Source organism: Ceratotherium simum, chromosome X (genome assembly GCF_057802395.1).
Source record: "Ceratotherium simum simum isolate JZ-2026a chromosome X, ASM5780239v1, whole genome shotgun sequence".
NCBI lineage: Eukaryota > Metazoa > Chordata > Mammalia > Perissodactyla > Rhinocerotidae > Ceratotherium > Ceratotherium simum.
The window spans coordinates 78,312,313-78,384,401 of NC_141940.1; the positions used below are offsets into that span (position 1 = coordinate 78,312,313).

The 72,089-nt window shown below is 40.1% G+C and overlaps 1 protein-coding gene and 1 long non-coding RNA gene across 3 annotated transcripts; one reads left to right on the forward strand and one right to left on the reverse strand.

The window, feature by feature from the left end:
• Nucleotides 1–9,543: 9,543 nt before the first annotated feature.
• Nucleotides 9,544–33,419, forward strand: VSIG4 (V-set and immunoglobulin domain containing 4). Of its 2 annotated transcripts, none has more exons than XM_087427491.1 (8): nucleotides 9,544–9,659; nucleotides 15,474–15,830; nucleotides 16,585–16,866; nucleotides 26,985–27,047; nucleotides 27,594–27,659; nucleotides 30,393–30,497; nucleotides 32,722–32,743; nucleotides 33,082–33,419. In XM_087427491.1, exons 1-8 carry the CDS (start codon nucleotides 9,605–9,607, stop codon nucleotides 33,317–33,319), a joined length of 1,188 nt encoding a protein of 395 aa, XP_087283617.1. In that variant the 5' UTR covers nucleotides 9,544–9,604; the 3' UTR covers nucleotides 33,320–33,419. The 2 variants fall into 2 exon arrangements, with proteins under 2 accessions (XP_087283617.1, XP_004439960.1); XM_004439903.3 differs by having other exon boundaries at nucleotides 26,985–27,032; nucleotides 27,564–27,659.
• Nucleotides 33,420–35,788: 2,369 nt separating this feature from the next.
• LOC106803459 (uncharacterized) lies at nucleotides 35,789–39,755 on the reverse strand. The gene is made up of 2 exons (XR_001392537.2): nucleotides 39,609–39,755; nucleotides 35,789–36,744 (listed from the first exon to the last, which is right to left on the reverse strand). It is a non-coding gene; the product is annotated as an uncharacterized LOC106803459 (long non-coding RNA).
• Nucleotides 39,756–72,089: the final 32,334 nt, after the last annotated feature.

A 72,089-nucleotide genomic window follows, 5' to 3' on the forward strand; every position in this document is an offset into this window, starting at 1 on the left:
CTAAATTATAGTTCATATCGATCAACATATTTGCTTCCATATTGACAGACATTTAAGTTGTTTCTATCTTTTCCCTGTTATAATCAATGATGCAATAGACACCTTCTTTTGTATTTCATTGTACACTCGTCTAAATATTTCTGTAGAATAATATCCTAAAACATCAATAGCTCAGTAAATTTTTTTACTCTGAAGGTAATTTTGGCAAATTACCTTCCAAAGTGGTGGCACCAGTCTACCCTCTGGTCATCCCCATGGGAGAGTGCTTCTTTCACCATACCTCCTCCAACAATGGACAGTATGAACTGTTTTCATCTTTTATCTGTTGTAAGTGAGGTTTAGTGTTTCCCATGTGTTTACTAGCCAAATATATTACTTCTTGTGAAAGTTGTCTCCTAATTATTGCTCATTTTTTCATTGGTTCATTTAAATTATTTTTATTTATTTGTAGATGCTATACTATACAATGGATATTTTATGAAATTTTCAAATGTTTTAGTTTTGTCTGATTATTAAAATAATACATTTTACTTGTAAAAAAATTGGAAAATGATGAAAAGTAACAAGGACAAAAGAAAATTTATTTAATCCCGCCAATTAAAAACAAGTATTAACATGTGATGTGTATTTTCCACATATATAATTAAAGAAACAAATCATTAAAGAAAATATATGATCATTGGGAAAATACAGAAAACTTGAAAAATATTAAACACTATGCAAGTCTATCATATTTTTAACCTAATTGAAATTATGACATGTACAGTTTCATATTCTGCTTTATTGCTTAACATTGTATTGTAAACTTGTCCCCAGGCCATTAAAAATTCTTCCAAAAGTGTAATGAACTTTTTAACAGCTTTATTGTTAAATAATTAGCAGAGTACAAAGTTCACCTATTTAAAGTGTACAATTCAAGATTTTTAGTATATTTACAGAGTAGTGTGACCATCATCATAATCAATTTTAGAATATTTTCATAAACCCCCCAAAAAACTTGTACCCACTAGCAGTCACTCCTCATTCTCTCCCCTCAACCTCCCATCTCCCAGCCCTAGGCAACAACTGATCTATATTCTGACTATAAATTTGCCTGTTTTTAATGAACTTTTAATGCTGGCTTATTTGTTCCTACCTACCACTATGAGCACAGATACCTTCTGGAAATCCTCCAGATGGTATGTGCTCAGGGAGTATAAACTTATGCTTAATACAGTAGAAATTTTATTACATGGTATGCAATTACATAGCTTTGAGTATGCCATAAGTCAAATCCTGTCCTGAGCCAAAACAGCTGCTCACATCTGAGGGCTCAAGTCTGGCATATTAGTCAAAGCTGGAGGTGATGAAAAGGAAGTCATCCACCCACACAAAAGTGGTCCTGATTTACCCTGAAGTTCACCTTGAAGTAACTCCCTCGTTTGCCCCCAATTCTTTCTATAAAAGACCTACCAAGTCTTCAAAGTCCATTTCAAATGCTATCACTTCCTCCTTAAAGCCTTTCCTGACTCTTTGGGGGTTTACTCCTTCATTTCCCTATGGTTTTATATATTTTAACTCCTAGTTATGGCACCTTCCACATACCAGGCCCTTGGCTGGGCCCAGAATCACAGAGATGAAACCCATAGTACAAGACACAGTATTTGGATAGTGGCATCCAGAATGTCGACTCTGGCTACAGACTGCATAGGTTTGATACCCAGCTCTGCTTCAAATTAGCTATGAAGCCTCATGAAAGTTATCTACATTCCCTGAGCCTTACCCTTGGCATCTGTAAAATGTGAATAAAATTACCTTCCTCATAGCCTTCTTATAAGGGTTAAATAAGGGGGACAATCCCTGTAAGGAACCATACACAAGCCTGGCATAAGTCAGTAATTAAACCTTTTGGTGAAATGAATTGGAATTAAATTGAAAGTCCATTCAGGAGAAGGGTAGGGGGAAAATTTTCAGGCCCACTCTGCCAGGGATCTTCCTAGGCTTTGGCATATCAGTGTCTCTTGCTCAACTCTCCAAGCTGTGGGTAGAGAGGGTGGGCGTAGGAAACTCATGAAATTTGGACAGTGTGCGTGTGTGTGTGTGTATGTATATATATATCACTTCCACCCACTCACAGTAACCACAACTGTTTCACTTACTTTTTGTTTTTTCTTGTCACCTTAAGAACCAGAGCTCAAGAAACTTTGGTTTTTATTGTTCAGTCAAAACAAGAGCTGGTAGCATACACTTATTTCATTTTTTGTTTGTTTCCTATTCTGTGTACATGCACGTAACCAATGGCTCCAGTCTGGATTTTCAAGTACATTCTTGGGTGTGCCAGTAGACTGATCATTTCTATTGGCTTAACATTTTAGAGAGAGAAACTGGGGACCAGTAAGGACAAAGCAGTTCCACTCTGCCCACTCTAGAAGGTACCTCTTCCAAATACATTTCTGAGGGTAATTGAGCAGAACCTACAGAATTCGGAGATATAGCAGCATCAGTGGCAGTGTGATGTACAGAATAGGAGTCCCATTGCTTCTATTCCCATGTGGCTGGTCCCAAACTATCTTCTGCTAAAAATAGCCTCTCCCATTCAGCATTTCTTGAGTTCTATTTGTGGCCTTATCACTGTCCTGGCCATCCTCATCTACCACATGAACAGTGTCTCTGCTTTCCACTTAGCCATGATTCACTATGACATGAAGCCAAGTCTTAGTCACTCTTTTACTCTTTCTACTCTGATTTCACTGCCACCATCCTACATTTATTCATTTGTTGCAAAAGCATCCAAACTGGTTTCCCAGCTTCTACCCTTGCTCCTCTATAGTCTACCATGGAGAAGCCAGGGACATCCTTTTATTTATTTTGTTGTAGTTGTTGTTGTTTATTGAAATATAACATACATACAGAAAAGTACACAAATCATACATGTACCAATCATTGAATTTCACAGAATGAACACATCCATGCAACAGCACTCAGATCAAGAGACAGACCATTACCAGCACCCTGAAAGGAGCCCCCATGCTCCCTTAAAGTAACTCCACCCCCTTCCAATGGAAACTATTATCCCTCACTTCTAACACCATAAATTAATTTTGCCTGTTTTTGTAATTTATATAAATGGAATCATACTCTATCTACTCTTTGGTCTCCAGCTTCTTTTACTCAATGTTATGTTTGTGATATTCAACCATATTGTTCTAACAGTTGTAGTTGGTTCACAAATCAGATCATGTTAATCCCATGTTCAGATACCTTCAATCATTCCTTATCTCAGAGTAAAAACTAAAATATTTTAAATGATCTATAAGACTCTACATAATATACTCTCCCCCAACCATCCCCTTTCCCATCACATCCTCTACCAATTCTCCCCTTCACTCACTCTGCTCCAACTATACCTACTTAAATATGCCAGGCATGATCCCTCCTCAGGACCTTTCCACTTGCAGCCCTCCATTCCTGGAATTATCTTTCCACAGATATCTGCCAAGCCTGCTCCCTCACTTTATTCAAGTTTCTGTTCAAATGTCACTTCCTCAGAGAGTACATGTCACCTTATTACTCTCTGTATTAGATTTACATCACTGCCATAACAAATTACCACAAATTTAGTGGCTTAAAACAACACAAATCTACAATCTCACAGTTCTAGTGGTCAAAAGTCTGCCATAGATCTTACTGAGCTAAAATCAAGATGTCAGAAAGGGCTACATTCCTTTCTGGAGTCTCTAGAGGATAATCCATATCCTTGCCTGTCTCAGCTTCTAGAGGCCACCCACATTCCTTGGTTCATGGCTCCCTTCCTCCATCTTCACAGCCAGCAATGTTGTACCTCTCTGTGCTTTTTTTCCATAGTTCCATTTTCTTCTAACTCTGAGTCTTCTGCCTCCCTCTTCCACTTTTAAGGACCCTTGTGATTACATTGATGCCACCTGGATAATCCAAAATAACCTCTATGTTAAGGTCAGTTCATTAGCAATCTTAACTCCATCTATACATTTAATTCTCCTTTGTGATGTAAACTAACATATTCATAGATTCTTGGAATTAGCATGCAGACATTTTTTGGGGTACAGTATTATTTCTACCACGCTCTCCATCCCATAGTGCTACCTTATTTTAACTTCATGGTACTCATCACCACATGACATATTATATACAATATACATATTTTCTAGTTAAACATGCATGTAATCAAAAAAATCAAATAGTTCTATGATGCTTGTTAAAACATTTCTCTTTCCTCAGAGACAATCATTTTCAACTGACTTTTTGAAGGTTTTGACTCAATAACTTTTATTTTATCATATAACATGCTTATATTATAACATGCTTATATCACTAATCCTTCTTCTATCTTCTACAGAAGATGAGAATCTAGCTCTCATTTGCCCCCCACCTCCATTCATCCCAATCCTGCAGATACACACTCATGCATATTTCTCATATTCACATTCTCCCAATAAATTCATAGATAATTTTGATGGTAAGAGAAAGATTCATTGTTTATGTTGCTGAGGCTTCATGACTGAGCTATATAATATATAATTTTACTTTCCTTTTCCATATTTATTTGTTTGATTCTTCATTTAATATCTATCTCTTTCCACTAGAAAGTAAGCTCCTTGTCTGTTTAGTTCATTACTATATCCCCAGTACCTGGAACAGTGTCAGAAACATTGAAGGTACATAATATGCATTTGTTTAGTACCTACTATGTGCCTAGTCTCATGCTTGAGCTCTTTTATCAGAACCTTGTAAAGCCAAACCTAGCAGGGCCTTTAATGATGAATTAGGACTGTGATTTTCAAATCATTCAAGTCATAGACCTCTTTCAGGCAAATGACATGTTAGAATCCCAATAGATCTAGCAGACAAAGTCAGAGTTGTTCTGGTTAATTTGCGTTTGGAGAGTTGAAACCAGTAGTATGTGGGTAAATATTTAAATATTTAAAATATTTAAATATTTTCTCTGAAAGAAAAAAGAAGTCCTGGCTTATGGCATTTGCTGATTTTCATGGTGTAAATATTCCCACCATGGCTAATTCCAAACTACTAATATGATGTCACAAAACACGGATTTTGGAAGAAATGTACACAATCAGCTCTCAGGATTCAAGTTGGCTCCAGCGTTCCATTGGTTGGAACAGTCACCTAAACCTCACTCTCCCCATCACCTCCTGATTTCCCCCTACGATGACACCCTTACAGGACACATAGGGATCCCAAGAATATAGCTTAAAGGTCCATGGGTGAACATGACATCTTTAGGGTACAGATGCTAAAACTGAGGCCCACACAAGGGGATGAACCCAGGCCTCCTAATGCCCTCCCCAATGCTTTTTCAATTGCACTATGCTGCCGATAGCTTAATTAGTCTCCCCTTCCACTGCCTCCAATTTTCCCACCATACTCCATTGGTATTCTATCAATGGATTTGGCCTTAAAATACTTCTTTCAGCAGCAGCAAGTCCCAACTCCATTCTAAAACTTTCTATGGTTCCCATAGAAGGCTATAAGGTCAAGTTTAGGCATCTAAGCTTGGTTTTCAAGACCCTCCACAATCTGGCCAAGCTTTTCCTCTCCCTACCTTTCTATGTATACCCCAAGCTAAAGTCTAACTGATTTTCTTCCTCTTCACTAGAATTCTTCTTGCCCTTGCTACCTCTAGGCTTTGGTTCTCTCTCTCTCTCTACCTCTTACCTGGAATTCTTTCCCCATTCTCTTTGCCTAGCCAATGCTAACAAAATCTTAGGTCCCAGCCCACTCTCCAGCTCCCCTGGGAAACCTTCTTAGACCACTGAAGTCCATGTGGTTTGTTACCACCTCTGTACTCCCATTGTACAAATGAATTTCTGTCATTTCCCTGCCAATTAGTATGTGAGACCTGTTATTGTTAGTTTACTTTTAAAAAAATCGGACTATCTTTCTATGTATCTTTGGGTTAATGTTTATATGTGTGTTTGTGTGTTTATACGTGTTTATATGCTTATATGCATGTATTGTGTGCTTATGTTCTTCTTGGGTGTATCAATCTGTGTTTCAATGCTTATTTTTGTGTGTCCATGCACATGTGTGTGTATATTTGTGTGTCTATGTGACTGTATTGTGTGTCTATGTGCTGTGTACTGTGTATCTATACATGTATATTTTGTGTGTCAATGTGCTAATATTTTATGCCTATCACTATGTTATACACATATGTATATCTATAAGTGTGTTTATATGTGTCTAGATGTATCTATGCATCTATGTTTATATGTGGTATTTGTGTATTTGTGAGTGTGTTCTTGAGCAGGACCTCTATAGATTTCCTCTTTGCACCACCACTTCCCTCCAGCCCAGCCAAGCCCAAGGTATGCATGCATACAGGAGGGTCTCAAATAATGTTTACATACTGATGAATTGCTCTAATCTTCCCTTTAAACCTTTTTCTAGGAAGGTGGGCTATGGAGGTGGAAATAGGTAAAGTGTCACAGCAACCTCTGGATATTTGGCCCCAAAGATACGGGTCATTTACTCTACTGTTCAACTAAAATCTATGAGCTCTTATGACATATACCATCGTCTCAGGAAGCATTGGGTTTGAAGATAAGGAAAAGGTGAACTCCCTGGATTAAGTCAATTATGCATCTCTCTCTCCTCTCCTCTTCAATGATCTCATCTTCTTGGTTTAGCTCAAGTATAGCCCTAGGGAATGGAGGAGAAAAGCTCAGGCTTTGGAAATAGATCAACTTGAATTGGAAATCTCTCTTCTGACATTTACCATCTGTGTGACTGTGGATAGGTCCTTTGGTGTCTCTAGACTTGAGCTTCCTCAAGCAGAGAAAGGGATTCATAATCTCTTCCTTGTAAGCTAAGGCCTAGGGCTAATGTGCCCAGTCCAGAACAGGAGTTCTACAAATGGTAGTTTTTGTATCACTTCCTCTGTAAAGTCTTTCTGCATTATTCACCCAGATGTTGTCTGAACCACAAGGTTTAAAGCTCAATTGATAATTAACCTTGTATCAGTGAGTACATGTGTGTGTGCCCATTGGTGTGTCCATATGTGTGTATCTTAACTATCTATACTAAAATCTCACTAAGCAAGGATCGTATCTAACACTTCTTCTCTCTCCCTTACAACATCCAGAAAAGGTCTGTTAATACTTTATAAGTGGTCATTAAAGGTATGAAGGAAGCAGAATAGTGTGGTGCTTAAGAGTACCAATTATGAAGACACACAGATATGGGTTTGGATCCTGTCTAGGCAGCCTCTATACAGGTGAGCAATTTCACTTTCTGGGCCTCAGTCTCATTTGTAAAATGGTGACTTATTTAATTCATTCATTTAAAAAAATATTTATTATATTATATGAACAAATTTATTCATTCATTTAAAATATTTATCTATTATATGTCAGGTACTGTTCTAGGCACTGGAGATATAGCAATGAGCATGAAATACAAAATTTCCTGCCTTCATGAAGCATACATTCTAGAGTGGGAGACAGACAACAAACAAGTAAACCAGTAAGTCAATATGCCAAGTAATGGTGAGTTCCACAAAGAAAAAGAAAAGCAGGGTAAGGGAGTAAAGAGTAACAGAAGAGACACAGAGCAAGTACAACAATACCCATGTGAGGGGTTCTAAGTATCAAATGAAATAATCCATGTAAAGTGCTTAGTACAGTGCCTGGAAGAGTAAGGATTAAGAAATAGTAGCTATCATTGTTATAGTTGTTATTGTATATATAGTGTAGTTTGATTTTTAAAAAATCTGAAAAGACATAAACATCAAGTCTAACAGTGCTCATGTCACAATTGGGGAAGCTGAGGTTTAGAGAGATTTAGCTTGCCCAAAGTCTCAGAATGAAGTAGACGCAGAGCCAGTCCTATCTCTGGGCTTCCTGACTTCCCCATCAATGCTCTTCTTGCTCAACAGGGTTACTGAGCCCACTGTATGACTAGAAGTCTTCCCCAGAGAAATGTTGTGCATGTTCCCTAGAACATTTCTTTATGTTCTGATCCAGGAGGTCCTAACGAGAGGCAAGATGCAGTTCAAAAAATATGCAGTCACCAGGCCAGACAGAAATTGACATCAGTTTAATGTGGCATGGGCTTCCAGCTCTTTATCATGAAAGTGTATAAAGGAAGGTGTGTGTGTATGTGTGTGTGTGTGTATGAGTGTGTGTATGTGTATCGTGGTAGTGGTTGTAGGGTACTGTTTAGAAAATATAAAATGAGGGCTCACCAAGTTCAGGGTGCCCTGAGTGAGGACCCAATGGGAAAGAATGACTAGATGTTCCAGTGGGGTGGACTGAATGAAGTAACCAAAAAGCAAGGGACAACCAGACAAGAGGGCTTGAATCTGAGAAACAGAAGGGCTTAACAGAATTCCATGTGATAATGCCAGGGCCTGAAATGCTGGAATCTCCTCTTAGCCCTTGCACAGCCCCAAATCATCTGTATGTAACCAACCCTTGACAAGCATGTGGAGGAGATAATGTCTCTCTTTGGCATCCAACCCCCCTCTCTGCAAAGCTCACACCTCCCTTGGCCAAGGACTCTCTTATCCTTCCAATTAAAAAGAAAGACAAGCCTAAATGTTACTTACACTTCGTTATGAATTTGTTGGATGTATTTTCTCTTTTGGAAGTGTTTATATTTTCAAAGTTTTGTAGACTATGGGCAGTGTCAAACTTAGAGGTAGACTGCTGGTGGATTTATAGTCACTCTCGGGCCAGTGAAGAGAAGGAATTATGCTTTCTTGGAGGTTTAATGTCACTCTCTTGTATGTTAGGGGTATGTACCAAGTCATTGAAAAGTTCAGCCTAATAGAGCATACCACTGTCAGGTCAATGGGCAAGTACATTGAATGCTAAACTTAACTTTCCCTTAAAAGAAATAAATAATAAATTCCTAATGAGCACTAATAGGAACCCTTACCAAAGAGGTGAAGCTATTGGAGAAAGTGAGTCAAAGAGCTTTCCCAATATAAACTATGGGGGTATATTCCCACATAACAGCCTGATCCATGAGCTTGCCAATTATTAAAGCATTGGTGTGTAGAAAGTTCTTTCATACACTTCATCTCTTGTACTCTGAATCCCACAGGTACCTACCCCCAACACACTGTTCATTTGCATAGGCTGAGCAGGCGAGGGTGTTAAAAGTATGACTGCTGAGTATTACGTAGGCCAACAAAGTTGATCTCTCTTCCCTGCGCCCACCAGGAAGGAAAATGTCCTCATACTGGAGGGAGTAGACTCATCTCAAAGTTCACCCCCCAACCTCTGAGTCTTGTGGAGGAAACCCAAAATAAACACAACCTGGGAGATCAAAGACCAAAGAGCCCTATTGGCTCCAGGCAAAATCAAGTCAATGCCCTAGCAGGGGGAAGAATTGTTTCACTCACCCTGGAACCTCCAACCCCAGGCAGGGAGGGAGGGTGGTGCTCACATGACTTGTGCTGAAATAGGGAAGGAAGGGGAATGTGAGGTGGGACAGGGAGTCCAAATGAGAGATATAGGGAAGGAAGGGAAGTAAGCGGGCACAGACGCTGGTAGCCATCAGGAGTTCAAGCCTCTTTAACAGAAGGAGACTGGAAGAAAGGACAGAAGTGGCTCTGGCATTGATGGGGCTCTTACTGGACTTTCTACTCCTGGGCCACCTAACGGTGGTAACCTATGGTAAGGTAGCAAATGGGGGTCTGGCTGACACTGGTGGAACAGGTAAAAGACTGGGGGATTGGGATTGAATGCCTATTGAGGAAAGCCTACTTCTTCGGAGTAGGTGAGTGTTCTCAGCCAATACTGTAGACTCTCTTAGCTTTGGGCAGAATGGAGGGAGGTATTTGAAGGCTGCTGAAGAAGCCAGGAGTAAGTTTAGGCAGAAATTGAAGAGGATCCCCTCTTGGAAAACATACACGTGATTTTCTAGTACTTTTATTTCTAAAGGACATTAAGAAGGTACCCAATATTACCCAAGTCCCTCCTCCATCTGCTGTCTTTCACTTGAAATTCTACCATTATGCCTTAACCCCTCTGCTTCCAGGTTTTGATCTCTGTTCAGATATATAGCCCCCAAAGAAGGAATGTTGTCTAAGAGCTAGATGGGACCTTAGAAGTAACCTAGACACATCCTTCACTGTTCTGAACAAGTGCTTAGAATATCTGTTCTCATATTTCCTGTGACTGAGAGTTTACTACTTCCTCAGACCATCTAGTTTATCCAGGGGTCGTTCCAACTGTTAGAAAGTTCTTCCTTGAGTTAAACCAAATTCACTTGCCTATAGCTTCCATCCAAAGGCCCCAGCTTTGTTTCTTGGAGACACACAGAACATATCTGCTCCTTCTATACTGCAACAGCCCTTTAGAGTTCTAACGACAGAGACCATGTAGCCTTGACTCATCTTTTCTCTGAGTTAAACAACCCCGGCTCCTTCATCTGGTCTTCACAAGACTTGGTTTCTTATCACCTCCTGGGGTAACTCACTTCCCTTTGGAAATGACCCAGTTTGTCTGGGATTTTTGTGGGAGCCTAATGCTGAACACATATCCCAAAAGAGGTCTGATTATCCCATAGTAGCATTATTTCCTTGGGTTTTTCTTCCTCCTCATTTATACCCTTGAGAATTGAGACAGACTTTTAGAAAACTAATTCTGAGTAACAGCTAAGTGAGACCCAAGATAAGGCAAAGAGGTTCTTGCTGTATCCCTGTTTGTTCCATATCCTTAGAGGAAGAGGCTGGATGAGTGTTAGCTTGGTATCTCTTGTGTGGTCAAAAAGAACCCACCTTTCCACAGCTGACTCAGATTAAGCTACCCTATCCTGGGACTCTGTGATCCATCAAATTCTAAAACCTCAAAGCTAAAAGAGATACTGAATTAAGTCACCTGGGAGGGAAAAGAATTTGCCACAGGACACAGAGAATTAGTGGCAGAGTTAATACTCCTGAGAAATAGTGTTTTTTTTCTACAACCAAAAGATTTTCATTCTCTAACACGTTTAAGAGTGTGCTTCTCTACCTTCTCCATATCTGTTAGTTTGAGGTGGTATTTGTAAAAGCAGGACTGGGACTCAGGGGAACATTTTGTAAATGTTAAATTTGAATCATATGTGTGCGTGTGAGTGCTCACATGTGTATTGTTCCCTCTCCAGCCTATAAGGTCCTCTAGACCTGGAAGCAGGTCTTCCATTTGTGTAGAGGTTCTTACACTATAGACTTAAGGCTCAAGACATACTGAATGGCCAATAACGCCTTCCCTCTCCCTGGATCTCAGTGTCCCAAGCCCATCTGTACAGTGAGGAGATCTGCTTGTCTGACCTCAAAGCGCTCTGCCAGCTGGACAGCTCTGCAGGACCGTGGTTTCACTTCTAAAAAGCCTCTAGGGGCCAGAATCAGCTGTTAGGTCGAAGACACATGTTGAAATAAACATAATAAAGATAAGTCCTAACATTTGCATTTTATAAACATTTTATAAACATCTATTATCTAAGCTAATCCTCTATTCAGGAGGCAGCCCAAGGAAGGTAGAGAGGTCAGACATTGGAGTGTGGGCTCATGGGAAGCCCTCACACTCTGTGTAGTGGTGGGAGGAGAAAGATTCAAAAAGGGACCCAGAATGGGTTCTATAAAAGGGCCCACACCCAGAAAACTCAGCCTTTCCTTTCTTTAGGACCATCACATAGACCTCAGACCTTTGCTTTTCTAAGTACAGGTCCCACAACCAGATTGGACCCCAGGACTGTCCCCCCTTTCTCAGTTCAAATCCTTTATCAACAAAGTCTCTTGAGTCAAGGCCCAGCCCTGGTCTTTCTCCTGAGGAAGGACAATATTTAAAGGAAATTCAATCCTTCCCTGAAGGAAGAGAGCAAGGCTCTGAAATTCTTGGAAAGGCTTTTCAGAAAGTAGCCAGAAGATGGGGGAATTCTTTTTCAGGCAGTCAGAGGGATATTATTCGGCCTTAGGATAACATCCCTTAAACCATGTCAAGTAGGCCCAGGTAAGGGTTTGCTGGTTTCAGTTTCAGTGGCTGGTGATTTAATAAGTTAAGAAGGTAAGAAAGCAGTATCTCATCTGAAAGCTTATATTCTAAGCCTCCAGGCCCAGCTTTGCCCCTGCTATCTGTGTGACTTTGGATAAGCATCTTTCTCTCTCTCGGTCTCAGCTTGCTCATATGTACCATGAGGGAATGCGACTAAGTGGTTTTTAAAAGCTCTTGAAGCTATGCCACTCTAGAAGTCTGCAAATTCTATCCTTCCTGGTACCTCAAGCCCTGTTGTACCAAGTACCTTACAATTCGGTGGTTTTCATGGATCCATAATGGGCAGAGCATCCCCCCAGTAGGTGGGGCTTCCCTGAAATGGGTTTTCCTTACCCAGTCTTCCAGAAAATTCAAGAGTATTGTTTAATTTAGCCAACACTTCACGTTGGCTGACAAGTCAGTCCTGTTGCTGGAGGTACAGGCTACTGTGTCCTCTTTGGCTGCCCTACAACCCAGGGATGACCTATTACCTGCCCATAACTTGGTAAGTTCCATCAGGCTGGGCAGGATAGTTCCTTACTTTCTCATATGCTAACATTTCCTTCATGTCATTATTAAAGCTGATAATAGTCCAATTTAATGAATCTGCCCACCCTGGGGAAGACATATTGAGGATTTCTATAGGATAAGAAGAATCAATATAAATATGGGAAGTTTCTCTTGAGGCATGGGACAGGACTGGCATTTATCCAGCACCTACTGAATGCCAACCTCTATTCTAGGTGCTTTCACACTTATGAGCTCATTTGATCTTCACTATAACACTCTATGGAAGGTTTATTATTACATACATTTTATTGATAATGACCTAAAGCTCAGACAGGTTTAGCAATTTACTCAAGGTCATACAGAGAGATATATAATAAGGCAGATTTTGGATTTAGATTTGTATTATTCTTCTTACTACATCATGGAGTCATTTACTACTCTCTTGATCTTACTCAATTCTCTTACTCAGTGTTCCTCCAGGCTCTCTGAGCACCACAGTGATAGTTGGAAGGTATAAGTCAATGCTATTGAAGTTACCTTCACTTTGGACTCAGAGTACATGAGGAATAGTACAATGTCCTCTTTTTGTGATGCCCTGTGTCTATCATACACTTTCTCTTTATGCTACTAATGAAGAAGGAGGAGGAAGAGGAGAGAACAAGGAGAAGGAGGAGGAAGAGGAGCAAGATGAAATGATGGGTAGAAGGAATAAAGGAGGAAGGAATGAGAGGGAAGGAAAAAAAGTAAAAAGGGAAGAAAATGCCATTCTTGGAAGTCTAGTTACTAACTCTGTCACATCCCCCTATTCTGGGATGGAGGAGTCAAGCCTGACCTACTTCCAGAAGTGACTTTTGAGTTTGGAAAATTGGGATTGGCTATTCATGTTCTGGACAGACCAGAGTGGGCTATGTGAGAGTCCCCAGCAAGTTTTCAAGGAGGGTAATGTGAGCCAGACCTGGTAGCTCCTCGAAGGTAAGAGGTAAGATATACATATGCATAGACAAAGGCATTTTCAGCTGCTCCAGATGTCCTCACAGCAGAATGCTGCTTTGTTACCCAAGAGGGGAGTATGAGAATGCTTTTCAAAGGAGACGAGGGAGATTTGGGAGGGCTGAAGGAAGATTAGTGGGAAAGAGCACATTAAACTGAAAGTCTCAGATGGTTTTCATGGGGCTAAGGCTGGTATGTTTGTTCTTGCAAGTGACCAAAAATATGTATGGGCATGTGTGTCCATGATGATGATAAGCTTTATCTGCATGCATATGGAGGCATGAACTATCAACAGCACAGTGAAACCTATCACCTGGTGAAAGTTTACCTCCAGTTAGATCATGCAATTATTTAACTTCTGTTTCCATTACAGTCTATTAGTATTGAACCATCTAGGATTGGGAGGTACTTTAAAGGGTAATGCTGTCCAAGACCTACACAAAGGTCAGAACTTCTCCTAGACAGCTTAGTCCATCAATAGTCAGCTCTGATTAATTATAAAGTTCATTTTTAGGGCAAACCAAAATCTGCCCCTATTATGCTCCCGTTTGTGGGTCTGAGTTCTGCTCCCTGCCCTATCTGAAATTCTCCAGAGTATGTGGTGGATTTAGCAACGTGAACTCATGTTGATTTATTCTTTTCTACTCAAGGCTTTATCTTGGCCAAAATATGGTGGTAATGTTCTAAGAGTCCCTGGTGACGGCATAGGCTAGAGGCTTGACGTTAGTCTCCCCATTGATAGAAAAAGCCCTGGTACTTGGCACTACATTCTGGGAGCTAGAAAGCATTCCCCCACCCCATCTTCCATCTGTTTGACTGAAGCCTTGGAATCCTGGTATACATAAAAGGCTTTTATTCAGTAATAGCTCACACTGTGAAACTACCTTTCCTAGGAGAGACATAAAGACATTGTCTAAATAAACAATCCCTCACTCCTGACCCCAGTTAGATAATACACAAAACCCTCAAAATATAAACTGATTGATGGAAATTTCTGATGGAAGTTGATGACTCTCTCAGCACCCCCAACTTTTTCCCCCTGGGTTTCCCATCCCAGCATGCCAAGGAGCAATCTCCTTTTGGTCCTGCCACCATCCCTAGCAGCCAGCTCTAGGATTTTACTCAGACCCTTTTCCTCTCCAGACATTTTCTTCTCCATTCTTCCTCAGGATAGAATTTTCCAATGTACCTTTGCTGAGAACTAAGAGAAACCAAAATAAAAAAAATAAATAAACAATGAAAGGAGAGAAATCAGAAAAAAAAAAAAAAAGAACAGTCAGGTTTAGAAAGCGCAGGTTTCAAACTTAAGAATAACTAATAATTTTGTTAAACAGGAATGCATCTCACACAAGTTTCCACCCTCAGAATTGCTCTTTATTTGCCTCCTTCCTCCCTTCCAGAGAAGACTTTAGGGTTGGGGACTCATTCACTGAGCCCTTCTGAGGGAGCAACAGGGAATAAGCAAGGCAGATGGCCCTTTCTTTCTTAGCCCTGCAGCCCCCACATTTCTCTAGGTACATAATAACATAAATAAAATAGCCCAGACCAACTGCTCAGCATTTGCTCCCACACCCCTTTTGGAAAATGTTGAAAGAAGTTATTTTCATGAACTTACAGAACATCAGAGTTTGCAGAACACTTAGAGACCATTCCATCTAAACTCTACGTTATAGATTAAGAAAACGGGTCCTCTGTAGTGGAAGGTGACTTACCCAGGGTCACCTTGCAGCAAAGTGACAGGAAAAGGACTTGAAATTCAAAAGAACTAAACAATGTTGATGGCTTTCCTTCTGAGGTCTGGTTCTGATTGATGGGAAGGCTGGCAGAGAACAAAAAGCTATAGGGAACCTGAAAGTATGATGGAAGGAAAGTTGAGCAGTGTTTCTCAGAAGCCTCTTGAGGCCTTCCACTGCAACCCTAGCTCCCAAGTGGATGTGCCATCTATGTCTGCTTTCTTCCTCTGGTCCTCCTCTTTAGGCCATCCCATCCTGGAAGCACCTGAGAGTGTCACAGGGCCTTGGAAAGGGGATGTGAATATTCCCTGCACCTATGGTCCTCTGCAAGGTTACACTCAAGTCTTGGTAAAGTGGTTGGTACAACGTGGTTCAGACCCAGTCACCATCTTCCTACGTGACTCCTCTGGAGACCATATCCAGCAAGCAAAGTACCGGGGCCGCCTGCATGTGAACCACGAGGTTCCGGGAGATGTGTCCCTTCAACTGAATATCCTGGAGATGGATGACCAGAGCCACTACATGTGTGAAGTCACTTGGCATACCCCTACTGGCAACGAAGTAGTGAGAGATAAGATCATTGAGCTCCGCATCCAGAAACGTGAGTCACTGTAGGGGTAGGAAAGCACTGATGGGCAAAGACCCAATAGAAGACTGTAATCCTAGAAAACCCTGAGAAACCCAGAGATCTTTCTTCACCTGTACATAGTCTCTTTTCAGTTATATAGGGTAATCAGAGGAAGTGGCCAGACAGAGGATCCTCAGAGTCATCACTCTCATGGCAGAATTTAAGAAGTGTTGAGAAGGGTTCCTGGCCTTCAAATCTCTATTCCTTCAAGTGCCACGGAAATTCTAGCATACATAGTCTGGTTACCCTCCTCGGGCTCTGGGTCTTAAAACTCATAAAAATAAGTATATATGATCAGGATATTGGAGAGTGAATAGCTGACAGAGAAGCTCTGGGGAAAGTGATGCAGGGTTACCCAAGATAAGCTTTGCTGGCTTGACAATTTTACAAAGATCTGGCCCTGGTAATCGAAAACTGCAGATAATCCAAAAGCTCTAATGAGTTTTGTATTCAATAAAACTCTAATAAAACTATATTATTTTTTTAAAGTCAGTTGATTTTTAACTCCAGATAATTCAAAACCCCAGATAGTACAAAACAGTACCTAATCTTCCAAAGGACGCTATTTTTATTTACATTGTCTTATTCCCTTCCTCCATCCTGAGTCAGGAGTCCCTTTTAGTTCCTTTTGCAGATATATACATAACCCTACACCAAAAAGGGATGACTTAGTTTTGTGTTCTCATATTCTTGTAACTTTCCAGAGCCTCCTCTCTTGTCTTTGCAGTCTCTGTTTCCAAGCCCACAGTGACGACTGGCAGTGGCTACGGCTTCACAGTGCCCCAGGGAATGAGGATTAGCCTTCAATGCCAGGCTCGGGGTTCTCCTCCTATCAGTTATGCTTGGTACAAGGAACAAATTCACGACCAAGAACCCATCAAAGTAGCAGCCTTGAGTACCTTACTCTTCAAGCCTGCAGAGGTGGCCAACTCGGGCTCCTATTTCTGTACTGCCAAGGGGCGGGTAGGCTCTGAGCAGCGCAGCGACATTGTGAAGCTTGTGGTCAAAGGTGAGCAACTCTCTCTCCTGGTGAGCTTCTCAACGGACCACTTTGTTCCAGAGATACCTCAGTGTAGAGCCCTTATTCAAGAGAAGGGGGGGTGGGTCCTGGGTTGTACGATCACAAAGAACAAAAATTCTGGACTGGGGACAATGCCGGTCATGTTGTAGATTAAGTAGATAAAGGGAAAAGTGACATTTACTGGGTACCTTGTATTTGCCAGATACAATGCACAAGAGCTTGACACATATTTTCTGATTGAATCCCACAATTATCTCATGAGATAGCTATTATTACCCTAATTTGACAAAAGAGGAAGTAGAGAGTGAGAAAGAAGAATCTACTTGCCCAGGGTCTCACAGCTAGGAAGTTTAAGTAGGGATTTGCACTCAGATTTCATGCTTTTTCCACTATGACTGATCGTTTGTCATGGCTAAATATATACTAGCTCTGGGCACTCTTTGAAATCATTTTTGTTTTTGTTTTGTTTTGTTTGGTGGGGGTTTTTTGTCGTTATTTTGTTATTTGATTGTGTTTTGTTTTGCTTTATGAAATAAAGCCCAGATCTCTGCATAATTTCTTTAAACTTCCCTCCCTTCTTCCTTAAGCCAAATGCAAATTCTGGTTGAGATCTTGATGAAGATTGACTCTGGTTAATCAAGGTTTGACTATTTCTTACAGCATTCTCCTGGGAACACTAAAAACCACGTACATAAAGACTGCAGGCTGGGGTTTAAATGAACAGCCCAGCAATATGTCCAAATAAGTCTTGTTGCCTTCTAAGACATCTCCTTGGAGGGGAAGACACTTATTCTGACAGGGCTGCCATTGTCCAAACATGTTGGGAACTGCTTTTAGGGAATTATCCTCAGAGCCACCTGAAAATTACTATCCTCTGAGGATAGTTCTATATAAGGAAAGTTAGCAAACTGGATCTCACCACTTGGGTTAGGAAACTGATGTTGGTTTGAGACTCCTGTGTTTGCCTGGAGAGATTTGTTTCCCAAAGTTGAATTGTAGTGAGGATGTGTGTGCTGTAGGTTTTGGTGTGTTAGTTTTTGGGGAACACATGCAGACTCACTCTGAGGGGATTATGTGGACACTGGCCTAACTCGCTGAGAGTTGTCAATCTGGTCAAGCAGAGAGAGCAAGGAATAGCTAGAAAATCTGAGAATGTGTACTTCATAAAGAGACAAGTTGAACATTTTCACATTTCTATGAGTTATTTCCCAGCCCTTCTGGGCAGGACCTTGCTCATAACCAATCAATCTATCCGTTATCACAGTCCAACCTCACAGGCAACAAAGCTTTTAGGCAGTGCTCACCATTGCCCCCTAAGGACAGGTAAGGAAACAGGCTCAGAGAAGTTACTTTCAGCCTTCCACCCTTTCCTGCTCTCTGAGCCAAGCTATTACCTCTTGGCTTCCTCTGCCTGCCTCCTTCTCCACCTCAACTTTGTTCCATAAGTCGGGTCCCCTGTTTCATCTCTGCCCTATATAGCTCTTAGCCCCTCCTCCCTCTGCCTTACCCTCTGTTCTGTTCCTCAGTTCTGGGATGGCCCTGTATGCCATGATTTTGCCCATGGTCTTGGACTGCTGAGCTCTGCTCACAAAAACAGCACAGAGATGCATTGATCCCACTTCAGTTTCATGTTGTGTGACATCCACTGGTTGTCACCATGTTGTTTTCCAATCAATTTGCTTATCTTTGTCCCATTCCTTATAGCAGCTGTTTAGAACACTTTCCACCTTATTTCAGGCTCCCAGCCCTGCTTCCAGAAGATGAGGTCACCTCCTCTTTCTCTGAGATGATCCAGACCCCCCTCAGATATGAATTCTATCAACTACTTTCTCTGCCTTGACATTTCCCTACCCATTCCCTCTTGGCTCAGAGTAAGATGTACCTTTATTCTTTCCACAGCAAACCTTCCACCTAATCTCTTAACCTCAGCTACTCCAACTCCCTGGTCCACCCATTATCCTATACCTAAGCCTAATATGTATGTATGTATGTATGTATGTATGTAAGCTCATTATACACATATATGTAAATAACACATATATGTCATTTTTTAAAATATTTCTCCGCATCTTCCACCTCATATCTCGTCCATGGCCACTACCATCCTTCTAAAGAAGGTAGTTTCCACTGGCTGTCCCTCCCAATTCACCACAACATAACTTATAAACTAGAGTCATCACTGACCTCCACATCACCAAAGCCCAAGACCTCTCCATTCACACCCATCGTCCTCAACATCTCTGTAGCAGTTGACCCTGTTGAACATTCCTTCCTCCTCAAAGCTCTTTCAACCACTAGTATCAACACCACTATTATTTCTTTGTTCTCCTAAGACCTATCTGACTCATCCTTCTCAGACCCCTTTGCTAGGTCTTCCTTCATTCATCCTTTGATTGTAAATGTTCTCAAAGACTTAGTTCTTATTGCTCTCTTCCTGTATCTCTATAGCATTTTATCAGGGGACTTTATTCACTTCTGTGGCTTCAAATATCACCTCTAGGCTGACTACTCTCAAGTCAATAATTTTATCCCTAATTTCTCTCTTGAGTGTTATATCTCAATGTCTAGTTACCTCTGGACAGCTTCACTTCTAATCTTGCTTGTCTAAAACTGAACTTACCTTTACTCACCAATCTTGTTCCTCAAACCTGTTAGAAGATTCAGCAATATTTTTGACTCCTCCCTCTGCCTCACCTCTTAATCATCAAGATCACCAAGTGCTGTGAATTCAACTACTGAATCAACTCTCTTTTTATGCTCCTCCTTTTTTCCTCATACTGTCATAGTTTCATCATCTGTTTTCCTGAACAATTTCCATAGCCTTTTAAATGATGTCCCCATGTCCATCCATCCTCACCAAACCATAAACTTATTCAACATTTATTGAATATCTATTTTATATCACTAGATATAAAATCCATGACTGGTTTTCCATAGTCTAGGAAAGTGCCTAGCACATAGGAGGACCTTAGTGAATATTTGTTCATGAATAATGAATATTTGACAAAATATGCCATTCCCTCACCTTCAAAAACCCCATCGCACTGTTGTCAGAAATATTTTTTCCAGACTTAGACTGGGAAATGTTTACTTCCTTCCTCAAAAACGTTCTGTTACTCCCCATGTACCCTTCTACCAAAGAACAAAGCCTAAACTCCCTTAGTCTGTCCCCAGCCTAGCTATCCAGCCTTATCATCGAACATGCCTCTCCACATCTGAAACATTAAATGCTGTTCCCTCTGCCCGAAATATTCTTTCTCCTTCTTAACCTAATGAAATTCTATCAGACTTTCACTGACACCTTTTTAAATTAAAATATACTTCACATACTATAAAATTCAACATTTTAAAGTATACAATTTAGTGGTTCAGATGGCTGTGCAACCATAACTATTATCTAATTCCAGAATATTTTCATCACCTCAAAAGGAAACCCTGTACCCATTAAGCAGTCACTCTCAATTTCCCATTCCCCCAGCCCCTAGAAATCACTAATCTGCTTTCTGTCTCTATAAGTTTACCTATTCTGGGTATTTCATATAAATTGAACCATACAATATGTGACTTTTTGTGTCTGGTTTCCTTCACTTAGCATGTTTACAAAGTTCATCCATGCTGCAGCATGTATCAGTACTTCATCATTTTATTGCCAAATAATATTCCATTGCATGGATATAACACATGTTATTAACCATTCATCAGTTGATGCACATTTGGGTTATTTCCACTTTTTGGCTATTATGAATAATGCTGCTATGAGAAATCATGTAAAGGTTTTCGTGTGGACATATATTTTCAATTCTCTTAGATATACGACTATGAGTGGAATTGCTGGGTCATATAGTCACTCGGGGTTTAACTTTTTGAGTAACTGGCAAACTCTTTCCCAATGTGGCTGCACTATTTTTCATTCCCACAAGCAATGTAAGAGTGTTGCAGTTTCTCCACATCCTCACCAACTTGTTATTTTCTATTTTATTTTTTAAATTATAGCACACACAGTTGGTTTGAAGTGGTATCTAATTGTGGTTACAATTTGCATGTCCCTAAGGACTAATGATGTTGAGTATCCTTTCATGTGCTTGTTGTCCATTTGTATGCCTTCTTTGGAGAACTGCTTATTCAAATACTTTGCACATTTTTAAATTTGGTTGTTTGCCTTTTTATTGTTGAGTTCTAAGTGTTCTTTATGTATTCTAAATACTAGACTCTTTTCAGATACATTATTTGCAAATATTTTCTCCCATTATATAAGTTGCCTTTCACTTTCTTGATAGTGTCTTTTGATGCACAAAAGTTTTTACTTTTGATGAAATCCAACTTATCTATTTTTTCTTTTGATGCTTTTGCTTTTGGTGTCATGTCTAAGAATCCATTACCAAACTCAAGGTCATGAAGATTTACTCCTATGTTTTCTTTTAAGAGTCTTATAGTTTTAGCTCTTATGTTTAGGTCTTTGATCCATTTTGAGTTAATTTTTGTGTATGGCATGAATATTGCATTTTTGCATTATTCCAATTTTATTCATTTGCTATCCGGTTGTCACAGCATCATTAGTTGAAGAAACTATGCTTTCCTATTGAATGATCTTGGCAGTCTTGTCAAATAATCAATGACCAAAGATATACAGATTGATTTCTGAGCTCTCAATGGTATTATATTGATCTATGTCTCTACATTTATACCAGTACCACACTGCTTTGATTTCAATAGCTTTGTAGTAAGTTTTGAAATTGGTGTGAGTCCACTATTTTTTTTTTCTTTTTCAAGATTGTCTTGGCTATCCAGGATCATTTGCAATTCCATAGGGATCTATATTTATCTATTTAGGATTAGCTTTTCCATTTCAGCAAATGGGTCATTGAGATTTTAATAGTGATTGAATTGATTCTGTGGATTGCTTTGGACAGTATTACCATCTTAACAATATTAAGTCTTTCAACCCGTGACCATGAGAGGTCTTTCCAGCTATTTAGGTCTTCTTTCAACAATTTCTTGTAGTTTTCACTGTACAAGTCTTACACTTCTTTAGCTAAATTTGTTTCTAAGTATTTTACTATTTTTGGTGATAGTATAATATAATTGTTTGTGTAATTTCATTTTTGGATTGTTCATTGCTAGTGTACAGAAATACAACTGATATTTATGTATTGATCTTATATCCTATAACCTTGCTAAATTCATTTATTAGCTCTAATCATTGTTTTGTGGATTCTTTAGGATTTTATATATATGATTATATCATCTGAAAATAGAAATAATTTTATTTCTTCCTTTCCAATGTGGATGCCTTTTATTTCTTTTTCTGGCATAATTAACTTGGCTAATATCTACAGTACAATGGTGAATAGGCATGGCAAGAGTAGACATCATTGTCTTGTTTCTGATCTTACAGGAAACAGATTCAGTCTTTCACCATTAAGTATGACATTAGCTGTAGGTTTTTTGTAGGTGCAATTTATCAGGTTGACAAAGTTCCCTCTATTCCTGGTTTGTTGAGTGTTTTTATAATGAAAGGGTGTTGGATTGTGTTGAGTGCATTTTCTGTGTCTACTGAGATGATCATGTGCTTTTTTTCTCCTTTATTCTATTAATGGAGTGTATTACATTGACTCATTTCCATATGTTGAACCAATCTTGCATTCCTGGGATAAACCCTACTTGGTCATGGTGCATAACCTTTTTAATGTGCTGCTGGATTTGGTATGCTAGTATTGTGTTAAGGATTTTTGTATCCATATTCATAAGGGATATCAGTTCTTAATTTTCTTTCCTTTTGATATCTTTATCTGCTTTTGTATAAGGGTAATACTGGTCTCTTATACTGAGTTGGGAAGTGTTACCTCACCTATTTTTTGAAAGAATTAGTAAAGAATTGGCGTTAATTTTTTTAACCCTTTGGTAGAATTTACCAGTGAAGCCAATTGAGCCTAGCCTTTACTTTGTGGTAAGTTGTTTGATTAACAATCCAATATTTTTACTTGTTAAAGGTCTGCCTATACAGGTTTTCTATTTCTTCTTCAGTTGGTTTCAGTAGTTTGTGAATTTCTAGGAACTTGTATTTTACATCTTAGCTAATTCATTGTCTTACAGTTGTTCATAGTATTCCCTTATAATTCTTTGTTATTTCTACAAGGTTAGCAGGAATTTCCCCTCTTTGATTGAAGATTTTAGTAATTTGAGTCTTCTTTTTTTTTCTGAATTGGTCTAGCTAAAGGATCGTCAATTATGTTGATCTTTTCTAATAACTAAATTATGGTTTTGTTGATTTTCTCTTTTGATTTCTATTTTCTATTTCATTTATCTCTGCTAAACCTTTATTTCCTTCCTTCTGCTTGTTTTCAGTTTAGTTTGCTCTTCTCTTTCTAGTTTTCTTTTTAAGGTAAAAGATTGGGTTATTGATTGAGATCTTCCTTATTTTTTGAAGTAGGTATTTACAGCTGTCATTTTCCCTTGAGCTCTGCTTTCACTGTATCCAGTAAGCTTTGGTATGCTGTGTTTTCATTGTTATTCATCTCAAAGTATTCTTAGTTTCCTAATGATTTCTTATTTAACCCATTGGTTATGTAGGTGTTGTTGTTTAATTTCCATGTATTTGTGAATTTCCCTAAATTCCTTCTGTTATTTAGTTCTAATTTCATTTCATTGTGGTTGGAGAACATAATTTGCATTATTTAAATTGTTTCAAATTTGTGGAGACTTATTTTAGGACCTAACATATGGTCCATTCTTGATAATCTTCATTATGCACTTGAGAAGGATGTGTATTCTATTGTTGTGTGGAATGTTCTGTATATGTCTGCTATGTCCATTTTGCTAACAGTGTTGTTCAAGTCTTCAGTTTCCTTGCTGATGTTTTGTCTGGTTGTTCTACCAATAATTGAAAGTGCAGTATTGAATTCTCAAACTATTCTTATTGAATTATCTTTTTCTTCTTAAAATTCTGTCATTTTTTATTTCATGTATTTTGGAGCTCTGTTGTTAGGAGCATATATGTTTATAATTGTAGTGTCTTCTTGATTTATTGACCCTTTATAATTACAAAAGATCCTGCTTTGGCTCTAGTAACAATTTTATCTTTAAGTCTATTTTGTTGGATATTAGTATAGCTACTCCAGTTCTATTTTTGTTACTGTATGCGTGGTATATCTTTTTCTATCCTTTTACTTTCAAACCATTTGTGTCTTTGAATCCTAAGTATACATAGCATGTAGTTGGATTATGTTTTCATATCCATTCTGCCAATCTCTGCCTTTAAATTTGATAACTTAATCTATTTACATTTAATGTAATTGCTGATACGGTAGGATTTATATCTGCCAATTTGCTATTGTTTTTCTATATATTTTGCCTTTATTATTATTCTGTTGCTTCACTACTGCTGTCTTTGGTGTTAAACAGATATTTTCTGGTGTACCATGTAATTCTTTTGTTGTTTATTTTACTATATATTTTTAGTTATTTTCTTGGTGGTTGCCCTGGGGATTACCATTGATTCTTAACTTACTACAATCTAGTAATTGTTCATATCAACTTAATTTCAATAGCATATAAAAACTTTGTTTCTATATAGCTCCATTCCCACTCGTTTATGCTCTTATTGTAACAAATTGCATTCTTTACACATTATAATCACATCAACATAGATTTATAATTATTGTTTTATGTGGTTGTCTTTTAAATCAGATAGAAGAAAGGGAGTTACAAACAAAAACTACTTTTACATTCTCTATATTTACCTATGTAGTTATAATTTCTGATGCTTTATTTCTTCACATCGATTCAAGTTGCTATCTAGTGTCTTTTCATTTCAGCCTGAAGAATTCCCTGTAAGATTTCTGATAGAGCTGATCTGCTGGTGACAAACTCTCCTAGTTATTGTTTATCTCAGAATGCCTTAATTTCTCCTTCATTTTTGAAGGGCAGTTTGATAAATATAGAATTCCTTACTGGTAGGATTTTGTTTCAGTACTTTGAATATGTCATCTCACTGTCTTATGACCTCCATTGTTTCCAGTGAGAAATCGGCTATTAATCTTATTAAGAATTCCTTGTACATGATGACTTGCTTCTCTCTTGCTGCTTTCAATATTCTCTCTTTGACTTTGGCTTTGATTATATGGCTAGATGTGAATATTTTTTAATTTTTCTTACTTGGAGTTCACTGAGCTTCTCATACTTGCACATTAACTATTTTCATCAAGTTGGAGTGTTTTTTGACATTATTTCTTCAAATATTCTGTCTGTCCTTTTCTATCCTCTGCTTCTAGGACTCCCATTATGTGTATGTTGGTACAGTTGATGGTGTCTCACAGGTCTCTGAGGTGCTGCTCATTTTTCTTCCTTCATTTCCCTTTCTGTTCCTCTAATTCGTTAATTTCAATTGTCATATATTCAAGTTTACTGATTCTTTCTTCTGCTTGCTTAAATCTTCTCTAGTGAATTTTTCTTCCCACTAGTGATTTTTTTCTTTACAGTTATTGTACTTTTCAACTCCAGTATTTCTAGTTGGTTCCTGTTTTATAATTTCTGTTTCTTTATTGATATTCTCTATTTGATTTCAATTGCTCTCATTCTTTTAGTTCTTTACACATGTTCTCCTTTAGTTTTTTGAACATATTTAAAATAATGGATTTAAAATCTTTCTCTAGTAAGTCCAATATCTGTGCTTCCTCAGGTACAATTTCTATTCAGCACAACTTTTTTACATGTTTATAGGCTATACTTTCTAATTACTTTGCATATCATGTATTTTTGTTGAAAACTGGCCTTTAAAATAATATAATGTGGCAACTCTGGAAATCTGATTCTCCTTCTCTCTCTCCAGGGCTTTTTGTTGGCACTGCTTTTTGTACTAGTTGCTGTTTGTTTGTTTAATGACTTTTCTGATTCTGTATAGTCTTCTATATTCTTTGTCATGGATGGCCACTTAAGTCTCTACTTTGTTAACTTAGCAGTCAGCTCATGATTGAATAGAGATTTTCTTAAATACTGAGAAACAATAAATCTCCCAGTCTTTACTAAAGGGTTCTGTTGCATGTTGAAATATGTCTTCAACACTCACCAGGCAGTTTATAACTGTGCCATAGCCTTCACTTCATGCTTATGCAAAGCCTCAAGGCCAGCCAGAGGTAAGAGCTTATGACTTTTCTCATGTATTTCCTGAGCATGCACACAACCTTATGCATGTCTGTGGCCTTCTAGATTCCTAGAAATGTGTCAGAGCTTTTCAAAGTCTCTATGGACATCTCATTCTTCAATTTTTCCTTTTAAGTTTTTTGGTTAGTCTCTTGTTGCCCTCCCCTGTTATCCATTGCCTCAGGCAGTTGTGTGACAAATACTCTCCCCTCCCCAGGGAGAGTTTTAGCACTGCTTCACTAATAAAGACAAGCCTTTTGAGTCAGGTCTTTCAGAGACTCTCCACACAGGTCAAATAATGACAACTGTTTGAGAATTAAATCTGTTCTGCTTACTCCAGCACCTGGAATGGGGTTTATTTTCAAGGCTACTACTGGCCTGGGGAAGGGTGATGGGGCTAGGAAAAGTTAAAATGCCACAAAATTGCTGATCTTAACAAGGCTGGGGTGTTTTTCTTCCGTAAATGCTCCCTGGGTTGATGCAAATCTTTGACTAATTTCCAAAATTCTGTATAAAAATGTTGATTATGAAAAATTTTGCCAGTTATTTCATTGCTTTTGTGAAGAGTTGAATATTTGGAGGTCATTGCTCTACCATTTCCACTGACATCACCTGCAGCCACCTTTTTTTATGATACTTCCAAAATCCCTCTCAAGAGAATGAATAGCTAAATTTCAGTTATAAGTTAATAAAGACAAAATATGCTTTTCCCATCTGACTTTAAAGACCCTCTGAACTCTAGTTATACATTCATTGGGGGTCTATGAACCCTGGGCTAAGTATCCTGGGTTAGAATGATGTAACAGAAGAACAGATAACACACAACTTTCCAGTATCGTGAGAGAATTGTTGAAACAGGTCCAGGTTTGGACCTGACCGGCCTCCACTTAATTCTAAATTTCCCTAGCACATTCAACCTTTCACTCAGGTGTGCCAGGGCCCTTGACTAGACTTCCTTTTCCTTGTAGACTCCTCAAAGCCACTCAATGACAATACTGAGGCACCTACAACTATGCAATCCTCCTTGGAAGGTGAGTTTTACTAGGGTTCTGCTCGAGTAGGAGAGGTCTGAAATGGTGTCATGGAAGCCAAGAGAGGAGGCCCAATGCCATTAGATGAGTAATAAGAGGTCACTAGTTTCCTCAGAAAGAACACAGCAATAAAGAAATGGAAATAAAAGAAAGATATCAAGCATTTAAGGGTCATGAGGAAGTGGAATAATGAATATATATAATCTTCTTTGTGAAAAATTCTGAGGCAAAAGGAAGGAAAGAGTTAGAATATTCCCATGGCAAAAGTTGGAAAAAAGAAAACTGTGACCTCTCTTCTGTTCCTAGTCTGACCAGCTGTGGGACTTTATGCATATTACTTCCCCTCTATGGGCCCTCTTTCCTCCACCAATAGTAAGAAACTATACCTCACCTCATAGTACTAGTGGTCAATGACAGGGCCAGGAATTCTGGAAATCTCAGCTCAGATGTCCAAAGAAGGACCCCAAACTATGTAGCACCTGGCAGCTCCTGGCTAGAAGAGAAGTCTCTGATCCTAATACCCTATTGTCATTGCAACATCCACAGAGAACCCACCCTGGGGCTTGACCACTGAAGTGGATGGCTACCTTGAGAAGACCAGTGCTGGGTCAGGTAAGGGTAATGCCAGAACTTCTATCCTTCCTTCTTGGCTCTGAACTTTGCAACTGAAACTTCCCACTATACACACTGTTCTATGGTATTCAACTCTGCAAATCATTACCAGCTATGTGTCAGTCAATAGTCAAAGGCCTCAGAGATGGGTGGAGTGTGTGGGATGGAGAAGAAAAGATAGAGATCCAAGGATGAGCAAAGTCAGAGTGGGGTTAAGGGGAATGATATACCTGATCTTAGCTGGTTCTCATAGTAATATACTTCCCACACATTCTAAGCAAGAAGAGGAAAGAGACACGACCTCAACCAGGTCTTCTAGGGACATGGGCATTGGACCAGGTAAGGGTAATGACAGGGCGTCATTACTTGAGCTTTACGCCAGGGCTCACCAAGCAGCTTGCGGCTGATTTCTGATTCCTCCAAAGTTTCAAAGGTATCTAAGTCATAGTCTCAGAGATCCAAACCCCCCAAAAAAAGGTCTTTTATGTTTCACCTGGAGCTTACAGTCAGCTGGTATGCACTGGTATCACTGCATTGATTGAAATGATGAAATATTATTCTACTAGTTGATAATTATTTACTTCCTTTAACCGCTGAGCTCCCTGTTATCACCTGGGCTGCCCTGGTCCATCTCTCAGAACTCTCAAGACCGCTCCATGGTTCTGCAACAAAAGTGTTAGTGCCTAGTATAGCAGGGGACCTCTTAGACTCCAGGTCTACAGTAGGCAACTGTTTTGATTGGTTGGTGCTAAACAGTTTGATGACTATCACTCCTGGTCTCAAATTCTGGCTGGGTATCATTGATAGTGGACTTCTTAATGCCCCTGTACTGCTCCCTTCCTGGTTGCAAAACTTCTTGGCTGTCTCCTGGCATAGTCCAAACCTGTTCTGTGTGTCACCTTTGCATTGTCACCTTTGACTTGAATGCTTCCATAATTCCATGCCTCTTCCAGGGCAACATTCAATAGGAGAAGGGAGGTTAAAAGATACCTCTTGGAAAGTTGGTTTGGTTTGGTAAGAGGAGAAAATAACCTTGGGAGAAATGGAAATTCTCAGATATTGTGTTTGTGCCCTACATTCTCTGTCAAAATTTTCACTACTTGACTCTCTCCAAGGGGGAATCTTCCTTTGGTCTTTTTCATTGTATAGCTTGTGTTCTCTCTGCTCCAACCAGAGCTCTGAGGACTACAAATACCAGATTTCTAGGACAAAATATTTTGAGATGAGGTAAAACAAAGCCAGTTGCAGCAGCTAATCCTAAGTATACTGAAATTCCTTTCACTACTCCTTCCCATTCCCTGATATCTCTCCCTAGATTCAGAATATTGTAGCTGCAATACATTAAGCATTATCCAATCTTTTCATTGAATTTACGGAAAAACTAAGTCAAAAACTTAATCAAGAATTTGGCTAAGGTCACTGTATTTATTTTTTTATGACTCCTATAAAAATTACCTCAAGAGGCTGGCCCGGTGGCGTAGTGATTAAGTTCACACGTTCCACTTCGGCCGCCTGGAGTTTACCAGTTCTGATCCCGAGCACGGACCTACTCACCACTCATCAAGCCGTGTTGAGGTGGCATCCCATATAGAAGAGCTACAACTCTACAACTATGGTACACAACTATGTACTGAGGCTTTGGGGAGAAAAAGAAAAAGAGGAAGATTGGCAACAGATGTTAGAGCAGGGCCAATCTTCCTCAAAAAAAAAAATTACCTCAAACGTAGTGACTTAAAGTAACACAAACATGTTATCCTACACTTCTAGAGATCAGAAGTCTGACACACTGGGCTAAAATCAAGGTATCAACTGGGTTGTGTTCTTTCTGGAGTTTTTGGGAGAAAATGAGTTTTTTGTCCTTTCTAGCTTCAAGAGGCTACCCACATTCCTTGGCTCTTGGTTCTCTTCCACCATTTTCAAATCTAGTGATGTAGCATCCTCAAATCTCTCTCTGACTCTGACCTCCTCTTCTGTATCCCTCTTCCACACTTAAAGGACCCTTGTGATTACAATGAGCCCATCCAGATAATTCAAGATAATCTCCCCATCTCAATGTCAGCTAATTAGCAAATTTAAATCTTTCTGCAACCTTAATTCCTCTTTACAATATAAACTAACATACTCTCGGTTTCTGGGGATTTGGATGTGAACATCTTTGGAGGACCATTATTCTGCATACCATAGTCATACAGCAAGTAAATAACAGATCCAGGACTGGAAGCCCAGTCCAGTGGTTTGCTTCAGCTTATAGGCAGGATTGGGTAGGTAACCCAGGGGACTCAGTGGAAATATGTTTTGAGGAAAATGAAACCTGGGTACTGGGCCAGAGAGTGTGAAGGAAAGAATCCTTGTGGCTAGAAGTAATTGACCAAAATTTCAATAAGGTAGCATTTTTCATGAAGCTGGGAAGTCAGGATACTACTTTCTCCTCTCTAAGAGAAGATGAAAATCTGTTGTCTTGGCCCCGTGGAAAGCATGTAGGACTAATTCAAATGCCCAGGCCAATCAGCCATTGGATCTGGAAGAACTTGTTTACACATAGAGTTTCTAGCCTCTCTCAAGTCTTTCTCATGGGCCTGGGGTTTTGTTTGTCTCTCTGGGTAGCTAAGAAAGTTAGGAGAAGTTGGGAAATGGAAAAGAAAGAGGTATCAGCTGGTCTGGGATGATCTTTGGAGTTTCTGTTTCTGGACTCATTTTCAATCAGATACCACTTGGTCTTGTTTCGCCTTCTAGGAAGGAGCCTGCCTATCTTTGCCATCATTCTCATCATCTCCCTGTGCTGTGTGGTGGTCTTCACCATGGCTTATATCGTGCACTGCAGGAAGACATCCCAACAGGGTGAGTGATGAGTAGGACTGGTGGCTCCTGTTCATTCATTCATTCTGGCAGTATAGTTGAGCATAAACTCTGTATCAGGCACTGTGTTAGGCACTTCAAAGAGCTCCCAGCCTAGTTTGAGGGTGAGAGTAGGAGTGCAGGGAGACAAATGTACAAGCCAACAATGACAATACAACTTATAGAAGTTAATTCACAAATCTTTGGTATCCAGCCTAGTACAGCCATCTCTGTAATGGGTTGCCTAATGAGGATGCAAGAGAAGGAGAAGACACAATCCTTGGCCTCAAGTTACTTATAATTTATTTAGGGTATTCAAGGTAGAAGCATGGAGTTTATCAATAACAATGCAGAGCACAAAAGGCCATGGACTCGAAGCCTGGAGAAGACAATCAAGGCTTAGGGGATCCAGAGAAGAAGAGAGTCAGTTAGGGCTGGAGTAATTAGCAAGGGCTTTCAGAAGGAGAAGGGACTTAGACCAGGCCTTGGAGTATGAAAATAATTTGGAAGGGGGCAGTATTCCAGGAAGGAGAATCTACATGAGTAACCATATAAAAGCTTAAAAGATGACGGTGAGTAGGGTCATCTATAAAGAAAATTCATGTCGCTGGGCAATGGAGAAATACAAGGGAAAAGGAAAGTTCATTCCTGATTATAGAAGGTCTTGAATAACAAGCTAAGGAATGTGGACTTTTTCCTCTAGGCCTTACAAAGGCACTAAAAATCACCAAAAGTTTTTAATCAGAGGAGTAACATGATGAAGGTGTGGTTGTCAGGGCCATTTAACAACTGTGAGCCAACACAGGAGGAAAAAAATTTTGGATATTGATTTCTAAGTTAAACCTAGCTACCCCTCAATGCCTGCTGAACTCACCATTTTACCTAGCACTAGTGTGTCTCTTCCTCTGTAGTAGCTCCTACTCCCAAATACCTTGGTTTCCACCATGAGTTTCTTCAACCAAAGAGAAGGGGATCTTGATATCTCCTTCTCCCAGGCCTCAAGTATAAGCTCTGGTCTAGACCAGGTAGCATGGCTACTACCCATGAGGCTGACCGTGGATGTGGAGATATCTCAAGTGGCCACAAATCCCAGGAGTACTAAAAGGAAAACATTCATCATAATCTCAATGAGACTGGGTATAAACTGCAACCATATTATATTATTTCACACTCAAAAACCTTCCAGGGTTCCTCATGGCCCAGGGAATAGAGGACAAAATACAGCATTCCATTCAAGGTCCTCTGTGATGTAGCTCTAGCCTATCTTCTCAATCTCCACAACTTCATTATACCTATTTTCATTTCCAGTCACTGAAGTCAAACAGACAAATAAGCTGTATACCTCATACCTTTATGCATTTTCCCTTCTTGGATTGCCTTCCCAGAACTCCTGTTTTCTACCTCTTTATAAGGGAGATAGCCTCGAGGCATTATTTAAATTTAACGTGTAGTTACTGAGTGCTTACTATGCGCCAGGCACTCAGCATATAAAAAAGAAAAAGACACAACTCCTGCAGTACAGGAGCTACTAGGCCAATGAGGGAGGTAAGACATGGAAATAGAGGGCTCTATCACAAGGTAAAAGGCCTGCAGCATGCTGTGTTTGCTTTATGGTAGTTTAATGCATTCATTCCCAGCTACATCCCTGAAAAATTATAAGCCTTTAGAGGGCAGTACCAAGAGACATCCATCTTTGTACCAGGCTATAGAGTCTTTAAGCCTGCATGAAATGTAGGTACTTCTCCTACACAGACACTAGGGGTCAATGGTGATCTCTTCCAGGACCTTTCCTGGGTGCAGGGTGGGGATGAGTGCATTTGAGAATGGCTTAGGCCATAGTCCCTGACATCAGACCAATTCAGCCCCTTCTGCCTGGGCTCTAGCCTGGTTGTCAAGTTTCTTACAAGGACTCCCTGGGAATCTTTGGCAAGATTCCTGGGTCCCTTCTCCCACCACACCAAGCAACTGCGCCAGCTCAATGTCCTGAGTCAGAGTATGCCAAAGAGGACAGTGACCAAGTCTGCTTCCTCTTCCTTTCCTGAGAAATTTTCATCCTTGTGTTTCAACTCATCTTCCCAAACCTCCTAGGTGTTGGAAAGCTGAGACATATTGAGATCCCCCTCTCTGTCTCCCTTTCCCTCACCTTTCTACTGGTATCCAGGGTCCATTCTTGGCCATTGTCCACTCCCCATGGAGACTTCTGACCCAATTCCTCCTTCTTTTCTAGAGCATGTCTATGAAGTGGCCAGGTAAGATAGCATCTCTTCTTCCATCTTCTGACCCTTCCCTTCCCTCAATTCTGTTGGTCACTGGCATGCAGGAAAGGGGGTTTGGCACAGACCCAATCCTAAGCCTAGAGGTCTTCAGGGTCAGGGCACAGTTTTCTTCCCTCTCTGAGGCACCTCCTGAGGTTCTGTCCTGGCCTACGGAACACATAGAATAATTCAGGTCCACTAGCACTCTGATCCCAGAATCCCTGGGTGACAAGAGCCTGAGGGTCAGATGGCAAGAATTGGGGCAGAATGATGGGAAACCAGGGTTCCAGACTCAAGTCCTTTCTCACGGGTGGTGGGCTCTTGGGCCACAGGGTGCATGCCAGGGATGCCAATGACTCTGGTGAAACCATGAGGGTGGCCATCTTTGCAAGTGGCTGCTCCACTGAAGAGCCAGCTTCCTGGACTCTGGACAACGACTACTCTGAGGACCCCTGCCTGGGCCAGGAGTACAAGATCATCGCCCAGATCAACAGTGACTACGCTTGTTTGCTGCATACAGTTCCCCCAGATTATGGGCATCTGGCTACCGATAGCAAGAGTGTCTGCTAAAAATGCCTACTAGGCCAGGGTCTGCTGACATAATTGCCTATTCAGCCCTTGCCTTCTGCATGGCCCCCTTCCTTGCTACTTCTCTTCCTGGATAACACAACATGTCTTCCTTGCCAACATTGGGGTCCCTAGAAGTGACTGGTTTTTCCTAAAAAGTTACCATATGTACCTAAAGCAAGTCTGCTGCTGGGTTAGGCCCTAGGCCCTTCTAACATCCCTGCCTGTGGCTTCCGCTGCTTCTCTCCAAACACCAGAGGGAAGTGCCCATAACACGAGGACGTGATCATCATGCCTCCAGAAACCACTCAACTTTGGCCTCTTTCCACCAGAAGACCAGAGGGAGGATCAGCTCTGCCAGCTCAGGGGACCAGCTGTGTCCAGGATCACTTCCCTTTCTCCAGGACCAGATAGCTTTTGAGATTGTCATATAGCAAGCCAGGGTTCAGTTCTGCTCCTGCACTGTGAGTCTAGTGCTCTGGTACTCTTTTTGTACTCAATAAATATCTAATCATGATAGCAATCTTGGTCATTTTGGTCTTCTCTAAAGGACCTACCAAGGGTAATTAAAGTGAGACTAATTGAGATGGTTGGGTCCCTGGGAGTATGAATCGTGTCTTTGCTTTTTTGGTCTTTCTTCATCCCACCTGTGCCACTCTTACCTCACTTCAGAGGTGGGCCCAGTTGGAACACAATGAATCTTTGGTAAAACAGAACTTAACTGACTTCCATTCCCTTCCCAATCATCTTGCTAGCTCTGCCTGGATGACTCTTCCCAAGTCAACTAGAAACCTGAAAAAAGAGGAACATTTCTTCTGTGTCAGGAGACTGTGAATGCAGACATAAAGTGTTCCCTTCTTTCCAAAGTATGCATGCACCACCCTCAAAGGTTTCCATCTCCTGGAATCCTGAAATCTTTGTAATCCTGAAATCTATCTCCTAGCCCCTTCTTACAATGTGGGGTGGAAGTCAGAGCAAAGAAGTCTTTCTCCTCAAGCAGGAATAAGGAATAAGAGTATGAGCATGTGTGTTCGTGTTTGTGTGTCTGTGTATGTGCACACACACATATATCTTTAAATCAGTCCCCACTATGAGGACCTGTTCTGGGCCAGGTCAACACTGCTTCCTTTCCCTCATGTAATTCATGTCAAATCAACTTCTTTACCACTCAAGGAAACTGACATGTTACCACTTTTAGTTCCAATGCATCCCTAAGGTCAGTTCAGGTTTCACTAGGGTCTGCTCCCCTTTGGGATGATTATAGAAGTCAAAATAGCACACAAAAGTGAATAGGGAAGAGTCCTTTGCTTCACCACCAGCAACCTGCCAAGTCCATGGTCAAAACCTCAGCATTTCCCCATCCCCAGATGCCACCTTCACATAGGTGGTGAAAGGAGCAACTTCTTCCCCATCATGCTTACAAGCCTCTGAAACAGGGCCCTCACCCAGTGGAAACCTCAGCTTCCTTCATGAAACACCTCTGTGTCCAGACCCCACAACCTTTGAAAACAACCATTATTTCTTCCTACTACCCTTATAGAAAGGAATTATTGGGGTTGGGAATAGAATCCTAGTTGTATTTCTATTGGTAAAAGGAGCTTCAAATCCAGGGACACCCCTCTCCATAGAAGTTGCAAAACCCCAGGGATATCTCAGAGTCTCTTCTCTTGGAGAGCTTAGAGATTATTGATTATAACTCTCCCATGTTACAGATGAGGAAATTAAGCCCATAGAGGAATAGTGACTTGTCTAAAGTCACACACATCAAGTAAGTGGTAGAACAGACACCAGAAGACAGCTCTGTGAACTCCTAGAAGCATATACTCATTGCAGCCAGAAATTTCTGGAGATCATCTTTGCCCCAAAACTGATAATTTTTTCAATACAAGACAATCCAGTAAGAGAGTCCTAGGTATGACGCTAGCCTAAAGCTGCAATATAAGCTAAACAAAAATAGGATGATAACATAGGACCTGTCTTAGGCAGGTGGCTGGTAGCGGGAAAGTAGAGGAGTAAAAAGAGGAGATCTCCAGAAGAGAAGGAAAGTATGATGTTCCTCCAGGGAAGTTTCGCAAATTTTGTTCCATGGAACATTAAACCCAGGAGATGGCACACAGAAAAAAATTTCCAAGATCATATAGGCATGAGAAATGCTTTATTCTATAGCTCCCTCATAGAGATTTCCAATGCAACATTAGAATACTAAAGGCTCTGATAAATCCTGCAATAAAATGCTTGTATGACTTTATCTTACCAAGTAATTCCAAAACTTATTTGGCCTCTGAGCCTACCTTTTTTCCCTCCTCTTCTTTGCCCTTGACTCTATTTCTCAGGAAGAAAAACCCTCCTTGTTGGCTATTAGCTTAAACACTCTATAACATTGTAGTGACCACGGTTTAATTTTTTTCTCACAAAATTCATAGGTAGCATTTGACCCAAAGACCCAAAGTTAATGGACTAGTGGCAAGTCAATCAATCAATAAACATTTATTGAGTATTTTCTGTAACCAGAGTACTGTGCTAGGGACTGGGGTAGAGATGGAGTGGGGAGACAGCAATCAAGGAAACATAGTCTTGTCTTTTAGAAGCTCACAATCTAGTGGGGAATTAAAAAATATCCCCTGGAAAAGTTCACTAACAATTCAAGAGGTGCCATTAGGCAGTAGGAGATAAAAAGATATATACAAGGACCCAAGCAAGGAGTGCTTTGAGAATGAATAAAGAAAGAGTGTAGATTGACTTTTAAAAGTCCGTGGAGAGACTGGGGTTTGGCTGAGCCAGGAAGTATGGGAAAGCATTGGAAAGGCAGAGAGAAATGGAGATGGTGTACCCAGAAGGATAAAGGGTATGAGGAAAAGGAGAGAGATAGATAAAGTGAAACTGTGTTTAGAAGCCAAGACCGAGTGTCAGGAAAGTGGGTTTCTAAGCCCTTCCATAACGCTTGTGCGAGAATCCTGGTGTCCTTGCTGAGAGACTCTGGAAAAGAAACATGAAGGAAGAAAATAATGAATCAAGGAACACTTCCATCCCTGAGCCCCTTACACCCTTTCAAGACTAGTGTGCCCCGCTTGGGTTCACACAATATGTGTAGACACAGCCCAGGGCTGTAGCTCCCAGAGCTGCCTCACTTTCCCCTGGCATGCTCACATACAATGCTTCAGTTCCCTCAAAGTCACTGAAAATAACTTGTGAGAGTTTAGTTGGTGTTTGGCGAGTGTTCTTGTATCTAGCTGGCAGTCTATCTGTTGTATCCCAACTGCCCTGGCCTGGAGCTGCTAGGCATGTGCCGCACTTGGGGTATTTGACAAACTGACACTCTACCACATGGAGTGTCCAACTCAGCTTGTCAAATACACGGAGCGTGGCACTGCAGGAGGCTGGACCAGGGGCTTCAGTGGAGAGGCGAGATCTTCCTGGGAGATGCAGCCCTGGAGGGAAAGAGAGAGAAAGGAGTCACACCCTGAGCCCCAGGGAAACTGCAGAGGCTGTAGAGACTCACTGAAGCACCAGAACAGAGAAGTGAGCAAAATAGGCACAAGGCTCCTAACCACAAGACAGATACTGAGGGTGTGTAGGGAAGGCCCAGTTGAGACTGCAGGTGAGGCCCCAGTGTTCAGCTAGAGGATTCTTAGACTTGATTCCTATAGCTATGGCATTTCTCGGGGTCCCGAGCTTCAGTGGGCTCTTTCACGCAGCAGAGAGAAAGCAATTTGGTCATTGTCCTGCCTCCTTGACATCAGGAAAGGACCAGGCCCCACAGTCAGTGTCATTGCTCCCCTTTCCCAACCCTCCCAGGCTATGTTCTCACAGTGTTGTAGTTATGAACACAGGCTTTCAGGTTAAACATGGGCTTGAATACTGGCTCTGCCATTAAGTAGCTGGGAAACCTTGGATAAGTCATTTCATCTCTATGAGCTCTAGTTGTCCATATCCACAAAATGGGTATAATTATATAACTTACCTAATAAGTTATTGGGAGAATGACATGTGATAATGTATGTAAAGCCCTTAGTTCAGTATTTGATACATAACGAATGCTCAAAAAAAATGGTGGTTGTGCTACCAGAAGGAAAGCAAGGGCAATTGACAATTGATTAAACAGGGTCAGGACAGATGAAACAGGAATTTCTTATGGCCTCAGCCTTGCTTAACACGGTGCCTTTGTCCCACCAGGACTCAAGAATGGTGGCTATAAAAGGACTATCATCTAGTCTCACCCACTCATGTTATAAATGAGGAAACGAAGGCTCATATTGGGGAATAGAGTTGCTAAAGGTCATACAAGTTGTTTACAGTTCAGGGATGTGCCCTGTATCACCCCATTGTGCCCTCTAGCTTTCCATATTGGTCCTTTTACCTCCCTGCTCTGTATATCTCTCTGGCAAGAGGGAGACACATCAACAAGGAAGGCAAAAAACAGGCAGTGGACTTGGCAGTGAGGCATTGAGATCCTTCGACCTACAGCCATCAGGGAAATAAGGAAGCTGCCAGGAGCATGGTCAAGCCCGGAACTTCTGGGAGAATTTCCTTGGCAACACCCAGATCCTGTTGCTAAAAATTCCAGGTTGTCTGCGTCAAAACCCTCCCCTTCCCAGCTGTGGCAGTTGATCTATGAGAAAGTAGCTGGCCTATATTAAATACTGGCATGAAAAGTGGCAAATATTCCCAGGTTATCAGGAATGGAAAATTGTCCCATGGGGTCAGAAGGCCCTGTCTCAGCTTAGGCAGAGGGACTTGTCTTTCAGCAAAAACTCGGAGTTTTTTTTTATTTTTTATTTTAACTCTTTTAGTTGAATGTGGGTTGGTGAGGGGGTCTCAGGCCCCTCCAATTTGAGATCTGAAAGTGACTTAAAATCTAAAGCTCTAAACAGTCTTTTCCAGCCCTTCATTCCCCTCTCTACCTACCTAATCCATCCCAAGCCATCCAGAAGTGTGGCTCTTTCAGCCAAAGCAACAATCATGGTCACCAGATATGGTATAGTGGACAGAATCAGACAAACTTGCATTCTAATGCTGCCTTAGGCACTAACTAGGCAAATATAGGGTTGGACAAGTCTTTCTTTGGGCTTCAGTTGCTTTTCTGGAAATGGGGACAAGAAGACTTACCAGGAAGAGTTGTTAGGAAAGTGTTTGTTGAGCTTTTCAGAGCCTCCCATATACCTGGGCTCAGTCCCTGGAGCTGTAGGTAGAGGCTAGCCAAGGAAGCTGATTAATAGAATTTGAGTTCAGGGTGACAGGGGAGAGAGAACTGGATGAGTGCCTTTCTTCTATCATCACCCTCACTGGCTACCAGCTCCAGTGAGAAGACCTGGATAAACTGGAGGTGTCCACAGCTTCCTAAATGCCCTTTGTGACTTCATCAAAAAGGAGGAGATGTATGAGGGTGCTAAAGATTCCTTCTTAGTACACTGGAAGTTGAAGAGCCTTATAGACCTGTTGCCCCAGTATAAACAGAAGGAGTCAGTGGCTGAGCTGAAACTAAGTTGATTTTATTTTCACTCTTAATGTTCTAGTTCATGCCTCTCCAATAGAGTGTATATAAGAAAAGCAGATTCAGTTGAGAAAGACTGGCCAGAACCTTTGGAAGAAGAGGCGGATATCTACATGGAGTGATATTGAGGGACTCTGAAAGCTCTTCTCTTGGTCTGTTATATTACATAAAATATTATCATTTGTCCACTGTTTTAACACACAAAGTAGCAGGACTTGCCCTGCAACTGACCCAGTTGGGCTTCCTCATACTGGAGGCAGTCTGGATTTTTTTGAGGCATGGTTCAGCCCCCTGTTCAGCACCCCCCCCTCAGATATTTACTCAGCATCGCTCTCACGTCCTTTCTCAACAGAGGGCTGACAACCTTCAGAAAAAGGGATAAAAAACTAAAAGAGTCTCTAGAGACTATCCATCTAATCCTCCCCCTCCTTTTCTTTGAAGAAGAGCCAAAAAAGTGCGTTCTAGAATGGAGAAAGGACTTGCTCAAAGATACACAGTGTGTAAATGGAAAAACCAGGACTGCTACTCAAATTTCCTGACTTTTGTTTCCAGGGAACATTCCACTTCCGTGTGGCTGTCTCCTAAATAGCCTATTTGGGGAGGAAATGTCACCCTCCCTTCTGACCATTAGAAGCTCCAGGATAGAAGACCAATGGGAGCCTTCTTCTCTCCCACCCTTGACCCAGGATCCATGAGGAAGGTTCAAAGAGAATGGGATGGGCAGGTCCAAGCCACCTCTGGTAGCTGTAGGCACTGCCCCAGCTTGGAAATCCAAGCAGAGAGAGTAAATTGATACTATACCTGTTCTGGAGTGGTGCCTTGGTCTCAGAGGAGGCACAGGTTCCTTGGTGATAAGCCAACCTGCAGGGGCCAGAGGGAACTGGGCTTTGTGCTGTGAGCAGGAAGGTCGTGTGTTTTGAAGGGACCTTGGTGTGTTCAAGAGGAAATAGAAATGAGGAAGATAAGGCTGAGGTTAGCCAACGGAAATCTGGGTGCAAAGTGACAAAATAGTGCTGTTGTGAAAGGGTTCACTACTGCAGTAACAGTCCCCAATGCCATGCCTCCCGCCCATTCCCAGCCAACCTCTAACAGATACTGTCTACCCAAGCTGCAGAGAGTCGGAGCAGAAAGCCCCTGGCTGCCTTAGGCTCTCTGTATGGGCCAAGGAGGTTTCCTCAGAGTTACTGAGGGAATCATGGAATGTCAGAGCTGAGACATTATCAAATGAAAATCCCCATTGTTAAAAGTGAGAAACTGGCCTTCTGAGAGATGAATGGATATGCCTGATATAAAAAAGCAAATCAGTGGCATAGCTGGAATTTGAATCCATTTCTATCACCTCCAAATCACATATTCTCTCACTCTGTCAGAATGCCTCTTGATCCTGAAATACCCATTTTAAATTCCCTGGCACAGCTTCTCCCATGGCACAGCTACATAATTTGCAGGGCCCAGTGCAAAACAAAAATGATGAGCCTCTTGTAAAAAAAAGAAACTAAGAATTTCAAGATGGTGACAGTAGCAGTATGGGGTCACACTAAGCCAAGTGTGAGGTCACTAAGCCAAGTGTGGGGTCTTTTTAAGCATGGGGCCCTGTGAAACTTTACAGGTCACGTGTCTATGAAGTTGACTCTGTTAACCACAGGTCACATTCCAGTATCCAGAGGGCTTACAGAAGGAAAGAAAGAAGGAAATTCACATCTATTAAATTACTTATGTGCTTTACATGTGTTATCACATTTAATCCACAACCCTCTGTATGGTATTATCATTATTCCTAAGTTTAGGTGAGGAAACTGAAGCACATAGAAGTAAAGTGAGTTGCCTAAGAATACAAAACTAGGAAACAATGGAGAAGGCAGGATTTTGCCCTCAAGTCTTTCTGACTTCAAATGTTAGGTTTTTCCTACTCTCCCACATTGGCTACAAGGAGAGGAGAGGAAAGTAGTTGACCTTGAGAAGGATAAGATGGTGCCAGACCTTTAAGTTTATCTGTGGCCTTCAGGTTTCATGAGGGACATGAATGGTATGAGAAGAAAATGAGTGGCTTCCTAACACCTTGTGTTTGCAATCCTTGGGCAGTCCCCATTCATAGCCAGGAGGACATTGGATTCTCATTATGCAGTGCTGTACATCATGAATCCTGATGATGTAGCAGATGGCAGAGGCAATTCCTGTGATGCTTTCAGGGTATACTTGGGATCGCCTTCAATGACTTCAGTGCTCAAGTACCAGTCCTTAGTCTACATAGCAAAAGTAGGAACCTGTGTGGTACTCAAACCTCAGTGAATAATCTATACAAGCTACATAGTCTTATAAATTCATTTTCCAGAGAAAAGACCCTGGAAGCCAGGAGTCCTGTGTCTTAATCCCATATCTGTCAACTCTGTTTCCCTCCTTAGCCTTAGTTTCCCATTAAACCAACAGAAGTTGGACTAGATGATTTTGGTGGCCTTTTTAACTAAAACATTCCCTAGTTCCTTTATAACCCCTTACATCCCTGCCCCTACCTCACTTTGGGTTTCCCTGTGGTTGCAGGGCCTAGAGGCTCTAGGGACAGCCTGGGATAGGGATTCCTGTGCACTCACACCACTTTGCAGAAAACTTCCTTCTACCAGAATAATTTATTGGCTTAGTCCTCAAGACCAGTTTCCCCAGATCTGGCTTCTAGAAAGATTCAGTTCCTTTTTCTTTTTGGTTTCTGACTAAATCTTGGGGTGGAGGCAGGGTTGTCCTGTGGGTACTTTCCTAGGGAGGAACCCCCTCCTCCCTACTCACACCATAGGGATTAAGTTCAACTACCCATTCCTTCTTTTTTCACATATCAGTTAAGGTACTCTACTGGCTTTTTAACAGGAGCCTTCTGGAGACAATGTCTTCCCTTAAAGTATTAAGTAGTTGTGGCCACTTGGAGCCCCACAGTAGGTCCATGAAAGAGAACATTAGGAGTCAGGAGGACCTGCAAATAATGCCACCTATGCAGAAGGCCTGAATTAGAACAAGGGCATTGGGCTTCTTGGAGTTCCTCTTTACCTCACAAATAAAAAGGATGCTGAGAAGGGCCAAGTTTGCAGCACAGCACAAAGGGGACTTTTCCTTTAGGTCTATTATCCAACCAAATGACACACAGTGCTCCTATTTTGAATGGTCTTTGACTTGGCTATGCTTATAAAGGGCGATGAGGGAGAAGAGAGTTGAGTGCTGGGGGAGAAGGCAGGTAGTGCTGGGGTCCCACACTGCAGACACATTCATTTATTCACTCAGTGCTGGAATGGAAAGAATAATGAATTTTGAGTCAGAGTGCCTGTGTCTTAAACCCTAGGCTATAACCCCTGTGTTGTAGATCCAGCTCTGTAGCTCATTAACTATATGCCTTATAAAATCATGCACAGCCTGTCTGAACCTCAGCCACCATATCATATTGAGAGATTCTTGGGCTGGAGGGAAGAAGGACACAGGTACGTACCCAAGGAACTATGTTTTTCTATACTATGAGACAAGTGATTTGACAAAGGTACTAAGTGCTATCAGAAGAGTAGATAAGATAGGCATGATCTTTCCATGGCAGGAGGCGAGGAGGTTGTAGTGATTAGCAATGCTCTTAGAAAAGTAAGATTTTAGTTAGATCTTAAAGGATGGAGAGAAAAAATAATGGTGCTTACTGTCTCTGGAAAGCCTCCTCTGACTATCTCCCTCCCAGCAAAATTAGTTCCTTCCTGCTTTGCCAGCCTCTAATCTCAAAAAACTGTCCACACTGCACTTATGTGTCTGTCTTTCACAGGAGACCAAGAACTGCCCAAAGTAAGAACTGTGTCTGATTCCCCCCTTTGTTCACAGGGCCAGGTATGAAGTAGTTGCTGTAGAACTGTGAGTTGAATAAATGAATGCATCAGTGCATAAGCAAATGAAGGAGACCTCATAGCCCAAGGTCCCCACATTCCTTAGTTTACCTCACCTGCATGAAAAAACTGAGAAGGCCCCGCTTAAACTTCATCTCCTTGCTCACTTACCCCTACCTCCTTTCAGAAGCCTGTCAAGAAAAGGCCCCAAAGACAGTTGCAAAACTGAGGCCACTTCCTGTGCAAGAGGCCAGTGTCCACACACTCCACCTCAACCCTGGTGATTGCTGTGCATATGATTGCACTCGAGCTTCCTCTGAAAGGAAACCCAAAGGCTGATGCAATGTATAGGGCACCCCCAGGCCAGGACTGAAGAATTTCATGTACATCTGGGCCTGGGGACAGAGGGTCACTGTGAGATTCCCCACAAACCCAGTGATATTGACAAGATAGATGGCAGCAATTAACCTACCAACTACAGCTCAACTTTATTCAACAAGGGTGTGTTGAGCACTTACTGGCTGCAAAGCTCTATGCTTGGCACGAAGGGGAAAAATAAATATACAATAGGGCAATAATATGCATCTAATAGAAATATAATGTGAGCCATGAATTTTCTAACAGCCACATTAAAAATTTAAACTATAAATAGGTGAAAGTAATTTTGATAATATATTTTATTTAACTCAATGCATCCAAAATGTTATTTTAACCTGTAAGCAATGTAAAAATTTATTAATGAGATATTTTACATTCTTTGAAATATGGTGTATATTTTACACTTATAGTACATCACAATTTGGACTAGCCATGTTTCCAGTGTTCAGTTGCTACATGTAGCCAGTAACTACCACATTGGACAGCACAGGTATAAGATGTGGTCCCTGCCTTCAAGGAATTCATAACCTAGTCCAGGAGCCAGATTGATACATAAGCATGTACAAGGAACGAATACCATATTGGAGGTGCACGTATGGAAAAGAGCACTGCACCAGAAGTCAGGAGACTTGGTCTAGAGACTTTTCTCTGCCATTGCTTCATTCTTACCTTAAGCAAATCCTTCTTCCTCTATGGGCATCCATATTTCCATCTGTACAATGAGGCTGGACTAGATTCATTCACTCAACAAAAATATGTTGATTGTTTTCTAAGTATCAGGCATGGTGCGAGGTACTCAAGATATAGAGATAAATAAGACACATAAGATGGCCGCCTTCTTGGCACTTGCAGTGTGGTAGAAAATAGCTATTAAACAAATATTTATAGGTAAATGTGACAAGAAAGGGGGAAGCACAGAGAGCTAGGAGAACACATAGCAAGGGAACCTAACCCACCAAACTTCGATAGGTCAAGAAAACCTCTTTAAGAAGTAAGTTTTTCTTTTTTTTTGTGAGTGGTTGAACTTTCTTCTTTATTGCTGTCAATACTGTGTGTGATTTTTTTAATTGATGCCTTAATAGTTTATAACATTGTGAAATTTTGGTTGTACCTTTTTGTTTTTCAATCACCATATACACCCTTCACCCCTTGTGCCCACCCTCCACTCCCTTTGTCCCTGGTAACCACAATACAGTTTTCTCTGACCACGTGTTCGTTTATATTCCACATATGAGTGAGATCATATGGTGGTTTGTCTTTCTCTTTCTGGCTTATTTCACTTAACATAATACCCTCCAGGTCCATCCATCTTGTTGCAAATGGGACAATTTTGTCTTTTTTATGGCTGAGTATTATTCCATTGTATATATATACCACATCTTGATCCAATCATCAGTCGAGGGACACTTGGGTTGCTTCCACTTCTTGGCTGAACATAAGGGTGCATAAGCCTCTTTGGATTGCTGATTTCAGGTTCATTGGATAGATTCCCAGTAGTGGGATAGCTGGATCATAGGCTATTTCTATTTTTAATTTTTTGAGGAAACTCCATACCGTTTTCTGTAGAGGCTTCACCAGTTTGCATTCCCACCAGCTGTGTATGAGGGTTCCTGTTTCTCAATGTCCTCTCCAACATTTGTTGTTTTTTGTCTTGGTGATTATAGCCATTCTAATGGGTGTGAGGTGATATCTTAGTCTTGTTTTGATTTGCATTTCCCTGATGATTAGTGATGTTGAACATCTTTTCATATGCTTATTGGCCATCTGTATATCTTCTTTGGAGAAGTATTTGTTCATTTCCTCTGCCCATTTTTTGATCAGTTTTTTGTTTTTTTGTTGTTCAGTTTTGTTCTTCAATGTGAGCTCCTTATATATTATGGAGATTAACCCCTTGTCAGATATATGTTTTTCAAATATTTTCTCCCAGCTGATGGGTTGTCTATTCATTTTGATCCTGGTTTCATTTGTCTTGTAGAAGCTCTTTAATCTGATGAAATCCCACTCCCTTATTTTTTCTTTAGTTTCCCTAGTCTGAGTAGGCATGGCATCCAAAAATATTCCTTTATGACCAATGTCAAATAGTGTGTTGCCTCTATATTCTTTGAAGAAATAACTTTTTTTGTGTGTGAGGAAGATCAGCCCTGAGCTAACATCCGTGCTAATCCTCCTCTTTTTGCTGAGGAAGACCGGCTCTGAGCTAACATCTATTGCTAATCCTCCTTTTTTTTCCCCCCCAAAGCCCCAGTAGATAGTTGTATGTCATAGTTGCACATCCATCTAGTTGCTGTATGTGGGACGTGGCTTCAGCATGGCCGGAGAAGCAGTGCGTCGGTGCACTGCCGGGATCCGAACCCAGGCCTCCAGTAGCAGAACGCGTGCACTTAACCACTCAACCACGGGACCAGCCCTGAAGAAATAACTTTTGATGTGAGACTGAAGAATGAGAAGGGTGAGACAAGTGAATAATTGATGAAAAGCCATTCTAAGCAGAAGAAACAGCATGTGCAAAGGCTATGAGGTGAGAAAGAATGTGGCATATTCCAGGAAGATAAGGAGGTCAACGTGGCCTGGAATAGAGTGAGAAAAGAAAATACTAGCTCAAAGCAAGGTAGGAGAGGTAAGCAGGGGGCCAAACTGAAGAAGGCCTATATGCTATGTTGAAGGTTTGAAACTTATCCAATGAGACATGAGAAGCCAGAGAAGGTACAGGTGATGCAGTGCCCTTCCGCCTCCAAGCCAAGGAATTTTGGAGTCTAGGCCATGGAAAGAAAAGTTAATTCCAATTGGTTGGACTAGAGACTTCACAGAAGAGGCAGTATTTAAAAAGACCCTTGAAGGATAATAAGAATAATAGTCAGAGGAGGGCATTCCAGGTAGAGGAAAGATCATAAGTAAAAGTGCAGAGGTAGCAAAGAACATGGTGATCTTGTATGAGTAGAGGAACTAATGATACAACAGGGTAAATATAAGCCTAAGTCTATCTTTGAATATCTATAGAATAACAGCAGCCCAAAGGCCTATACAACACACCAAATGCATTCTGGGAGAAACCAGGCCAGGACCTTGGACCTACCAAGAGATTCATTTTGTACTGCAATAATAATAACGAACGCATATTGTGAACTTACTGAGTGCCAGGCACTGTCTCAAGCACTTTATATGTATTAGTTCATGTAATATCCTCACAACGACCTTATGAGGGAGATATTATAATTATCCCCATTTGACAGATGAGGAGCTGAGATTCAGGGAGGTCATATCATTTGCCTAAATTTTAACAGCTAGTACATGGCAGAGGCTGGATTCAAATGCCACACAACAATTCATGAAGGGTAGGGATTTTGAAGTAATCTACAAAAATATATAATATAGCTCTGGCTAAGAAGTATCAAATTCAAGTCAGTTATTATCTCAGTCTACAAAGGCAGTTTTATCCAGAAAAACCTCAATTAATTTACAATTTATGATCATTAGACAGGCTGAGCTGAAGCTGACTTTTGTTTAGCTTCTTAAAAACAAAAAATAAATGAAGTAAATAAAATAGGAGTTCCTGGGAGTTGTTTAAAGACTTAGAAAAGCAAACTGGTTCTACTCTTCACTCCCTATACCTTACTCCCAGTCAGAATCCTTCAGAAGCTTTCATCTATGACAGAAATAAATGAAGTGACCCTAACCAACCATTCTTATCTATTTCCCACAGTGGTCCACCTAAGGGTAAAAACTCTTAGACAATAGTTTTAAATGGATGGGGAAGGAAAGAAGGAGGAGCCAACTTGAGATAGTCCAACGCATATATTTGGAAAAAACAAAACTGGATTTCTTTAAAATATATATTCTGTATTTCAGAATGGGGCAGGTGCCCGTGGTATCATTGATTTGGCACATACAGACCATTTTCATCTTCTTAGTGTTTCTTCTGACTAAAGGAAAGACAAGAATGGTGCATTTTGAGGGACAAAAAGAATTTAAGCCAAACCCTTGTGCTTATACCACAGCTAAACATCTTCTAGAGCTAGGATGCTAGAACTTGGTTTAGCACTAATTTAAGAAGTAGTCAATTCCTACATACTTCTTTCTAGAGTTAGTCTCCATGACACTTATTATTAAGTTATTGTCCTATATTTGCATATCAGTTTCCACAAGCTCATCTAAAGAGTGTCAACCATAACAATTTGTATGGCAATAGGTAGTTCAGAATCTCCAATGTATAACCTGAACTTTTCTAACCCAAATGCAGATGCTATGATGTAGATAGTCAAATGTGTCTTACTGTTAAAGAGTGTTACAACTAGATTAAGTCATAAATAAAACTATCAAAGATGGTCAAAGTGGCTCTTGACTGGTGACAGGCATTGCAAATTCTCACGTGAGGCCTTGTGCTATAGTAACAAGAGCATTGAGCTTGAAGTTCAAATACCTGGGTTTGAATTCCAGTTTACCACTTTCTCACTGTGGGGCCTTAGGTAAATTACTAATATTTCTGACTATCCATTCCTCAATCTCAAAATTGAGCTAATAAATAGGTACCTCATGGGATTTCAGGAAAGTGGTATACCTGAAAGCTCCTGTCAAGGCCATATAGTACAAAGGAAAAAGCAAAAAAGCTACATATTGTCACAAGAAGGGACACTGCTCCTCTATTCTCAGTTCTAGGCAGAATGAGAAGTAGAAAATGGAAGGAAACAAAGTTTTGTTGAGTGCTTATTATGTACCACATATTCTCACATCTATTATATAGCTTAATCATCTTAACAACCCTGTACAATAAGAATTATTCCTATTTCACAACTGAGGACAATGAAGCTCAAGGAAATTAAGCAGTTTCTCTGAAAGTCACATATTTAATAAGTGACAGAGCTGAGGTTCAGACTTTTGTTAGCTGTGACCCTAAGATGGCATGAGAGGGCCAGCCCCGGTGGCCAAGTGGTTAACTTTGGCATGTTCTGCTTCAGCAGCCTGGATTTGGTTCCCAGGCATGGACCTACACCATTCATCCATCAGTGGCTGTGCTGTAGTAGCAGCTCATGTACAAAATAGAGGAAGATTGGCAATAGATGTTAGTACAGGGCATACCTTCCTCAGCAAAAAAAAAAAGAAAGTATGAGAGGGGCAACTCAAGAAATCACCATTTCCTTTGGCCCCCTAAAACCCTGCAGCCCAGCCACTCCCTGTAGCCTTGGAGAAAAAGGGGTTCTTCCACTAGATTGCAAGCTCCATGAGGGCAAGAACCATGTCTGTTAAATGCATTTTTCTATTAAGTTGCTGATTGCTTTTTCTTAATTGATTTTGGGAGTTCTTTATATATTAGAGATTTTCCGTTTATACGTAATAATAATTGCAAATATTTCCACTAGTTTATCATTTGTCTATTGACTTTGCTTCTAGCATTTTATATTTTTGTTTACTTTCTGTGTCTTCTGCGAAGCCTTATGAGGGCAGTGATTTTATCTTATTTACAACTATATCCCTAGTGCTTAGAACTGTGCCTTGCTTATAGCAGGTGCTCAATGAATATTTGTTGATAAAAAAATAATTCTTCCTGCTGTGTAGGCCTGAAAACGAGGTAACATCTAAATACTGAATGCTTTGGTCTTCCCTTGACACTGGTACCTAATTACCTGGAACCTGCAAGTAATCAGGATCGAAGATTCATTGAAAAAAGCCCTAGACAGAGTGCGAGGAGAACTGAGTTTCAGGCCCAGCTATGCCATGGCTTGCAGTATGACCTTGAGAAATTCCCTTCTTTGTTCTTCTATATAAATGTGGTGGACTAGATGGTCTTTAAGAGTCCTCTTCTCTCATTCATGGATTTCTCAAATGGTCTGGGTAATAGAGATACCAAAGATAATGTGACTGACCAGGATCTTGTCTTCCTAGAACTTATGTTCTAATGAGGGAAAGAGGCACTCACCAAAAAATCTCACAATAAAAATGTAAGTGTTGTGTAAGATAAATATGGGGTGTTATGAAAGAAAATAATAGCAAATCTAATCTGTCTAGAATTGAAATCTGAAGGATGATCCAGACTAAGTAAAGTTCTCTGGGCTTTGGATTCTTTAATATATATATTAAATATTAATATTAATTACATCATGTTTATTTATATTATACATTATTTTTATTATAATACATATTTATTGTTATGTATAATTTATAATTTTATTAAAAATATTATATTACACACACACATATATATATTCATGTGTGAAAAAACCTTCTGAACTATAAAATGATAACACAAATGTGAAGGATGACATTTTTCATGTGGCTGGGGATTTCTCTGGACCTATTTTGAGACTCCATGGGTGGCCCTCACTCCAGGGCCCTTTGAGGCTGGACTTGAGCCTGAGTCTCTGTGGGACTTATAGGGTGATCTGTTGCTACTTTCAGCAGTGTGAAGTAGATACCATCTCTCTCTGACAAGCAAAGATATGTTTCAGAGCCTGAGAGTGTCTCTAACTACATATTAGGTCCACATCTCTGACCCACTGATGCTATCAAACATCCTGGAAGCTGCCTGGCTTGTCCCAGTGCTTGACAATGGAGGCAGGAGGAGGGGCACTTTGCAGGCCTCTCTGGTCAGCTTGACTCTTTCCAGGAGATGGTCAGTTTTTGGACATTGTGGCATGGATTCCCAGCATCCACAGATTTTCTCATATTCTCATTATCTATTAAGAATAAACATGAGGAAGAAGTGGGGGCATCTGGAGACTCTAGCACACTGTGTTGATAGGACTAAGGAAACAGAGGAAGTGGGGGAAGGGAGTCAAGAGTGGACTAACGGCTACTATGTCCCAGGCACTGTGCTGGATGCCTTATGCACATTCTCTCATGTAATCTTCACAACCATTCTAGGAGGTAGGAGTTGTTCTTCCTTTTTCACAGATGAAAAAAATGAAGTTCAGAGTGCTCAAATGACTTACTTCAAGTCACTCAGTAAGCAACTGAGCTAGACTTCAAACCAATTTTCCTACTTTTATCTATTCCACATGCCGCTCACAAGAGTCATTTTAGTACCTTCTACTGCCTCCAGGCTGGACCATACCAATTTTTATTCCAAATCAGAGCAAGAATTATTTGTAAAACTTGAGGGATTGTAAATATAGAGATTCTCTCAATTCTCTTGCTGTGAGCTATGCTCCACTGGCAGGAAGTTGCTCCTTTCATCTCATCTGAACCATGCCTGTTGTGGTTTAAGTCAACTTCCTCTCCCCTTATCCTACTTCTCCTTCAAACATTCTTCCCTGAGTTGCAAGCCATAGCCTCCAGCTTCTTGTGCCTCTTTTGAACCTCCCATTTTGAGCCCTGAGCCAAGCAAAGGAGTTTCAGAACTGAGAATAGGGCCACTCCCACCTCACTTGCTTCCACTACTCCACTGGCTCTGCTCTCACAAAGCTCATCAACCCAATGTCTTCTTCTCAGATGTCATCCTATTTGGTCCCACATATGTTGATCTCTCAGCCTATAAATATAATCAACTAACTTAAAAATTATCTCTTTCCAATGTCCACTCCATCATTCTTCAGTTCAGTCAATACAACCTTCTTGAAAAGTTATTTTCTAAAGATTGCCTCACTGTTTAACCTCCTAATCCACCATAACTTAGCTTTTTATTTGATCTTTATCCCCATTTCTGCACTGACTCTGCTATCTTGTGTCACCAAATTACCAGGAATTCCTAATCAACAAATCCAAAAGCCTCTCTACTAGCCCTCATCCTCCTCAATGTCTCTACAGATGACTCTGTCAGCCATTTCTTCTTTCTTAAAGCCCTGTCATCAACTGGTTTAGAAGATATCCTCCCTCTTCAGACTGAATTCTATCATCAAAAGCCACACAAGCATGGTTCAGATGAGATGTAAAAATCAACTTCCTGCCAGAGGATCATAGTTCATGACAGGGACTGTCTTCTTCATTTCTTTCCTTAATACTTAAAAAAGCACCTGATCCAGAGTGGCGTTCAGTGAGAATTGTTAAATTTGTTTACCTATACTCCTCTGATTCCTCCATCTTCCTGATCACTCTCCTTGCTTTTCTTCATGGGCTCCTCTTTCTCTTCCTGCTCCTTATTACATGTTAGTGTTTCCCAGAGCTCTGTATTTTTTTCTGTATGTATATGTGTGTCTTCATGCTTTCTCACTCTGTGTCTCTCCCCACCTCCAGTTCAGTAGATTCAACTGAATATTGAACATATACTCCTGACTGTCTAAGTCTTCATGTCCCTGACCCTACACTTCAAACATGCTGATCATCCTGGAGGGAATCCAAGATAGAAAGACCAGTCACTTTGACCACCATTATATATTTTTATTAATAACCTGATTATAAAACTTATTACCTTTTAACATAATATTTTATGTCCCTGCTTTTCCTTAGTTATAGCCTGGGGTTCCCTCAAGGACAAGGGTCTCTGTCTAAATTAATTTCTGTATCTCCAGTTTTTGGCACAGAGTAAGTTACCATTTAGGAAATGTTAGCTGAATGAATGAAGAATAATGAGGTCAGCTCTCAGAGTGCCTGTATTAAGGGAGAAGACAATCTTGTTCCTAATGATTAAGATGAAAATTAAAAAAAATATGAACATGATGTTCATTTTCAGTCAATAATGTTTTTCCTCTTTAAAGTTTGGTATTTATTCTTTTCTCTCAGGATTGCTTTGGCTATATTGGGTTTTCTGTTGTTCCATATAAATTTTAGGATTCTTTGTTCTATTCCATGAAAAATGTCACTGGGGTTCTGATTGGGATTGCATTGAATCTGTAGATTGCTTTAGGTAATATGGACATTTTAACTATGTTAATTCTTCCAATAGATGAGCTTGGAATACCATCCCACTTCTTTAAGACTTCTTCAATTTCTGTCAATAACGTTTTATAGTTTTCAGTGTACAGATCTTTCACCTCTTTTGTTAAGTTCATTCCCAGGTATTTTATTCTTTTTGTTGCAGTTGTAAATGAGATTATGTTCTTAATTTCTCTTTCTGCTACTACGTTATTAGTGTATAGAAACACAATTGATTTTTGTATGTTGATTTTGTATCCTGCAACTTTACCATATGAATTTGTTATTTCTAAGAATTTTTGGTGGATTGTTTAGGATTTTCTATATATAGAATCATTTCATCTGCAAATAGTGACAGTTTTACTTCTTTCTTTCCACTTTGGATAACTTTTATTTCTTTTTCTTGCCTAATTGCTCTGGCTAGGGAGGTATCACAGTGCCTGAATTCAAAATACACTACAAATCTATAGTAATCAAAAGAGCATGATACTGACAGAAAAACAGACACACAGATCAATGGGATTGAATTGAGAGCCCAGAAATTAACCCACGCATCTATGGACAGCTAATTTTTGACAAAGGAGCCATGAACATACAATGGAGAAAGGAAAGTCTCTTCAGTAAATAGTGTTGGGAATACTGGGCAGCCACATGCAAAAGAATGACTCTAGATCATTATCTTACACCATACACAAAAATTAACTCAAAAAGGAGCCAGCCCTGATTGCCTAGTGGTTAAAGTTTGAGGCATTCTACTTCGGCAGTCTGGGTTCAGTTCCAGGGCTCATAATCACAGCACTAGTCTGTCAGTTGCCATGCTGTGGTGGTGGCTCACATAGAAGAACTGGAAGGAATTACAACTAGAAAACAGAACTATGTACTGGGGCTTTGGAGGAAAAAGAATTGGAAGATTAGCAACAGATGTTAGCTCAGGGAAAATCTTTCCCAGCAAAAGAAATAAAATAAAATAACTCAAAATAGATTAAAGACTTGAATGTAAGACATGAAACCATAAAATTCTTAGAAGAAAACATAGGCAGTATGCTCTTTGATATCGGTCTTAGTAGTATCTTTTTGAATATCATGTCTCCTCAGGCAAGGAGAACAAAAAAATAAATAAACATATTAGACTACATCAAACTAAAAAGCTTTTGCATGCCAAAGGAAACCATCAACAAAACAAAAAGACAACACACCAACATGGAGGAAATATTTGCAAATCCTATATCCAATAAGAGGTTAGTATCCAAAATACATAAAGAACTCACACAAACTCAACAATAAAAAAAATGAACAACTTGATCAAAAACTGGGTAGAGGATATGAACAGACATTTTTCCGAAGAAGATATACAGATGGCCAACAGGCACATGAAAAGATGTTCAACATCACTAATTATTAGGCAAATGCAAATCAAAACTACAATGAGATCACCTCACACTTGTCAGAATGGCTATTATTAAAAACAAACAAACAAAACAAAAAAACAAGAAATAGCAAGTGTTGGAGAGGATGTGGAAAAAAAGGAACCCTCGTACACTGCTGGTGGAAATGTAAACTGGTGCAGCCCCTGTAGAAAACAGTATGGATATTTCTCAAAAAATTAAAAATAGAGAAATCTAGCCATTTGTGATAGCATGGATGGACATTGAGGTTATTATGTTAAGTGAAAGAAGTCAGAGGGAGTAGGTCAAATACCATATGATCTCACTCATGAGTAGAAGATGAAAACAACAACAAATAAACACCTAGAGACAGAGATTGGATTGGTGGTTACCAGAGGGGGAAGGGGGAGGGTGGAGAGCAAAAGGGATGATTAAGCACATGTGTGTGGTGATATATTGTAATTAGTATTTGGGTAGTGAACATGATGTAATCTAAGCAGAAAGAGAAGTATAATGATGTACACCTGAAATTTATACAATGTTATAAACCAATGTTACTGCAATAAAAAATAATAGAACTACCATATGATCCAGCTAGTCCACTTCTGGGTATTTACCCAAAGAACATGAGAACACTAATTCAAAAAGATATGTGCACCCCTATGTTCACTGCAGCATTATGCACAACAGCAACAGTCAAGACTTGGAAGCAACCCAAGTGCCTATCAGTGGGTGAATGGATAAAGAAGATGTGGTATATACATATATAATGTAATACTACTCAGCCATAAAAAAGACAAGATCATGCCATTTGAAACAACATGGATGGACCTTTTGGGTATTATGCTAAGCAAAATAAATCTGACGGAGAAAGATAATTACTGTATGACTTCCTTCATATGTGGAAGATAAACAAAAAAATATATACATATGGAGAACAGATTGATGGTTACTAGAGGGGAAGAAGGCTGGGGAAGGGTGGAAGGTGTAAAGAGGCACATTTGGATGGTGATGGATGGCAACTAGACTTTTGGTGGTGAACACGATGTAGTCTATACAGAAGCTGAAATATAATGATATACAGCTGATGTTTATATAATGCTATGAACTAATGTGACCTCAATTAAATAAATAAATAATATAAAAATAAAAATTTTGGTATTCATTCCCAGGATGATTTGTGTGTGTGTGTGTGAGGAAGATCAGCCCTGAGCTAACATCCACACCAATCCTCCTCTTTCTGTTGAGGAGGACCGGCCCTGAGCTAACAACTATTGCCAATCCTGCTCCATTTTTTCCCTTTTTCTCCCCAAAGCCCCAGTAGATAGCTGTATGTCATAGTTGCACATCCTTCTAGTTGCTGTATGCGGGATGCTACCTCAGAATTGCCAGACAAGCAGTGCGTTGATGCGCACCCGGGATCCGAACCCAGGCCGGCAGTAGCAGAGCATGCACACTTAACCTCTAAGCCACGGGGCCGGCCCCCAGGGTGATCTTTTAAAAACACAAGTCTGATGGTGTCACTCCACTGCTTAAAAAGGATCAGTGGCTCCCCATTTCCTGAAGCTAAAAGTTCAAAATCCCTCAGCCAGGTGGTCAGGATCTTTCACAACCTTCTTACAACCTATGTCTTCATCCTTCTCCACCCATCCTATATTCCAACTACAATGTGTCCAATTCTCTAGTCTGCTCCTGACCTTTCCACATGTCTCTTTGTGGACCTGGAAATTTTCCTGGCCCCCTCACATTTATCCTGCTAGGAAACCTTGTGCTTGTTCTTCAGGCCCAGTTCAATTATCACCTCTTCTGGGAAACTTCTCCTGTCCCCTACACAAAGTCTCCTGTACTTGCATGTACCTCAGTTATAGCCTGATCACATTGAATTTAGATTATCTGTTTACATGGCTAGAAAGTGAACTCTACCAGGCAGGGGCCTTGAATTACTTGTTTTTGGATTCTCAGAGTAAGCTCCAGGATGAAGCCAACTTTCTGTAAGTTCTTGTTAAAATGCCTACTGAAAGAGCCTTTCCATACATGTTCAGTTCTCAACTCCAATCCTACCCCATTCCAAATCTCTTCAGATGTTAGGGGTGTCTCTTTTCTTAGCTCTATACCTAGTACATAGTAGGCTCTATGAAAAACCTAGAATCAGGATCTGGCTGGAGGTGAAGATAGGATGACACAACTACTGGGTTCTCTCCCAAACCTCTACTTCTTCCCATGGACGTACTGGGACAAAATTTGAAAGGAAACAAACATGGTTTCAATCAGGATTACATTCCTGTCACTTTAGGTAATAAAGAGGAAGAAATGAAAATTGGAAGAGAAAAGCTGTAGGGTGCTGGATGGAGGAAATCTGTCATCTAAAGTCAAAAGACAAAGCTGTACAAAAACTTCAGTCCCTTGGGTAGTTACTAGAAAAGTAACAAAGTTCAATTGATTTAATGACTATTTTGCTGAGAGTTCACAGAACTCCTGATTCTAAATAGGAGCTAAGAGAGAGATTACAGAATGCAAACATAGAGAAGAGCCTAGGTAGGACAAGGCTATGACTTAGGCCTAGATTCTGGCTTTGCCACTGATCCACTTGGGCAAGTTTCTTCCCCTCTCTGGACTTCAGTGTCCTCATCTGTAATACAAAGAGATTGGCTCCTGGACATTACAAAGTGAGATAGAAATGCCTTTTAAGTATGTGGGCTTACTTCTCAAGCAGAGATCTCTCACCAGAGGGCACAGAGTTCAGTTTTACTTGCCCTCCAAACTCCATTTTTGAGAAAACACCTGAAGTTGACCCGACTATATTCCATGAATTGACTCATGCAAGTCACACTCACAGGAAGCAGATGTAATACAGAGGGTTTTTTTGTTTTGTTTTGTTTTGCTTTTTGTTTTTTAATTTCAGAACAAATATAACCCCCAAACAGCTGAGAATGCTCATGTTGGCTGAACAACAATTTCTCTCTTGTTTGGAAAAATCTATTCTGGAAGCCAAATTAACCAGAAAGTTGCTTGGTGAGAACACAAACAGGACAAAACGATTAGATATGCTTAATGAATTCTCCCTTCCCCAAACCTCCTCAACTAAGAAGGGGTGAAAAGGATGGTCAGAGTCACCTATTTCTTTTCTCTGTCTCTTAGACACTACCATGGATACAATGACAACTTTCTGCTCACGGCACCGTTTTTCTCCAATGTTCATGCAGAAATCCCACCCACCCTTCTGTGTTATTTCTGCAGATGAGTTAATCCTGTTGATGAGGCTTCTACAGCTTCCTTAACATTCATTCAGACCTCTTGAGCTTCCATTTTAATTAGATGTCTGGTTTCTGTGAGGCCCTGTTCTTTCCTACTTTGATTAGTGAGAGCTCCTGTACCCTTAAGGACTTCTCCAGATGGCTAATATAGTATATGCTGATTTTACTAGATGAAATCTCAAGGGAACCTTTTGTTTGGGTTGAGGGAGAGGAGGATGAGGGTCTCACTTTTCTTCTGCTATTATGTACAAAGAGCTCTGCCTTCTCCCTTGGTAGAAATAGGAGTGGGCTTGAGGGAATCTGGAAGATCCACGAGATTTGCAGACACACTTTATTTCTGTTGAGGTTATTGACTTGAGGAGTTTGGTAGCTAAAGTGCTGCGTTCTTATCAAGGTCAAATACTATTTCATGGGAAAAACCTTAGGCCCCAGAGAAGTTGTTTTCATGGTGAGGCAGGATTGGTGAGCCTACTAGTCAAAGAAAGGAGGTTATCCTCTCCTTCTTTCCCCTGTTCTCCTTTCCTTTCCTTTTTTTCTTCTTCTACTCATCCCTCTCTTATCTTCTCTTCCTTCTTTCCTCCTCTTTTTCATCTTTTCCTATTTTCTCCTTCAACCTGGGGTAGATATTAGTAACAGTGTTGGGATAAACCTGAGCCTAAGCCTGGGGTTATAAGTGGGTGTAGCCACTATGAGCACTTTGAGTTGCAAAGGAAAAAAGAAGCTGAAAATGAAGAAGAAGAGGAGGAGGAGGAGGAGAAAGAAAAAGAAGGAGAAGGAGGATGAAGAGGAGGAGGAGGAGGAGAAGGAGGAGGAGGAGGAGAAGAAGAAGGAGGAGGAGGAGAAGGAGGAGGAGAAGAAGAAGAAAAGGAGAAGAGGAGGAAGAGGTGGTGGAAACAGTAGCAAAGACGGCTATTGGAAACAAATCATATGGATTTGAAACAACAGGCCCCCTCCCAGGAAAGCACGTAGATTTTGGACTTTACATCTAACCCCCTTCCAAGGCCTCTGCCCCAACCAGGATAAGCCTTATCCACCCAAAACACTGTGCTACAGTTTCTGCTCTTCCTGGAGATATCTGCTGCTGAGAACAGCTTTGCTGGCATCTAAAGGCACAACCATACTGTCAAAGGGCTTACAAGATGACTTCTTCCTTCTGCATCTAAGATGGAGTCCTCCCATCCACAACTCCTTCCTGGGCAGTGCCAAGAGTCTAGTGTGTCCATTTAGTTTTTCATTCAGATGAGACTGTTTCACCCCTACCCTAGTCGATAGGCCTAATGTTGAAGAGGGATGGACTTACCCATTGGACAACCTGAGGCAAAAGTACTTCATCCCCTAGGGCTTCAGCTTACTAACTGGAAAATGGGATCATAGATTGGACTAGCTAATCTCTCCAAGCTATAAGAGCCCTTAGAGACTAAATATCCTCACCTCCTTGTTATACAGATAAGAACACTGAGAGTGAAGGAAATAAAAAATACATATGGGAAAGGGACTAGCTTGTGCCTTGTACATAATAGACACTCAGTAAATGCCAGTTCCTTTCTGCTCTATTTAAAGAATTCTTATCTGGAATGGGTCTAAAAACAAAGGGATTCCTGAAGTTGCATCCAGTGCCATTCCTACATACTACACTGCGTCCAGATGGCTATTAACCCTCAGCTGGGTCCAGATGGCTATTAACCCGTCAGCTGGACTATATACACCTCTAGCTCTTTCTTACTTCTGGGCCTATGAACTTCCCTTCAATGAATGGTTGACTCATTGTCATCCTTCAGATCTTAGCTTAAAATATCTTCTTCATGAATGGCCTCCTTCCCAACCCTAGCTAAAAGGATTACCTCTTTTCCCTTACACACTTGGAACCCTACTGATTTCCTTCATAGTACTTCCTACTATTTGGAATAATTTAGTTTTGTTTGATTTACATGTTTATTTCTGGTCACCTCTGTGGTTCTGGACACTGCATTTTGTGACTGGGAACTCTGTGAGATAAACAGGAACTGTGTTTTATTCACTGATGTATTAGCTAGTACTTAGCATTGTACCTGGAACATAGTAGGAGATATTAAATAATATTTAGTGAGTAAATGACTGGTGTCCCTGACACAACATGATTCAGAATGAGAGGAGTTGACATTACTTGGGTCAATGTTATGAATTAGGCTGAAATGGAGAAGCTGAAGGCATGTAAAGGTCAAAAAGCTGTTAAGTTTCGATGGACACGAGCTCCAGTAAGAGCAGAGCTCAGGCTCTGGGCATGGAGAGATCATTAGGTGAGGGCAGTTGATCAGTTAAGTAGGGCAAGAGGCTGCTTCATAGCCCACTACATTAGGCCTTGATATCCTCAAGTGTAAAACAGAGATCATAATCTTTGCCTTGCTTATATTACAGGGCTATTGTCAGATCTGATGTAATAATATATGTGAAGGAGGAAAGTAGAATGAGGAGGGAATTCATGAGTGGGTGGTTTATCTGCCACCACCCCTAGCCCAGGCTTGGCCTGAGGTGGCCTCTGTAACCACCTCCCCAGCCTCTGGACTGCAGAGTCATTGTGAAAGGGAAGTCCCAGCAGCAACAGTCTGGACTTCTAGCCCATACATCCTCAGTTGCTCAAGAACGACAGTTGGCTTTTGCATCAGTCTCTCTGTACCATTCTTACCCCTATTTCAGCTCCCCCCAACACTGCCTCCCCAAAGCCTATGTGTGGCAATTTCTAGGCTGGAGTTTCTCCACCACTGTGGCACTGTTCTGGTCTCCCAGAGTCTCAAGGACCCTTGGGTGGTGATGGGAGTGGGAGGATCCCAGTTCTCTGAACCCCTCAACATGATACCTGGTCTGTCTGGGAATGTGTCTGTCAGGCCACCCTGCTCTCCTCTCAACTACTTATACCTTTTGGGGTTTAGGTTAATTTGACAACTTGGACTGGTCTTCTTAGGGCTCAGCATTGGAAATTCAGCATAGATGAGATCAGATCCCATAAGTGGTAAACAGGCTAGATGCCTAGACTGAGCTGTACCTAGCTCTACCTCACTCCCATCTCATCATCTTAATCACAGAAATTCTGTCAATCACGTTGGAGAGTGGGAAAGAGAAGGCACTCATCCTTGACAATGTCCTTTTCACATTCTTTAACAAATACCTAAGTACTTACTCTGAGCCAGGTCTCTGTCTAACAGGGAAGATAGCCAAATAAACAGACTGTTCCAATTAGCCTAATGTGCTCATTACTATGATACATTCAAGTATATTATGTAATGTAGTATGTATAAGCTACAGTATAGTATGTATAATATGTAATATAGTCTGTATAAGCTACAGTGGGAAAACAAGAGTGATCAATTTTATAAGGAGAGTAGGAACAGTTTCACAGAGAAGATTTGAACTGAGACTTGAAAGATGAATAAGAGGATAGCAGGCAGTTTACAGGTAAGGGTGGGAAGAAGGGCATTGTAGACATTCTAGAAGACTACCATAAAATAGCATGTCCAAAGATGTGGATATATGAAACAGGCAGGTAAGTTTGACCAAAATTCTGTATGGTTTGAGTGCAAGATTTATATTGAAGAGTGGATAGATGTGCAGGTCCACATTGCTGAGGACCTTAAAAGTCATGCTGAGTTTAGAATTGTCCCCCAAACAATGAAAAGTTATTGAAGGGAATACCAAAATCCATTTAGTACCTCCCCAAAGTATATTTTCTGAATGCAGATTTGAACAAGCAGTCTGACAAATGTGCATGTGGTTACAGGAGGAACAGGATCAAATTTTTGGACCTGAAGCTATGCTGGGAAATCTGAAATCTATGTCTACCATATTTATGATTACCACTGCCTAAAGATAGAATTGTCCATTTTTGGATCAAAGATCTATAAATATAGACCAAATTCTTATTTTGCACACTTGTTTCTAGAAAGTCAAGAGCCCAAACTTTTCACAAAGGATAGCATATTAGCCAATAAGGAGAAAAGAGACAGCTCAGCAGAAAAACAAAGACTCTGCTAGAAAGACGACAATGAGTGATTGCCAAGAAACCCTGGAATTCTAGGCCTTCCTGGGGTGAAGGAACTGGAACCTGGAAGAAAGGTACAGATACTAGATGGCAATTAATATCTTGACCCCTCCCACCCCACATCCTTCATCTCAAAAAGATTTATATGTTTTTTTTATGCAATCATTCTCTATTTATTTAAGCCTAAAAGGTGGACTAGTTTCAACCCAAGCTTTGAGGAACAGAAGGCAGTTATGGGCTGACTTGGATCCCCGAGAAAATTCATATATTAAAGCACCCAGTGCCTCAGAATGTGATTGTATTTGGAGATATGGCCTTTAAAGAGGTAAATAAATTAAAATGTGGCCATTAGGATGGGCTCTAATCCAATCTGACTGGTGTCCTTATAATTCCTAAGGAAGAGGAAATTTGGACACAAAAAGAGATACCAGGGATGTGTACACACAGAGGAAAGATCATATGAGGACACAGTGAGAAAGTGGCCACATGCAAGCCAGGAGTGAGGCCCCAGGAGAAACCAAACCTGCCAACATCTTGATCTTGGAATTCTAGCCTCCAGAATTGTAAGAAAATAAATTTCCGTTTTTTAAGCCACCCAGTCTATGGTATTTTGTTATGGCAGCCCTAGAAAACTAATATGGGTAGAGACTAAATTTTTAGTCCACTGTCCACTGATGTCCCTCTCAAGGCATCCTGGGTCCCTGGCAAAGGGAGGCCTTCTTAGTAGTCTTGTAAGGTCTCTCTCCTCCTCTTTAAGCACTATGAGTAGGTCACCTCATGGGCAGCAGAGCCTAAGCAATGAGGCCAGCTTCCTGTGTTTTCTTCTTCAGCTCTGGACAAGGTGCCAAGTGATTTTGTCACTGGCATATTTTGTCCCCTCTAAGGTCCCTAGAAATGGTCAGAGACAGGATATCCCTGGCAGGAGTAGCATAGGTGGGAGGTCCCAACAACTTTTATGTAAAACCAAATGGAAAGGCGAAAAGCCCTGGATTTGGAGTCAAGGGACCTTCTGTGTTCAGCTCTGTTAGTAGCTAGTTGTGTAATTCTTAAACAAATCCCTTAGTCTCATTAAACCTCAGCTTCCTCATCAATAAACAGGTGACAATGTGTATCTCACTGGTCTCTTATAGTGACTAAATGAAATGATATATAAGAGTTGATTATTGTAAATTCTGGAGGAATTGAACCTTGGATAGTTATTGTGAAGGTGTGCCAAATCCCACAAGGGAACACACTCCATCCAAACCCTGCTCTTCTACTTGCTCATTAAGAGGCCATGATAGACCAGACTTGATTCTGTTTGGAAACTGACCAAAATGGAATCAACAAGAAACAAATGAGCTCAGCCCTTTGCAGAAAGAGTTGAGCTTGAAAACATAATTTGGATGCATATTACTGATGTGATGGGAATTGAATGTGTCCCAAATCTCCATCAAGGGACCAGGTTGTGTCCCAAGTCCAATCCTTAAGAAGACATAGCAGGAATGAAATTTGGTATACAGAAAATAGTAACCTACTCAATTATGTTGTAACTGGGCTTAAGTTACCGTTGTGTTGTCACAACAGAGAGGAAGTTGGGGTGGGAGTTGATCTCCGTGGAGGCTAGAGAAAGAAGAGACAAAAACAAAAGAATGTATTGACGTGGCACTGACACTACCCAAGGAGAAAGGCTACTGAGTCTATGGTTCAATGTGTGTCACAGGGACAGAAATCTCCCTAAAGCTGGAGAGATCAATTCATCCAGCTACCCTGGCTCCAAGGAAACATCCCAGAAAGGCATCCAATATCTTTTGCATTAATCTGTTCTTCAAGCCCCCTTTGGAACTCAAGTCTTCTCTCCTGAATGGACTTACCCAAGGTCAGAGCAACTAGGATGAATAGCAGGTCTTGGTAATTCAGCTTTGTTTATGGAGAATGGAAATTAGTGCCCTTGTGCCTGATAAACTCTGGATGTGGTTTCTTGTCTCACCAAGCTAAATTCAGACCCTGAATCCATGGTGACCCCTATCTGAGGCCCACTCTCTGCCAGCAGTCATCTCTTGGTAGTATCACTTGACTAATTTGTGGGGCCTCCTTTGGATCAGAAGTTCTTACCCAGTTCTGAGTTCTGCCTGATTCTCTCCCTCTCTTCTCTCCAAACTTGCTTCACACACACACACACACACACACATACACACACACACACGTCCAGGATGGAGGATGTGTGGCTTAGAAGCATCATGTGTATTACAGCTTAGGGATTCAAATGGACAGTGAACTCAGTATAAGTGTCTCTTGTGAGATGTGGTGGCCAAAAGCTAATGCCATCTTTGGCTGCATTGACAAAAATGCAGTGCCCAGAACCAGGGAGGTGACACTCTTGTTCTACTTAGCACTAGTCAGACCACAGAATGTTTTCCTTTATGGGCACCACACTCTGAGAGGAACATTGAAAAGCTGGGACAGCCTTAGCCCCACATTTCCCTAGAGATGGCTGTGGGTTCAAACTTCCCCTGGAGCAACCCAAGCCTACAAGCTCACTTCAATCCAGCCCTGCTTGCAGCCAAGCCTCAAGCCATATCAGGAAGATCTCATCAGCCAGAGAGCCATGAGTTCTGGAGAATTTGGGGTCTTACATTCTGCCTCTCAAGCTTTAAGGTGTTAAAATCATGAGTCAATTCAAGTAAAGGCCATTCTATTTTGTTATAAAGCATCATAAATAGCAACTATTTTGACCACTGCCACTCACCACAGCCCAAACTGTTTTCTGCCCCGGGAAAACTGTCTTATGTCCGAAGCCTATGTGGGTCTCTCATGGTCAAGCATGGAAAGGGTGGAAAGTGGGGGTATAGAACAGATGAAATGGACCACTTCCTAAAAATCTTTGGACTTGTCCTCATATAAATGTTTGGAACTGTTCTTGCTCAGTATTGTGGTTTTCCTCATGGTAGATGGTGTCTCTCCAGTGAATCATTGGAGTTTGATAGATCACACTCTGGGGCTACACTTTACCCTCGATTCCATGTCTCTTGAAGCTGGAGGTGGTTTAGCACAGTAGACCATGACAGAGGTGGCAAGCATCCTTGAGCATGGTGTTACTGTCTTCTTGAAAGAGTAGGTACAAAAAACTCTGAGGTGCCTTTATCATCTTCTGTCCTTATACTGCCTGTTGATGTGGTTGATGTTCTTGCTCTTGTTGATGTTGTTTCTCTTGTTCTTATGGATCTTGACATTCTTGCTATTTCTCTGAGTTTTGGTGTTGCAAATATTGTTGCTCTTGCTGGTGTTGATAGTGCTATAATGGAGTGCACAGTCTTACTGGATTTCCCCAAGTCACAGTTTCCCTAGTTTCTTCAGAAGACACTTGATCTACCCATCACATGTTCCTGTTGGGTTTCCTAGAAGGATTCTGACAGTGGACTTGTCCTGGGGATACAGAGGATTGTCTCTGACTCATTTTTGGGCAAAGATTAAATTGAAGTGCTAGATCACCCATTTGGCCAGGACTTTTATAGCTAACTTCCTCTCATAAATCAATACTTTTCAAGCAGATTGTGACCCTAAAACTAATAAGAGACAGTCTTAACAGGTGAGTGTCTTCAAGAGATGAGAGATAATTTCCTATTGGTTCTGGCCCTTTGAATGGGAGCAACTGCTACTCACACTTTCTCTACTCCAGCTTATCCAATGGTCAACTAGCCTGGTTACTTCAAACCTTACAGTAAAGGTACTTTTCTTTTATAGCACTTTTATAAATTTTTGTAACTATATATTTATGTGTGTGGTGATTTAATTAATGTATTTCTCCCCTACTTGCTGATCATAATTTTTATGGAGACAGGAATTCTCTCCCTTTTGCTCAACATTATATATTCTGGAGTCTGGAAGACAGCAGGTGTTCAACAAATAGATGAGTAAAAAAGTCAATGGATGATAAGAAAATTCCATTTGCCTCTTAATATCAAAACACTAGCACAAGCTAACATTGTGCACATTTAGTGGCATTTCATTTATAAATATCTGAGTTGATTCAAAAAAAGACACAAAATGGAAAAATCAGCAAAAGATTTGAATAGGCATTTCACAGAAGGGGAAAAACAAATGGTTGTTAAACATATGAAAAGATACCCAATTTCACCACTAATCAGGGAAATGCAAATTAAAACAATAATAAAATACTATTTCTGATTAGAAAAATTTTAGATAATTTCAAGTTTGACAAAGGTATTGAAAATAGGTAATCTCAAACATTGCTGATGGAAATATAAACTGGTACAGCCATTTTGGGGGCAATTTTTCAGCATATACTAAATTTTAAAATATGCATCCAAATAATATAATTTGCTTTAAAATAATCCGGTGGTTATGGGGGGTGTGGAATATAGATGAAACAAGGTTGGCCATGTGTTGGTAATTGTTGAAGCTGAAAGTTATGCATCCAATGACCTACTAATTTCTCTCCGGGTATCTATCCTAAAGGAACATTCCTACACATCTGCACAAGCAGGCATGCCAAGGATATTTATTTCAGTGCTGTCTGTAATAGTGAAAAATTGCAAACAACTTAAACCTACATCAATAGCGATATAGCTGAATAAACAGTAGTGCATCTATACTAAATGACACATCAGTTAAATAAAATGAGATATATATAGATTTTCAAGTCATGTTTTTGAGCGAGAAGAGCAAATTTCAGACTAATAGGTACAGTATGATACCATTTATATAGAAAATAAACACGATGCATACCATCCAAAATAATGTCATATATATATAACATTCTCTCTATATATTTAGAGAACCAACTGTAAGAATACACACTAGATAATAATAGTGATTATTTCTGAATTCTGAGGAGTGGGAGAGGGGACTGGGACCAGGGTAAAGGTGGGACTGGTGGTAAAGGAAGACATTAATCTTATCTGTGCATTTTATATATTTCCATTTTTACAAGGGAAATATATTAAAATTATTTGAGCACCTAAACATAACATTTCAAAGATCCAAAAATAAAAATATTTAATAACCTGGAAAGATGTTTATGTTAAAGTGCTAAGTGAAAAGAAACAGGTTACAAAACAACATAATCACATTACAGGAACAAATATACATGCAGAAAAATGTCTGGAAAGATGTACACCAAAATGTTTACAAGGTTATCTTCAGGTGGTAGTGATGGTGGAGTTTAGGTAGTTTTATTTTATTTTTTTGTATTTGCTTACTGTATTTTTGAATTTTTGTATAACAAATATGTAATATTTGTATAATAAGAAACAAAAACAAGCAAAAAGATGAAGTACAATAGTTCACTGAATTTGCCTATATAAGGAAATAGCCTTCTTAAAAAAAAAAAAAAGCCAGTGAAAGAGATTAAAGGCCTAAATGGAAATTTTTAGGTAGAAGGGCCTCTGTCTCTTTGCCACTCAAAGTTCCAGTCAACAAATACTGAGACACTGAGCAGTTTATTTTGTGTCAGGTTCTGTTCAGGACGTGAGAGCAAGGGTGGGAGTTGGAGGACTAAAACCAAATTTCTGGGCTTGTGCTTGAGGCTTCTTCATTGTAGTTCCCACTGCTACTACCTTACCCAGACACCCACCCCCTCTCTTCCAACCCTCACCATTAAAGAACATACAAACATAGAAAATTTGCTTTCAATATACCCATTTCAGGTTCTAATTTTTTTCTGAAAAGCAACAAAGGGGTCTCATTTCTTCTAAATAGCTACTTCCAGCTTTTAATGGGCTGCTCTCCTTCTCTTGGCTGCACTCCTTCTCTTCCAACTCCTTGTCCCCTAGCGTCAAGAACTATTTTATTTTCCTTATCTCTGATTAGTGTTCTTCTACTCCCACTCCCAAGCAAACATACACACACAAACCTCCCCTTGTGTCAAACACTGTTCTTTTTCTTTGCTATTATAGAAGTAAAACATGCTCAGAATAGAAAAGTTTAAAAGTGCAGATAACAAAATGTATGTAAAGGAAAATAATCCATAATCCTACAACCAAGACGCAACCACAATTAACATTTTTGGTGTATTTCCTTTCAGTCCATTTTCTGTGTGTGTGTGTATTCTATTTGTTTTTCTTTATTTGTTTTTCTTTATTGTGAAATTTTTGTTGTACATTATTGCTTGTCAGGCACCATATAAATGCATCCCTTCAACCATTGTGTTCACCCACTCCCCTTGCCCCTGGTAACCACCAAACAGTTCTCTCTGTCCATGTGGTAGTTTATCTTCCATTTGTGAATGAAATCATGTGGTGTTTGTCCTTCTCTTTCTGATTTATTTTGCTTAATGTAATACTCTCCATGTCCATCCATGTTGTTCAAATGGGATGGTTTTGTCTTTTTTTATGGCTGAGTAGTATTCCATTGTATATATATATGTATATATACACCACATCTTCTTTGTCTAATCATCAGTCAAGGGACACTTGAGTTGCTTCCACTTCTTGGCTATAGTGAATAATGCTGCAATGAACATAGGGATGCATAAGCCTCTTTGGATTGTTGATTTCAGGTTCCTTGGATAGATACTCAGTAGTGGGATAGCTGGATCATAAGGTATTTGTATTTTTAATTTTTGAGGAATCTCTATACTGTTTTCCATAGAGGTTGCACCAGTTTGCATTCCCACCAGCAGTGAATTAGGGTTCCAATTTCTCCACAGCCTCTCCAGCATTTGTTGTTTTTTTGTCTTGGTGACTGTAGCCATTCTAACAGGTATAAGATGATATCTTAGTGTAGTTTTGATTTGCATTTCCCTAATGATTAATGATGAACATCTTTTCATATGCCTATTGGCCATCTGTAGATCTTCTTTGGAGAAGTGTCTGTTCATTTCATCTGCCCATTTTTTGATTGGGTTGTTTGTTTTTATGTTGTTCAGTTGTGTGCGTTCTTTACATATTATGGAGATTAATCCCTTGTCAGATGTATGGTTTGCAAAAATTTTTTTCCCAGCTGGTGGGTTGCCTATTCATTTTGATCCTGCTTTCATTTGCCTTGTAGAAGCTCTTTAATCTGATGAAGTCCTACTTGTTTATTTTTTCTTTTGCTTCCCTGTCCAAGTACAGATGGAATATGAAAAGATCCCTTTATGACCAATGAAGAATAGTGTACTGTCTCTATATTCTTCCAGATGTTTTATAGTTTCAGGTCTCACCTTCAGGTCTTTGATCCATGTTGAGTTAATTTTTGTGTATGGAGAAAGAAGATGGTCTACTTTCATTCTTTTGCAAGTGGCTGTCCAGTTTTCCCAGCATGGTTTATTGAAGAGACTTTCTTTTCTCCATTGTGTTTTGTTAGCTCTTTTGTTGAAGATTAGCTGCCCGCAGATATGAGGTTTTATTTCTGGGCTTTCAATTCTGTTCCATTGATCTGTGTGTCTGTTTTTGTACCAGTACCATGCTGTTTTGATTACTATTGCTTTGTAGTATGTTTTGAAGTCAGGGATTGTGATGCCTCCAGCTTTGTTCTTTTTTTGTCAGGATTGCTATGGCTATTTGGGGTCTTTTGTTGCCACATATGAATTTTAGTATTTATTGTTCTATTTCCCTGAAAAATGTCCTTGGGATTCTTTTTTTTTTAATAATTTTATTTATTTATTTATTTTTCCCCCAAAAGCCCCAGTAGATAGTTGTATGTCATAGCTGCACATCCTTCTACTTGCTGTATGTGGGACGCGGTCTCAGCATGGCCGGAGAAGCGGTGCGTCGGTATGCGCCCGGGATTGGAACCCGGGGCGCCAGCAGCGCAGCGCACGCACTTACCCACTAAGTCACGGGGCCGGCCCTGTCCTTGGGATTCTGATTGGGATTTCATTGAATCTGTAGATTGCTTTAGGTAGTATGAACATTTCAACCATGTTTATTCTTCTAATTCATGTGCATGGAATATTTTCCCATTTCTTTATGTCATCATTGGTTTCACACAATAATGTCTTATGGTTTTCACTGTATAGGTCTTATACTTCCTTGGTTAAATTTATTCCTGGATATTTTGTTCTTTTTGTTGCTATTGCAAATGGGGTTGTCTTCTTGAGTTCTCTTTCTTTTAGTTTGTTATTGGAAAATAGAAATACAACTGATTTCTGCAAGTTCATTTTGTACTCTGCAACTTTTCTGTAGTTGTTGATTATTTCTAATAGTATTCCAGTGTATTCTTTAGGGTTTTCTATATATAAGATCATGTCATCTTGAAACAGCAAGAGTTTCACTTCTTCATTGTTTATTTGTATTTCTTTTATTCCTTTTTCTTGTCTAATTGCTCTGGCCAGAACCTCCAGTACTATGTTGAATAAGAGTGGGCACCCTTGTCTTGTTCCTTTTCTCTGAAGGATGGCTTCAGTTTTTCCCCATTGAGTATGGTGTTGGCTGTGGGTTTGTCATATATGACCTTTATTTTGTTAAGGTACTTTCCTTCTATGCCCATTTTGTTGAGAGTTTTTATCATAAGTGGATGTTGTATCTTGTCAAATGCCTTCTCTGCATCTATTGAGATGATGATGTGGTTTTTATCCCTTGTGTTGTTAGTGTGGTGTATTACATTGATTGATTTGCAGATGTTGAACCATCCCTGTGTCCCTGGTATAAATCCCACTTGATCATGGTGTATGATCTTTTTAATGTATTGCTGTATTCAGTTTGCCAATATTTTGTTGAGGACTTTTGCTTCTATGTTCATCAGTGACATTGGCTTGTAATTTTCCTTCTTTGTATTGTCCTTGTCTGGCTTTGGTATCAGGGTGATGTTGGCCTCGTAGAATGTGTTGGGAAGTGTTCCATCTTCCACTACTTTTTGGAATAGTTTGAGAAGGATAGGTAATTAAATCTTCTTTGAATGTTTGGCAGAATTTTCCAGAGAAGCAATCTGGTCCTGGATTCTTATTTTTTGGGAGGTTTCTGATTACTATTTCAATCTCTTTACTTGTGATTGGTCTATTCAGATTCTCTATTTCTTCTTGATGCAGTTTTGGGAGGTTGTATAGTCTAAGAATTTAACTATTTCTTTTAGATTGTCCAATTGATTGGCATATAGTTTTTCATAGCATTCTCTTATAATCCTCTGTATTTCTGTGGTATCCATTGTAATTTCTCCTCTTTCATTTCTAATTTTATTTATTTAAGCCTTCTCTCTTTTTTTCTTAGTGAGTCTGGCTAAGGGTTTGTCAATTTTGTTTATCTTCTCAAAGAACCATCTCTTTGTTTCATTAATCCTTTCTACTGTTTTTTGTTTTGTTTTGATTTCATTTATTTCTGCTCTAATTTTTATTATTTCTCTCCTTCTGCTGACTTTGGGCTTTGTTTGTTCTTTTTCTAATTCTGTTAGGTATATTTTGAGGTTGCTTATATGGGCTTTTTCTTGTTTGTTAATGTGGGCTTGTATTGCTATGAGTTTCCCTCTCAGGACTGCTTTTGCTGCATTCCATATGAGTTGGTATGGTGTATTTTCATTTTCATTTCTCTCCAGATACGATTTGATTTCTCCTTTAACTTCATCAATGATCCATTGGTTGTTCAGTAGCATGTTGTTTAGTTTCCACATCTTTGTCACTTTCCCAGTTTTTTTCTTGCAGTTGATTTCTAGCTTCATGGTATTATGGTTGGATAAGATGCTTGTTAAATTTCTTAAATTTATAGAGACATACCTTGTTTCCCAATATATGATCTATTATTGAGAATGTTCTATGCTCTCTTGAGAAGAATGTGCAATCTGCTGTGTTTGGATGGAGTGCTCTATATGTATCTATTAAGTCCATCTCATCAAGTTTTTCCTTTAAGTCCATTATTTCCTTATTGACTTTCTGTCTGGATAATCTATCCATTGATGTAAGTGGGGTGTTATGATCCCCCACTATTATTGTGTTATTGTTAATATCTCCTTTTAGGTTTGTTAATAGTTGCTTTAGGTACTTTGGTGCTCTTCTATTGGGTGCATATATATTTATAAGTGATTTGTCTTCTTGGTGGATTGTCCCTTTTATCATTATATATTGCCCCTCTTTGTCTTTCATTACCTGTTTTATCCTGAAGTCAACTTTGTCTGATATAAAAATGGCAACACCTTTCCTTTCTTTGCCATTAGCTTGTAGTATTGTTTTCACACTGAGCCTGTGCTTGTCTTTAGAGCTGAGATGTGTTTCCTGGAGGCAGCATATTGTTGGGTCTTGTTTTTTAATCCATCCCACCACTCTGTGTTTTTTGATTGGAGAGTTCAGTCCATTTATATTTAGGGTAATTATTGATATTTGAGGGCTTAATATTGCTATTTCATCACTCATTTTCCGGTTCTTATGCATTTCTTTTTTTCTTGTCCCATGTGTTTCGGACTACCAATTCAGTTTGGTAGTTCTGTAGAGTGCTTCTCTTAGTTTTCTCTTTACTTATCATCTGTGACTCTGTTCTGATTATTTGGTTAGTGGTTACCATGAGGTTAGTATAAAAAATCTCCTGGATGTGATAGTCCATTTTCTGATATCCTCCTATTTCCTTAGACTAAGTCAATTTGATCCCTTTCCTCTTCCCCCTCTAAGTTATGGTTGTCACAACTTATTCCATCTTGTGTTGTGAGTTTGTGTTTAAAGTGATGAGATTGTATTTATTTTTGGTGTTTTCCTTCCCTTGATCTTTGGTTTTATAGTTAAGTGTTTGCTAATCTATTCTTATAGAGAGCTGCAATTTTTCTGGTTTTGTCTAACTATTTTTCTCTTCATTCAAAACTTTGTATGCCCTTTCTCTTTTTTTCTCAGGCATGAGGGCCTTTGAGCTTTTGTTGTAGTGGGGGTCTTGTGGCAATGAACTCCCTTAGCATTTGTTTATCTGGAATAGTTATTATTTCTCCATCATACCTGAAGGATAGTTTCGCTGGATAGAGTTTTCTTGGCTGAAAGTTTTTGTCTTTCAGAATTTTGAATATATCATTCCACTCTCCTAGCCTATAAAGTTTCTGTCAAGAAATTGGCTGAGAGTCTGATAGGAATTCCTTTGTATGTTATTTTTAGTTTTTGTCTAGCTGACCTTAATATTTTTTCTTTGTTGTTGGCTTTTGAAAAGAGAGGTCTTTTCAGGTTGATATATTTAGGAGATCTATTGATTTCATTCACTGGTATTTCTGGCTCCTTCCCCAGGTTTGGGAAGTTCTCAGCTATTATTTCTTTGAGCAAGTTTTCTCCTCCTTTTTCCCTCTGTTCTCCCTCTGGAATACTTATAATCCTTATGTTGGATTTCCTAATTGAGTTGGATATTTCTTGGAGCATTTCTTCATTTCTTTTTAGTCTTAGTTGTCTTTCCTCCTCCATTTGGGGCATTTCTGCATTGCTGTCCTCAATATGGCTAATTCTTTCCTCCATATTGTCAGCTCTGATGCTTAAGGCTTACAGATCTGTCTTTATCTCCTCTATTGTGTTTTTCATCTCTAAGATTTCTGATTGGTTTTTCTTTATAGTGTCAATCTCTTTTGTGAAGAAATTCCTGATTTCGTTGAATTGTCTATCTGAGTTTTTTTTGTATTTCATTGAGCTTTTTTGTGATGGCTATTTTGAATTCTGTCATTAAAGTTATCCACTTCTGTGCTTTCTGGGTGGATTTCTGGGTGCTTGTAATTTTCCTTTTGGTCTGGAGATTTAATATATTTTTGCATAGTGCCTGTGGGTG

What these genes read in the sequence shown, in the direction of transcription:
- VSIG4 (XM_004439903.3), top strand. Translation starts at nt 9,605, where the DNA reads ATGGGGCTCTTACTGGACTTTCTACTCCTGGGCCACCTAACGGTGGTA. An exon ending in TGAGCTCCGCATCCAGAAAC is followed by an intron (nt 15,831 to 16,584) that starts GTGAGTCACTGT and finishes TTGTCTTTGCAG; the next exon opens with TCTCTGTTTCCAAGCCCACA. An exon ending in TGTGAAGCTTGTGGTCAAAG is followed by an intron (nt 16,867 to 26,984) that starts GTGAGCAACTCT and finishes TTTTCCTTGTAG; the next exon opens with ACTCCTCAAAGCCACTCAAT.